The following is a 71,133-nucleotide window of genomic DNA, read 5'->3' on the forward strand; positions in this document are numbered from 1 at the left end:
TCACACCCGTAAATACAATGGAATGTCCGAAACCCCTTCACAAATTCGTACCAAAGATACCAAAATAAATGAAGAAAAAAAATAATTAAAAATCAATGATGTAGTTTGGCAAAAAAATGAATAGCTGTAGATATTGAGTATGAATTCCTCTACAAATTGCATTTTGGTTAGAAGATGAAAGCTTTTCTGGTGGAATTTGAGGGGACTATATTTCATTGGGTACGTGTACGGAAAATGGGTGACTTTTTGAGTGACAAGAACTCGTAGTCTGGCTTTTCGGACCCCTGAACAGAATTGGAACTGAATTATCCACCCTGAGAATTTGATGGATGAAAGGGTACATCTAACTTATCCAGGTTAGTGAAGCTGAAACACCTCATTTATCCCAGCTATTTTACAGATTTTTTTGAAATTTGATTTTTAACACACGTCCCTATGGGGAAATATTTATGGGTGTGAGCCCTATAGAGGATGCATGCAATGCACACAAGTCTATGGGAAGTATTCATCCCATACAAACTCTGCTGGTTTTTGTTGATGTATTGTGTCAGATCTCTTCCTCCCTCCCCCTTCCCCTTCCTACCCCCCCCCCCCCCCTCTCTCTCTCCTCTACCCCCCCCCCCAACTCTGTTTGGTTATAATTTGTTTTCTTATTATGTTGTTGTGTTGTTGTGGTATAGATAGATCTTTGTACATAGCAGTCATCAGTATCACACAACTTTGAATGACTGTGTTATTTTAATGTATTTCTTTGTTTGGCTACCACTGGAACAGGTCAAAATTCATAAAGTTAGTCTGTTTGACAAAACAAAGTCTTTTCAAGTATTTTGTAGGCAATAATGTGATGATGACACCCCCATAATCAAAGATTACTGCCTGCATCTAGGTATTCATCTTATGAAGAACTGATCAACACTACATTTTTATTTTTTTAAAAAACCTCAAAGGGTGTGAGTTTCAAAAGTGTCCCTTTGAGAAGCTTTATAACCCTAGAATGTGTAATTTCCCATATGATGTAGGTGCAAATATCATCAAAAACACATTTATGATGTTTAAAAGTCAAATGAGAAATATGACCTTCACTATAGAGGATGCATGCAATGCACACAAGTCTATGGGAAGTATTCATCCCATACAAACTCTGCTGGTTTTTGTTGATGTATTGTGTCAGATCTCTTCCTCCCTCCCCCTTCCCCTTCCTACCCCCCCCCCTCTCTCTCTCCTCTACCCCCCCCCCCAACTCTGTTTGGTTATAATTTGTTTTCTTATTATGTTGTTGTGTTGTTGTGGTATAGATAGATCTTTGTACATAGCAGTCATCAGTATCACACAACTTTGAATGACTGTGTTATTTTAATGTATTTCTTTGTTTGGCTACCACTGGAACAGGTCAAAATTCATAAAGTTAGTCTGTTTGACAAAACAAAGTCTTTTCAAGTATTTTGTAGGCAATAATGTGATGATGACACCCCCATAATCAAAGATTACTGCCTGCATCTAGGTATTCATCTTATGAAGAACTGATCAACACTACATTTTTATTTTTTAAAAAAACCTCAAAGGGTGTGAGTTTCAAAAGTGTCCCTTTGAGAAGCTTTATAACCCTAGAATGTGTAATTTCCCATATGATGTAGGTGCAAATATCATCAAAAACACATTTATGATATTTAAAAGTCAAATGAGAAATATGACCTTCACTATAGGGCTCACACCCGTAAATACAATGGAATGTCCGAAACCCCTTCACAAATTCGTACCAAAGATACCAAAATAAATGAAGAAAAAAAATAATTAAAAATCAATGATGTAGTTTGGCAAAAAAATGAATAGCTGTAGATATTGAGTATGAATTCCTCTACAAATTGCATTTTGGTTAGAAGATGAAAGCTTTTCTGGTGGAATTTGAGGGGACTATATTTCATTGGGTACGTGTACGGAAAATGGGTGACTTTTTGAGTGACAAGAACTCGTAGTCTGGCTTTTCGGACCCCTGAACAGAATTGGAACTGAATTATCCACCCTGAGAATTTGATGGATGAAAGGGTACATCTAACTTATCCAGGTTAGTGAAGCTGAAACACCTCATTTATCCCAGCTATTTTACAGATTTTTTTGAAATTTGATTTTTAACACACGTCCCTATGGGGAAATATTTATGGGTGTGAGCCCTATAGAGGATGCATGCAATGCACACAAGTCTATGGGAAGTATTCATCCCATACAAACTCTGCTGGTTTTTGTTGATGTATTGTGTCAGATCTCTTCCTCCCTCCCCCTTCCCCTTCCTACCCCCCCCCCCCTCTCTCTCTCCTCTACCCCCCCCCCCCCCCCCCAACTCTGTTTGGTTATAATTTGTTTTCTTATTATGTTGTTGTGTTGTTGTGGTATAGATAGATCTTTGTACATAGCAGTCATCAGTATCACACAACTTTGAATGACTGTGTTATTTTAATGTATTTCTTTGTTTGGCTACCACTGGAACAGGTCAAAATTCATAAAGTTAGTCTGTTTGACAAAACAAAGTCTTTTCAAGTATTTTGTAGGCAATAATGTGATGATGACACCCCCATAATCAAAGATTACTGCCTGCATCTAGGTATTCATCTTATGAAGAACTGATCAACACTACATTTTTATTTTTTTAAAAAACCTCAAAGGGTGTGAGTTTCAAAAGTGTCCCTTTGAGAAGCTTTATAACCCTAGAATGTGTAATTTCCCATATGATGTAGGTGCAAATATCATCAAAAACACATTTATGATGTTTAAAAGTCAAATGAGAAATATGACCTTCACTATAGAGGATGCATGCAATGCACACAAGTCTATGGGAAGTATTCATCCCATACAAACTCTGCTGGTTTTTGTTGATGTATTGTGTCAGATCTCTTCCTCCCTCCCCCTTCCCCTTCCTACCCCCCCCCCTCTCTCTCTCCTCTACCCCCCCCCCCCCAACTCTGTTTGGTTATAATTTGTTTTCTTATTATGTTGTTGTGTTGTTGTGGTATAGATAGATCTTTGTACATAGCAGTCATCAGTATCACACAACTTTGAATGACTGTGTTATTTTAATGTATTTCTTTGTTTGGCTACCACTGGAACAGGTCAAAATTCATAAAGTTAGTCTGTTTGACAAAACAAAGTCTTTTCAAGTATTTTGTAGGCAATAATGTGATGATGACACCCCCATAATCAAAGATTACTGCCTGCATCTAGGTATTCATCTTATGAAGAACTGATCAACACTACATTTTTATTTTTTAAAAAAACCTCAAAGGGTGTGAGTTTCAAAAGTGTCCCTTTGAGAAGCTTTATAACCCTAGAATGTGTAATTTCCCATATGATGTAGGTGCAAATATCATCAAAAACACATTTATGATATTTAAAAGTCAAATGAGAAATATGACCTTCACTATAGGGCTCACACCCGTAAATACAATGGAATGTCCGAAACCCCTTCACAAATTCGTACCAAAGATACCAAAATAAATGAAGAAAAAAAATAATTAAAAATCAATGATGTAGTTTGGCAAAAAAATGAATAGCTGTAGATATTGAGTATGAATTCCTCTACAAATTGCATTTTGGTTAGAAGATGAAAGCTTTTCTGGTGGAATTTGAGGGGACTATATTTCATTGGGTACGTGTACGGAAAATGGGTGACTTTTTGAGTGACAAGAACTCGTAGTCTGGCTTTTCGGACCCCTGAACAGAATTGGAACTGAATTATCCACCCTGAGAATTTGATGGATGAAAGGGTACATCTAACTTATCCAGGTTAGTGAAGCTGAAACACCTCATTTATCCCAGCTATTTTACAGATTTTTTTGAAATTTGATTTTTAACACACGTCCCTATGGGGAAATATTTATGGGTGTGAGCCCTATAAGCCAGTTCGGAGTTCCACTTCCTGCATGAGCAGAAAAAGGTCATTCGTACCAACTTGTTGGTTTTTAAATTCACTGGGATAAGCATCTGTGATGTAATAATGATTCCTGTAATCCTTATATTAATGTTGCTTGCAAGCACATCCACCTGACAGCAAAAGTGTTATTTGGGAATATCAATAGAAAAAGATTGTTAATACATTCAATGCAAAATAATGAATGGATGCTTTCCTATATGTTAATTGACAAATCATTATGGTCATCCGGTTTATGCAAGTTCATATTTTGTTTGGACAGGACTGATGAACCCCATAAAGTGGTAAGTAAAGCTTATACATTACAATATGTCGTTCTGAAAACGAGTGAAGTGCCCCTAGCCAACTGAGATAAAAAAAGAAGAGAAAAAGAAAGGTCATTCATACCAATATGCCCATGAGCTAACTCTGAACTGGCTTAATGAAAGGCCATCTCTTAGCAATGAATGTATACCATTATTGAAAACAGAACACTCACTCAAACACACGCTCTTGTGTGTGCGTGTATATGACACTCACGAACACATTTGCACGTCATGCACACATACACGCACAGAGTGACATAAAATGATTGTCTAACTTGATGACTGATGGATCATTAGTTATTGATACAATGTGTAATACATGAACATGACTCCTGAGTTCAAAGAAATACAATGTTCTTCCTTCTCCCCATCTCACTATTATTCTCTCCCCCCCCCCCTCTCTCTCTCTCTCTCTATCTGTCTCTCCCTGTAAATATGAACTAATGTAATGCTGATCGGAGAGGATCGGCTTATTGTACTCTCTGTTTATGTTCACTGTTTTTGTATTCGTAGTAATCGTAGTCCGTAAGTTTCCCCATGATGCTCGTCCCCTCTCTTTCCTCTGCTTCCATGCCATTTCTCTCGCCAATCATGCCAATCGCTCAGCCTTGTGTATCTCACACTGCATCATGTTTGGATATTGTACCAATAACTTTGAATGAATTTGGAAGAAGAAACTGATATATCATATGTAATAAACTGTAAATATTTTTTGCCCGAAGAATTAAACACCCGTATGTACACTGCTTCACAGTGCCAACATGCCCAATCTAACTCCGTTTTAAGTTTTCTACATATCAACGCTCGCAGCTTGCCCAAAAATTATGATAATGTAACCAATTTGTTGTCATCTCTCAACCTTGATTTCTCATTTATTGGTGTAAGTGAAACTTGGTTGAATGACAAATCTCCACCGATATTTGATATTGATGGTTACTCTTTGATTCGCTCTGATAGAGCAAACCGTCGTGGAGGCGGCGTAGCACTTTACGTTGCAAATAAATACTCATGTACTGTAAGGCATAATTTATCCTTTGTAAACTCTAATGCTGAGATTTTATCCGTTGAAATTGAAATACCAAATGGAAAGAATATAATTGTTGTAGTTATTTACCGACCGCCAGATGCAAGTGTTGACTTATTTCTTGATGATTTTGAAATTATATTATCTAAAATCAATACCAGTAATAAGAAAGCATGTCTAATGGGTGATTTTTATATTGATTTATTATCTGAAAACAATAACTCACAAAGACTTTGCACAATACTTCAGTCTAATTTTTTTCATTGTGCTATCGATAAACCGACAAGGATTAGTGCGCAATCATTATCTTTAATTGATAATATATTAATAAATACAAATGTAGCGCAAAGTCAATCCGGTATTCTTTATAGTGAGATTTCGGATCATCTCCCCATTTTTTGTATCTTATTTGATGTACAAAGATATTCCAAGAAAACAAATAAGGGAAAATTACGTAGGTTTACAACCCAAAATATTAACCGCCTGAATGATGCTTTATCTTCAGAAAACTGGGATGACGTACTTGCTTGTGATGACGTGGATAAAGCATATGAATTATTTTGGAATAAATTTTATTATCATTTTGATAAGAATATCCCATTGCGAAATAAACAAACAGGAAGTAAAAAAATAAGAAATCCATGGATTACAAGAGGTATTTTGCAATCGATATCAAAGAGAAATGAATTATATAAGTTGCAATTAAATGATCACTCTGATGAAAATGTATATGAATATAAACGGTATAGAAATAAACTGACAACAATAATACGAACGTCGCGTAGATTGTATTATAAAAATCAATTTGTGAATGCACAAGGAAAAATGTCTACCACATGGAAAATTGTGAAAGAAATATTAGGGAATGATAAGCAGAAAATTATTCCCAAAATATTCAATCTTAATGATCATTGTGTTAAATCTCCACAAAATATAGTTAACGCTTTTAATGAGTTTTTTTTTGTAAAAATTGGTCCCAATCAGGCCAAGAAAGTTGCTAGCCATGGAACCAATTTTCATCAATATCTTCATAATGCGTGTAATCATTCACTTTTTTTAAAGCCTACTGATTATATAGAAATTATGCATATAACGTCATCTTTGAAATCAACACATTCTACTGGTTGTGATGAAATCAGCAGTGTTTTGCTGAAACAGATCATCGGATCGATTATTATCCCCCTCTCTCATATCTTCAATCTTTCTTTATTATCTGGAGTATTTCCTACTCCTTTCAAGATAGCCAAAGTTATTCCTGTGTATAAAAAAGATGATTCTTCGAATATTAGTAATTACCGACCCATTTCTTTATTACCTACCTTTTCTAAAATACTTGAAAGAATTATATATAATAGATTGGACAGTTTTCTAACCAAATACAATATTTTGAATCCTGATCAGTATGGGTTCAGAAAATCACATTCAACTGACCTGGCGCTTGCACAATTGTATGATCGAGTATCAGATGCCTTAGCTGACCGAAAGCATGTTATTGGTGTCTTTATATGGACTTAAGCAAGGCATTTGATACTCTTGACCATTCTATTTTGCTATCAAAGCTACATTTTTATGGTATAAGAGGAACTGCTCTGAAACTGATCGCTAGTTATTTAAATGATCGAAAGCAATTCACATGTTTTGATTTCTGTAATTCGGATACATTGTTGATCAAATGCGGTGTACCACAAGGGTCCATTCTTGGGCCATTATTGTTTTTGTTATATGTTAATGATTTACCTAATGCATCAAGTTTATTACAGTACGTTATTTTTGCTGATGACACCAATGTATTTCTCTCAAATTCAGATTTTCAATGTCTTATTAGATCTTTAAATAATGAATTACCAAAATTGTCTCAGTGGTTCAAAAGTAATATCTTATCTTTGAATCTAAAGAAAACAAATTATATGCACTTCAAACATCCAAGGAAAGTGATTTGTAGTGACACTGAATGTATTCTAAAAATAGATGGCATTCCTCTTGAGAGGACAACATCCACTAAATTTCTTGGAATTGTAATTAATGAAACTCTTACTTGGAATGATCATGTGAAATATATTTCACCTCCTATTGCTCGTAATGTTGGAATATTATGTAAACTCAGACATTGTTTATCTTTTGATATCTTGATTATGCTTTATAATGCACTCATCCTACCATACATTTCTTATTGTAATATGATATGGGCAAACTCGGTGTCTGCTAACAATACTATATTAAAATTGCAAAAGAAAGTTATTCGTATATGTGCAAATGCTGGTTATAATGATCACACGGATCCCCTTTTCTTCTGCTTTAAGATCTTAAAGGTGAACGACATCCACACTTTACAAAATGCACTTTTGATGTTCCGCTTTAATACTGACTTATTACCCTCTTCATTTATTGATATGTTCCAGCTGAACTCAGAAATCCATTCTTATCCTACAAGGCAAGCAATGGATGTACACTTGAGTAACCCTAAAACACTCCTAGCACACAAATCAGTAAGACATACTGGCCCAGATATCTGGAATAGACTTCCACTTGAATTACGTAACATTAAGTCTATTCATTCATTTAAAAAAGCAGTAAAGAAAATGTTGATTTCACAGTACCGGTGATACCTTCTGTAGAAACACTTGATGACTCATTCTTTGTTCATTGTTGTATCTATTATGTTTCTTTCTCTCCGAGTCTCTGCACGTGCGGATGCACCTGCAGTATACTGTCCTCCTCTGATCCACTGGGATTCATTCCTTCTCTGTTGTTCATAATTCATGTTATGTCGGGCGAATCATGGTTCACTATAACGTCATGCCCTGAAAGGGCACGTAGAAATTTATGCTGTGTATGTAGATGATTGCTTTTTGTCTTCCTCTCTTTTTCTCTCTTTCTCATTCAATGTAACTTTTACAAGACAAAAGCAACACTTATTAGGCCAAGTAAAAAAAGAAAGTAGTTTCTCGTCCGGGTTTTTTGAGCAAGGCGATGAGGGAGGTCCTTACTATTTGATATCTTACTATTTTTTCGAGGATTGTCAAAATGAAAGTAATATGTGTTTCTCGTCCGGTAATTCTGAGAAAGGTAACGAGAGAGGGCTTTACTATTTTCTATATCCAATTTATGAAATGAAATATCACTCTGGTAGCTGTGTTATGAGAGACCAGGTCCCAAGTGTATGTCTTGTCTGCACTCTATACATTTTCAAACAAATATATACGTACCATACTTGAAACAAAACTTCATGCATGCAGAAATACATTTGCTTTTTCTTTCCGCTACAGATGTCAAGGGAAAATGACCATCTTAATACTGGTGTTTAGTGTTGTAATGGCATTTCTCATACCAGTGTACTTGCAATTCTGATGTATTGTGCTATTAATTGAAACAGGTATAAAACGTGCATGTCTTTCAACATATGTACGACTGAAATTAATTCCATGATATTCAAAACACTGCTTTATTTATCATTTGTGTTCGTGACTTTTTGAGTCCACACAGCTGGTATGTATCTGCATTTCTTCATAGTACAATAATTGTAGCACATTCAACTTGAAACTGGCTTGTACAATTGCAGATGAATGTCAAAATGATACTGATATGGCATTATAACATTAAACATTTAAAGATGTTTCTTCATGTTCTAAAAAGACATTTGATAATCACTCATCATTTGGATGATGAATGATTGTATACCAAAACTACATGGTAGTAAAACATATACCTGTGAAGGTAAGTCACATTCTCCCTTCATTTCTTCCATGGCCATCATTACAGTGCTACCAAGAAGCAGCAGTGATATAAACAGCAAGATACAACGTGTAATGACAATTTCAGTTCACGCTCATCAAAACTGCTTATTACTTTTCAAAGTTTTGGCTATCAACATTCGTTCGTGGGTGTGTTTTGTTTGTTCGTTTGTTCTGTGTGTTTTCCCTCATAAAAGACGTAATGATTTCTTCGTATCGAACATAAACTGCATGTTTACCGTAAACAAGCCATTCAGCTCAGCTCAGCTATGGCGCATTCGATTCATCGAACTTGCAGTAACCTCTTACAGGCAGGAGCACATGGCGCATTCCTTTAAACTTGAAAGTGAAGCCACGTGTTTGCACATCGGCGCTTCCACACAAAGCACGGCATTTTGCGATCATCGTTATAGCAGACTTCCCGATTCCAGTCAGGGGAAAAGGAATTGGAATACTTCGGAAAATACTGATGTTTAAAATCCAATAAAATGAAAAAGGCCTGAAAACAACGCATGATTATGTTTTCATAGTAAACGATAATTGGAAACACAGAACAGAGTATTGCATCCGCTCACAAAGAAGCTCTCTTGAGAAGATGAAAGCATTCCACGTCCACTGCTAGATAGTGGAAGCTTCCGTAATCAGCCCAGCAAGTTTTTGGAGGTACATACTTGCACTTGCACACATTCATTGCGAGAAAGCAATCAATCAACGCTGAACATTGCGTAGTTTGGCATCTTTGTCGTGCTGGTGACCAGCTCGATGCTTCGGCATGTGTCATAACGTTATGTTTAGAGCCTGTAGGCCTCATAAGTCGACAAGTTAAATTCAAAATAGCAAAAAGAGGGAGATTGAAAAAATAAGAATTCTGGTAGAAAAATACGAATTTTGGAGCTGCTGAGTACTAATTTGTGCTTCCAAAGGTTGGCAGCTCTGGTATAGAAAGCCGTTCGCTGTGCACACGTGCGCTTGAGATCGGTTCTCTCCATCACTGCACTCCGCGATTTTTTTTTTCCAGCTCCAGAACGCGCGCATGCTATGCTGGCTGGCTGGTCTGATCTCTTCTATTACTAGTATGTGGTTACATTGCGCAATCAATCTAGCAGCACATGAAGCGGGCAGCGAGCAATAGCACGAGAAAAATGTACAGAAGGTGCTCAACGTCCTGTCTACACCACGACGTACCGAGTGCGCTGTACATCACAGCCCAGGCCGCGCCCGCCCGCGCCCATCCAACTACAGTTCAACTGCTTTGTGGGTCATTCCTTCTTGCCGAGCTCGCAGTGTGAAATGCGTGCGTTATTGCATACGCACTACAGAAGCTACAGCTGTACTACAGCTAAGTAGAGGACGCAAGGCGTAATTAGAAATGAGACATCACGATTGGTAGGTGAATTGTCGATTTTTTTTTTCGGCGGCCGAAAAAATAGTAAAATATCAAAAAAGTCGATGCGGCAACTGAAAATTGATGCGGGCGGGGAGCGGGCTGGGACGAGAATTATGAATTTCTTGGTATTTTCAGCGCCATTTTGAAAATAGTAAATAGTAAAAAAATCGGTGCGGCGGCCAAAATCGATGCGCGCGAGGACGAGAAACTGGTTTCTTTTTTTACTTGGCCTTATGTGAATACATCACTGTAATTTATTAGTATAAATACAGTATGTGCATGTATGTATGTGTCTAGGTAAAGAGGTATGTCGAGTTGATCTGGCGATAGACTAGTATCCGGAGGTTTTTATCATCTCCTCCCCTTCCTTTCTTCTTCTTCTCTCTCTCTCTCTCTCTCTCTCTCCCTCTCCCTAACCCGTATTCCACGAGCATCATGTTGGACCCTCTTGTTTTTCTTCACTATAATGTTATTTGTTATCGGTTGCCAAACAGTCAAGCGTTGTGCTTATTATTGGCAATCGTTCTGTATGCAAATTATTAACATGTTACTCATGTAATTATACTACAGATGTATTGCATAATTGATGAAAATGATGAAAATTGTATAAAGTATACTACCGGTATTTTGTACTTTGTTAATGAAATTGCAGAAAATTGATGTATTTGAAAAAAAAAATGGCATACAGAGAATAAATAAATTAAATCAAATCAAATCAATGTACTTTCATTCATAATATGGACGGAGACAGTTGGGTCGAAAGTATAAAAAAAAAGTAAAGTATGTGCAATTTGTAATTAGTGTCCTAAAGCATCTATGTATAATGTACCAGTAATTGTAGTGTCATGATGTACCAGTAATTACTGTCTGAGTTGTATTCAAAGTGAAGGCTACAACCATATTAAAGAGAACTTTGAATAGTACATAAATTGAACAAGAATTTGAAAAAAAGTTGCATCATGTTTACTTAATTTCGTAGCCCCCCTGGGTCAATTCTGCGTCGTGTCTGTGATGGTTTCTACTCATCGCGAGAATTGGTCTCCCTTTCAAAAAAATCAATAATCATTTGATATACGCTGTAATACAATGAGCATATGAAATGTTTTCAATCATTTAATTTTAAAAGATACAGCCAAATCAGAACACACACACACACACACAAAGCAATACAAAACAAGCATTGTGTCCATTCTGGTATTGTAACATTTATATAGTTATGTTAAGAAAGCATTTTTTTTTTCCCACAGCTTTTATAGCAACAGGAGGAATGGAAGAAGACAATATATGTATGAGACATGAATAATCAAATGTCAAGACAAATCTGAAAGATTAATGAGGTTAATTTGACTCCAATATCTTTCCTGGAAATTGAGCTTTGAATGCAGGCAAAATCTCTGGCTCTTACAGGTTACTCCTGCATAATTATCATTTGTATTACATCAAAGTGTAACATAAAAACAAAGTTGTACGGAGGACAAACATAAGCTTGCTTATATGAGATATAAGCCACTTTTGTTCAGATTACGAAATACATTACTTTGCTGGGGTGATAAGACCTTGTATCTGCAATTTTGGTGAAAATGACTTTTTTGGATTATTGGTCAAATAATGGGTTACAGTAAGTGATGTCCTGTCCAAATCCCAACTGTCTTACTCCAAAAATGAAGCCACCACGGCATGCCAAAGGAAAGGCTATCCCATTCGCCACAGTGCTTTGGCCGCCATGTTTTTTGGCTCTCCTGAACATTGGACATTTTGTAGATACAAGGTCTCATCGCCCCAGCGACGACTTAGTAAGTATATTCAATTAAGCTGTTAGCATTCAACATCCATATAAGTTTCATCAACAACACTGAGTTGATGAGAATGTTACAACAGCAAACAGCTACATGAATAAATTACAAATGATTTCATTTTTGAACAAGTAGCCTCTTGCGTGTTACAGAAAAAAAAAATATATGTGTTACATACAATAAAAGTAAAAACTATCAATATGGTTATCATAGTCTTTATGCAGTAGGCCGCTGCATAATTCTAACACACTCAATTAAGTAATTTGTAGCAGCCACAAATACATCACATGCTCATAAATGTAATCAACAGCACCTCTGTAAAAATCGCATGTGACATCTGATATACTGTCTGCATGATCTTGATAAATATCCATAATCTATAAACTCATAATTCTCTTATGCATACAAAATCATTAGATACTTCTGATATATTTGGTAGGTTTTATGTGTAGATTATCACATTGCACATTGAAAATTGACATATGCCTAAAGCTATAAAAATAAAATGCATTTGATCTGCTTTCTCATCTAATACTGTAGCATATCTCCACATACATGTACACTGTACCACATGCATAAACCAAGAACACTTTAAAAAATGACTTTGGAAAAGAATGGACAGAGGTACATGAACAGTACAAAAAGGCTTGCATTAGAGCAACTACTACATACAACACTTATGTATACTGTACATCTGGAAGCAATGGGTACTGGTATTTCACAACATAAGAATATATACATGGAAAAGCAGCAAGCTGATTGAGTCCATTTCTTTTTCTTTAACAAAAAGACAATAAAGCACAAAATATGCAAACAGTCAACTTAATGTTAGTTAAAACCTACCCAACTTAAACATGCTTTGTGAATCCGCACAAACCACACTACACATGAACCCCCCCCCAAAAAAAAAACAAAAACAAAAACAAAAACAAAAACAAAAACAACCCAACAAAAACCAAAAAACCAAAAACAAAGCAAAACAAAACAAACAAACACGAACACAAATAGGAACCTGATACCATCTACAGGTTGTATAGCAAGGCAAATGCCAAGCAATACCTTGCCTGCATATTGCAATTTGTGAGTACAGTGCTTTTCAATGTGAGTTCATTGACCTTTTGACCTTGTCAGATTGCACCATCATTCAAACTTGACTGGCATCTTTAGGTGATGCAGACCTCCCAACCTTTCTGACTGAAATATTGGGATGATTTGGCTCTAAAAGAGGAAAGAAATAGCAGTTCTCATAGAAGCGTGTAGTAAAATTATAAAGAAAAATAGGCAACTTCAATTGAAACAAGAACTGTGAATGGTCAAAATTCTGATTCTTTCCTCCAAATTCAGAATACAGTAGTTGCGAGGTCTGTTGTATGTTTGTTTAACAACAACAAACATATCTTACATTAGCATGCTCTTTAGCCATTTCAAAGGTGGTTTAGTCTAGCAGGAGTGACTTTAGGAAAGTAGAGTTTGGTAAATCCAGCCATTCACAGATACTTTTTTTTTTTTTCAAACGCAACTACATTTTTTTTCTTGCTGCAAATTCCCCCAGCTTGTTTCTACACAGTACAGGCAATAACATGTAAGTCCAAGCAGCAACACTGCTAAAAAAAAACAAAAACAAAAACAAAAAACAAATGAAAAAAACCATTTGTACAAACATTGATAAATGTAACCTAAATCAACAACAACAAAAACAACCAAATAGAAGTACCTGTCACATGACCACTAACATTACTTTTGCATCTACAAACAGTCAGGAGTAAAACCTCCATGAAAAAGTGGCCTTGACAATTGCCTGAATAAACAAAGAAATGCCTTGGTACAGTCATAAAAGTCAATGAATATAATTTCTGTTTACAGTTCTGTCCTTTATCACAATCTTGTACTGATTTTGCATAACTATACATTATATGTGTATAACTATATAAATTCTTTACTCAAAATTCTTTTTTTTTTTTTTTTTTTTTTGGGGGGGGGGGGTTGTAAAATATACGTAATAAAATGCTTTAAAGATAAACAATACTATGTTAAGGCAGGGAGCATTTAGGCTGTGCTGGTGTGGACAACAGTGCCTCTGTGTAAGTCAACATTGCTCCCATGACCCTGGCGATAATATCGCTGTTTTATTTCATTGCACTGATTCAATCTATATGCTGACAAGAACCACATAATTTCATGAACACATTCTAGTAAAAAAAAACCAAAACAAAAAAAAAAAACAATAATAAAAAAAAAGAATAAAAATTTGCCCAATATTGCTGTATCCAGTGCAGGAAAAGCTGAACGAACAGGCAAAATCATCATACACACATAACCCTTTATGTTGATGAAAGGTTGTATTGAATGTGACTTTGAACCAATAATCTTACGTATTATTATGTTCATGACATGATGAGTGATAAGAAATGCCTACTTGTATTAATTTGTCAAAAGCATTTGAATGTTCTCTACATGTCTGAAACTATGAGTCAGCTTGACAATGACTAGTTCTTAATTCCACTTTGCACATCCATGAGCAGAAAAAGGTCATTTGTACTAAATGCCATATTGTTTTGTAACTTCACTTTATAGACAAGCATCTATCCTGTTATGATACTTCATACAATCTTTACACTGTATAAACTGTTATTTTTGCGACTGGTTTAATTTTCACGAATTTAGCGAATCACTCTTGGACCGCGAATTTAACAGCATGTGAAAATGTCGCCATGTGCTGGGTAACAGCATACTTACGATAGCATAGGTTTCCATTCGCGAAAAACTATATCTCGCGATAATGTCCAAGACCACCTCGTTCGCGAAAATATCTGTACGTGAAAATAACAGCTTATACAGTAAATGATGCTTGCCAGCACATCAACCTGACAGTACACCTGATGTTTGGCAATACCAACAGAAAACATTTCTTCATACATTCAATGCAAAACAATGAAATTTATGCTTCCCCAAGTGTTTACTTGACAGACCATTCTTGTCATCTGCTCTGCACGAGTTCATATTTTGTTTGAACACCATAAACTGTTACATGTTGGGCAAGCTTATGCATTCTGTCTCTTGGAAAACAAGTAAAGTGCCTAACAAACTGAAAAAAGACAAAGCTCATTTGCATCCATCTGCATTTGAGCTAATTCAAACTGGCTTACTGAAATGTCTAGTCTGGCCCACATCTGAAATCTGAGCTTATTAACCCATCAAGCACCAGGGTGGATTTTGCAGCATACTGAAAGTGGTTTCTTTCGCGTACAGAAACTTTCACGGTTTCCATCGGTGCGGACTTTTTCGCGTGTGTTTAAATTCGCGGTCGATAATAATAGCATTGTACAAGCGACGAGTTCAAAACATTTTCACGTGATGTTAAATTCGCGGTTCAACCTCAAAGCACGAAAAGTGCGAAAATAAAACAACTGCGAAAGAAACCACTTTTACAGTATCTCATCATCTTGTTTATCATTACATTGGCAAATCTGAATTCCACCGTTTTTCAAGAACTCAAGAAAACTTTGCCCATTTGAGCGAGAAACAGGAATACTGATCTTTTCTGAGTCAGAATTAATACAAGAATCGTGATGATCTTGAAAATCCTGGCATAAAATGAATAATATAAAAACAAATCAGAGTTCAGAAGAAAGATTTTATTTTTTTTGGTCAAGCAGTCCAAAGTGGCTCAGTATTCACAAGATGGGTTCCAAAATTCAAACCTTAACTTGCACCTTGCCCTTATTACTAGGTCTCTCCTTTCAGATGCAAATTTCTATTCCCCAGTGATATATAGCAGTGACATTTGTTATGCACTCTCATACAATGTGTTCTTTGGCACACTCCAAGATTATGATAATTATGTTTTGTTGAAAGTCTATTGTGTTGTATCTTTTCGAAACCAAACGTGAAAGTAAACTCTGACAGCAGGAATCATTTTGCATCTCTTGGCAAATTGCACGCAAGGCAGCTACATCTCCACCCCCCCCCCCCCTCTCTCTCTCTCTCCTATATATATATATATATATATATATATATATATATATATATATATATATATATATATATATATATATATATATATATATACACACCATATGAAGACTTTAACCTGTTGAACACTAGTCCCGAGCAGAGGCGGATCTACGAGGGGGGGGGGGGAATTATGTTAAAGAAAAATTACTTTGTCAGAAAATACGAAAAACAAAAGATCGACTAGGTTGACCCCTTTCTACCCATTATGACTTAACCCCCCCCCCCCCCCCCCCCCCCCCAGGCTGCCAATAGAGTTAGACCAAAAAGAAAGATCACACACTGGAGAGGAAAATTTCAAGTGCAAATATTGTAAGAAGATATCATATTATATAACCCCTCAGAATGATATCGAATTGTGATTGGCCAAGAACATGTCACATGACATTCAATAGAAAATACCTATCAAACTCATTGAGAGTGACAGCCATGCAATAGGCCCCTGGCATGGGCCTATTGCACGGCTTGAAGGTACTATAGCACGGCTTCGCAGGGGGCTACTATTGCACGGCCGCTCACTGTAGAGTTCTGTGGCTCACACTAGCAAAACGCCCGCAAACTACGTGCTGGCCGGCTGCGCTGCGCTGCCAGGCGCGGCGGAGTACTGCAACGTTAACGTGTACGTGCAGCTACCTTACCTAGCTAGTTTTTACTGTTTTTACTTTTGACTCTGATCTGCTACGTGGACCACTGTGATCCTAAATCAAGACTTCATTTCAAGTTGAGAAATCGTAATTTGATTATTTTTCTGTGTTTTTATACAAAATCATTTTCGGAAATAGACAAAGTCTAGACCTACTAGATCTACCAACATCTCAGATCGGCCTAACAGTCAGGCCTAACTCGATCTAACGTTAGTGTAGAATGGGTATAGACCCTGCAGAGTTTGTGATTCCTGTGATTGTGTGGTCGAATCATGACGAGTGTTTGAAAGCAGTACACAGGGTGGTTTACAATTCTCGGCCTAATTGTTACATTTATTTTTGGGCCTTCATGAGTTGGCGGTCACTAATTTAGTACTGTGATTGTGGACAAGGCGTTGTATAAAACGAATAATTTATGATTTTGTTCGTGCATTGGGGCACGTAATATCGCACTCGGTGCGAGATTCGCCACAGGTCTATTCAACAAGGCGCGTAGCGCCGCGTTGAATAGACCAGTGGCGAATCTCGCGCCTCATAAATTATTCGTATATTATTCAACTCATCTGGTAACTTACTAACTTGTAGTTAATAACCAAACACATGATAACTCTGGATATAACTGTGTATTAACCCTAAAAAGACTGGGCTATTTTGGTAGCTCGAAAGACTGGGGGGGGGCCTAAAGGGCCCCCCCTTAAGATCTTGGCCGTGGATCGCGCGATCGCCGCGGAAATTTGCACAATGGTAGTGTGCGATGTAATCTACAAGATCGTATATTCAAATTTTCCAAAATAGTCTTCTTTTATTTTATTTTGATTAATTATGCTAATTTATGCGAGAAATCAGACTTTTTTATCTAAATCAGTAAATAAAGCTCCAAAAGTGCTCATTTTTGGTCTAGATATTCTTTGTAGCATTCTTAGCAAATGTACTTGAAAAAAAATTTGGTATCAAAATTAATTTCTTATTTATTTTATTGTTTTATGAATTTCTTATGTATTTCCTTGTTTTTTGACCTTTTGTTTTTGTTGTTTTTTTCAGCAAAATTTGTGGCAGACCCTTTTTGAAGCATAATACTACTAAAACAAATTGATTTTAGCCATTGAGAGTAAAAATAAGCATATTTATATGAACTATGTGATAAAACTCAATTTGTATTGACTTTGTACACAAAATCACATTTTTGAGCCATTTTCGGTCTCACATGCATGTACAAAAAGTTATGTAACTTCAGAACCGTACCCCCGGGCGTCACAAATTTGGTGTCAAAATGTGCGGGAAACTCGAAAGAAAAAAGTCATAGAGCATCGCGGCGAGAGCATTGCGTGTTGCTGAGTAATCGCGTGAAATGTCGAGGGGGGGGGCCTAAAAGGCCCCCCCCCAGTCGTTTTAGGGTTAAAGTGTTACCTGATCTAAAAAGACGTTATCATGGACTGCTTTTAATGGTCTCCGCGGCTCACAGACATCGCCGCTTCGCGCCTTGTGGATGATGCTCTGCATCGTCGTTGGGTCAAACCCAGGTACTGCGGAGCTGGGGGGGCCTACAGCCCCCCCCCCCCCCCCCCCCCCCATCCCCAATCATTTTGGAAAAAAAGAGAAAAAAAAAGAGAAAAAATTGAGCATGCAAGTTTGCTTAAAATCGTAAGATGGCAACCCTAAAAATGAAAATCACCCTACTGTGGGAGGGGGGATACCCCCCTCCCACATCCTCCCCCCCGGAAAAAAGCTAGATCCGCCCCTGCCAAGTATACTCAGGCAGATGTCTGAGGGAAATACATGTTCTGGCAAAATCAGTTCGTCCTCAGCGGGTTAAATTTCCATCAGAGAGTGATACTGGCCAAATGACAATACATGTATATCATTTACCTCGTATGGTATTACTATATGGTTACAAATAACAAAACCTTTAAGTAGTTGAGATCCTCATACCTGGCAAGCTGACAATGAAACAGAAACTCCCTGAATTCATTAAATCATATTTCCACATAATCATTGCAAACACACTGAAAACAGACCAACCTACCCTACCACAGCATCTACACAGTATGAACATTACCCCTCACTTGTTTTCACTGTACAACTACATCACAGCGGTTCTCCTCTTTTTAGTCTTCATGACACTAACTTCCCTTTCTACCTTCATAGATCTTCTAGCCATATCATAATGCTGATTGCATAATAACATATCTTTAGGGAAGAAAATGTACAAATAAAGACAAAATCGGGTAGAGTGGTATCGTGTCTCAGTGTCTGAGTCTATGTTTCAGTACAAAGCTGGACAATATACCTGACCCTGTATCACAAAACCACCAAAATGTTGCCAGACATACCGGGTAGATTTTTAGTTAAGGGCAGATTCTGAAAGAGCACTCTAAGCTTTAAAAGTCAAAACAAATTGATATTTCTAACCTATCTAAATAGTGGAAAGAAAGTACACACTCTGAAAATGTGTTTGCGCAAAATAGAGGCTTTGATGTTCAGGGTCTATTCAAGCGCGTAATCTCATACAAAAAGCTGTGCTCTGTGCAATGAATGGGACAAAAAACAGGATGAAGAACTCTATAGCAACCACAGTAAAGTAATTAACAGCTTATGCTGAAATTTGGCACACTCATTAAAAGCATTTTCTATTAATGAATAGCACTAAATTTCAAAGCAGTGGCATTATTCTTTCAAAAGTTATTAGAGTTGAACGAGAAGAGCGTGTAAAGGTTGTTGTTCAGAAATGAAAAGGGGCCACAGAGACATACCTACACATTATTCTGAAAAAAAAAAAGGTGTTCAACCCAAACTGCAAAAACACAATTTGCCATTAATGTTATGATCCCAAACTTCAGAATTACATTAAAGAAAAATTACTTCATCAGATAATATGAAAAAAAAAAAAAGATTGACTAGGTTGACCCACTCTGCCCATTGTGACTTCTCAAGGAAAATCAGGGCATGTGAGTTTTTGTTGGTTTTGCGATGCAGGGTCATATTATGACATGATGGAACCTACTTTTTCCTCCAGCCTCGACTTTGAGTTCACTGCACCAACAGAAAAAAGAAAACAAATATGATGCAACATTGGACTGGTATCGTACACTAATAATCACTGTTTGTTCTCGCTGTATTGGCAAACATTCAGTCCTCATTAGTGCTGTGAAATGATAAGTGGAGTTGTTAGCTCTCTCTCACAATCTCTTTATCTCCCTCAATATCTCTCCCCCACCCCAATAAAACGCAGACACAAGCATTCCCACGACAACTTAAAAATAATAGCCCTACAGAAAACACAATATCTTCACTAAGGACTGTGCATAAACAGGATTTACACACATGTACACCACAGAAACTCAATCTTTATGGCTTATAATAAACATCTGAATCAAGATCAACAAAGTGTCATTTTCCCAAATTATAATACTGTAATATTCAAGTATCATTGAAGTATTTCTGATATTCTCCAACAATGCAGCATGTGTTAATCCAAATACATGTACGTAAGTTGTTTATACCGTGCTACACAATTGAGTTGTTTGGGCCCTTCACACATGAAGCAAAGAAACATACCATATATATTTCAGTCATGGAAGAACATAACATCAAAGTCTATCTATTGTGACAACAATGTTTGTCCCCAACATGTTTGGCAATGACAGCATACTATACACGGAAATCCCATCGACAACATGGTCACTTGCACCAACATACTGTTTGTAACTAGGTGAAATCAGCAGTCCCAATTTTCTATACCCATATATTTATTATTCATTCTATGGCAAAGTACCCAACGACAAACAGGTTTGATCATAACCAGTTCAAGCCCACAGCGAGGCCGATTTGAACGACGAATGACAAACAAAAGCATACCCTTTTGTTTCAGATATGAGTTAATATTTCCATATCATCTGGTCACTCCTGTTCAGAATTGTCGATGAACAGCATACCATTAGATAAAATCTTTTCAATGAGAACCAGATTAAACTTCCTGAGTGTCTTATTCCGTGCTATCAAAGTCTTTACTTCAGGTCATTTATGACTAGCTCCCAATGATAATGTTGGCAGTAGGTTTGTGCCGATTGGCAATGACGTTTTCCCACCACCAAACCGGACAAGCTGATGAAGCATGCAGGAGCTGATGTGAAACCATTCTCTCAATTAGAACAGTAAGTTCATATGCAAAATTGCAATGATTTTAATTTGTACCTTATTCAGGTCATATAGTGTACTGTTCACTATAGGTCATATGTATAATGCTTAGCGTTTACCCTGTAGGAAACACATGCAAGATGTACGCAGTTCCTCTGCATATGGCTGATGACCCACATTCTGAAATTGCCGAAAATGAAATTAAAAAGGGACTAGGATGTGTGTACCTAGAACGTTAACCCCCAATTTCCCCACTTATCAGGATAGTTTCGATACTACCAAAAGTCAATCCAAAGTCATTGTCCATCAAACAAACACAGCTGTCAAAATAAATTCCCAATGAAACAAGCCCTGTAAAATCAATTACTCTCTCTCTCTCTCTCTCTTGGCAACAGCTATGAATTTTTTGAAGTTTGTAAATTCAATTGTGAGTATAACCTTTTTTGTATTTGAACAGCTAGAGAGCAGCATCTTCATGCACCATGCACAAGAATCATAAGATCATCATATATATCTCAAAACAATCTTTATTTTATACCAAAAACCCCAAATAGAAGACACGTCTAAGCCAAGGTGAAACGCATAGCTACAAACTCCTCCACTTTGGTTTGGTTCTTTAAATCAACTTTCAGAATGCAATAACTTATATACCAGTAGAGCCAGAAATTGACAGAAAATAAAGTATGCCTTTTAAGCCTTCTGGGATTATTGCAGAAGGCAATATTGCTTCTTTACTCTACAGAGGATTTCTTACTTTTATTTCTTAAGTACATTCAAGTTTTGAAATAAATTATATCCCATTGTCATTGGCAAGCTGTTACTGAGATGTAAGAAACACAATTATGTTGGCACCATTACTGTTTTTGGCTGGTCTTTTTTGAAACATATTTACAATGAGTTACCAATTGTAACAAGTAACATTGATGGTCCTGGCCGCCTCGTCATAACAGGGTTTCTCTGTACAAAGAAGAAGACTTATAAAGAACATTGGTAACTGTTATAACAAAACCTTGTCACGATGAAGTAAATTAGTAGTCCAATTTTCGAGATTCTTTCATAATTCAATGACATTTTGTCCTTAATATTACATTATTTTGATATCATAAATAAATTTCTCCGTGCCAATGCACTGGCTATAATGAGAGGTTCCTGTATCAACAGGACACGGAGAGGCTACGTCTTTTATTTCAGAAATGGAAGAATGGAATCGGCTGCAATATGTCAGCCGCAGCTCTTCGGAAGATAGAGTTGTGTCAATGCAGCACCATTGCAAAATATGAGCATACGTGTAGGTGGTGCTTTGAAAGGCATTATTTCACTGTGCTTGGAGGTTAACATTAAAAGTGTGAACATGCATGCAGTATTTGTGATGGAGGTTTGCTAACATTTTATCAATACAATTTTACTTTGAACAGATGCTCATTGGTACAGCCCTCTATCTAGATATACATTTCATAAATGTGGAACAGAGTATCAAAGCAAGATATATAATGCGCAGAATGATTGAAAATGCGTAGTAGGCACGTATGACTTCTCAGATATAGATAGAGTCTGAATTAAAACTAAACCCTGCCTTCTCATTCCATACTGCCTTTGAACATTTCTCTCTCTAAACATTACTTGCATATGTGTCCATATAATGATATATATATCTATATAATAAACAAAAAAAACTAATAATTTGTGAGTTGTTTGAGGGGAGAAAGCTGCACTGAGAAGAAAGAAACCTCAAGATTATCAACTTTGTTTTCATTTAATTTTTTGCATTTAAAAATGCAAAGTCTTTGCGGTGTATCATCATCTGTTGATCTACTCGCAGTTTATAACTGCAGCTGACAGTCAGCTCCATGCATGCAGGCCCAGACCAAGCAGACTGCATAATTAATGCTTAATTTTTACCTTGTAAATTTGCTAAGGTTCATTAGCCACTCTCTGCAGGAGTACACATCGTGCAAGAACAGTGAAAGTTTGGCTACACACTTCACACACATTTTCAGCTGAGTGTCCAACCTTCTGATGCAATAGGAATGCACAGGGATTTTGAGATGTACGAGGCATCCTGCTGATAGAGTATGAGTGTCAATGTAGTACAAAAATAAATCAAAATCTTGTCCATTAGATGGCAAGAGTGACACTGACCGCTGATGCTACACACTCTACTAGCAAGGCTGTATGCATCTGACACAATTCCGCATGACAGCATGTTGGTAAAGCTCCACTTGTATTGTTGTGAAATGGATGTCATATTTTTTGCGGACCATTTTGGATGCCATCTTCAGCACTGTCTCATTGTTTGTCTCTGCATCTGTATTGGAGGGGAGAAAAAAGTGAGAGAGAAATGGATGACAGCTACATTGTAGGTCATGAACAATCAAGAGCTACTCTTGATGAAACTGTACGAAAACAGATGGAAAACACAATCAATACCACCTCCTTTTGTAACAAAACTCTTGAAAACTGGTTACAGCTTGAAGTCAAGAGTGAATGTTTGTGTACAATTCCCAAAGAAAACTCCCTCAGTGGTCCCTGACAGAAAGCAAATATTCAAAATGATGATTATCACTCCAACACATACAAACTATGAAAAGTTCATCCCCCATCCCAAGATAGCAATCTGTGCCCATAAACAAAGTTCTGGTATAGAGCAGCTGCCATGTCTTGGCACTTAAACTTCAGAAGTGTCCATATCTGGGCAGAGTAAAGTCCACTGGGAAGTGTTTCGATAATGCACTCAGCACACATTGCCCACAAAGCACCACTTGTCTATATGGCTACTGGTTACTGTATACTGCCAGTCATGCCTGTAGTGAATTGTATAAAGCAAACGGGGGGAGGGAGTAGCTCCCCAAGACATAATTATGTGCCACACACCTACACAATGTACATGTACATCCGAACTCCAGATCAGATATGAACTCTATTTATGGCATATTACAGCACATCCAATTTGCATCATACAATGTAGGTCTACAAACGACCTCCTTTTGTTTTTTGGACACAGGTGTGTAGCAAGTCACATGGAGATATTTCTGGTAGTGAAAAAGGATTTTTCTTTTCTTTTCCCAGCCATGACCATACAGAAACATACAGAATATGAAACAAAAATACATTTTTTTTTTCTTGGTCAGCACCAATCAGTGAAATAAAGGAGTGTGACCAATGGAATGCAAAATGTTGATACTGATGGTAAAGTGGGAAGTGACAAAATTATATACAATAGATTCGGAGAGTTAGGCAACACCAGTTTCTCATGGAGAGGGACCACCACTGTGCATTGTTTAGACTTACCCACAGCTAGGTGCACTGCCATGGCAGCTCTGCTTGTTGTCAGACTCCAAACGTGAAGGCTGTGTGCCATTCTCACCCCGGGCACCTTGTCCAGGTCTTCTCTCAGCTGTGCATACTTTATGTGCCTTGGTACCCCTATGATTTAACAACACAACAAATACATTAGATCTGGATATGTGGATGCAGATCATTCTGCACGGTTAACCGGTTCCATGTGCTGTCAATAATACTTGTATGCAGTTGTATGTTCATGAAGTATGTGAGCATGCATGGATGTGTCTGATAATTCTACACATCCTGTCTCGATGAACATATATCGTTCAAAAGCAGAATATTAACCTACGTAAACTCTCAAACTGTCAGCTGATGGTTTGCCTTATCATTTCGAGCAAACGGAGAGGGATAAAGGAAATGACGTAATTTGAAATGATGGATACATAATACATTGCTTGTGATACATTTCACCAACACCTGACTTGGTTCCCAAGCTCCTTTCATCCTCCTCTTAAAATGTAGTTATCAACTAATCTACCTTCAAAAAGAACCACAAACATCCCAGATCCTGTGTCCATTCATTTAGCACAGTAAACCGATGACTTACATATACTGTATACGCTATATATTTCGCGGGGGTTTTATTTTCGCGAATTTCGCGAGTCGGGAGCCTCGCGAAATTAACAACACGCGAAAATATTACCTTCCAAAATGAATCCCTTGCCTTGATGATACAAACATTTCAGTACTAGTATAATGTCACGGCTTACCGAACAGACCATACTGGCTAAGCTTGTTTACGCACGTCCAAGTCTACTTACGAATACTGTAGAGAGCAAATCCATTATCGCAAGGGGACCACTCGTCAGAAATCTAGCGCGATGGACTTAACCACTTCAAAAATGTTGAATTCTAACTCACTAGATCGCAGAGTTTGGTAAGTTTTTTTCATGCAGTGTATAACTAGTATCATTCTTATATGCTAGTAAGTTGAAAATTCACACTTTCTTTGCCACTTCATATTTTCTCTGGTCCCCCAATCGCGAATTTAACCACTCGCGAAAATGTGTGACAGCGGCAATTCGCGAAAATTTATGTATGCGAAAATTATAGCGTATACAGTACGTAAGGTCTTAAACTGACCTCTGAACTTGAAGAAACACAAGGTTTTTTGCTGTTATTGTTCTTGCCAAAAGTTGAAACTACATGAGAAAATATCATTTGCATTCTGGTCACTAGTCAGATAAGTCACAAATTGTTCTACTCTGTACTCTAGTCCTTGTATAATACCCTCCAACTACAAATGCATGACCAAAAAAAAACCCCAAATAAACAAAACACAAATATTGCTGAATATTTTCATTACTAAACTCTGACATTTGTAGCAACCAGAAGAGCACAGTAAAGATGACATTTGGAAAATGAGAACTCACCTTCCATTAAAACGTTCATGGCATCACGTAAGACGGTCATGGTTGTGATCAGCACCAGGATGGAAAAGAGGAATGTACATATTGGATCGGCTATCTTGTACTCAGGCTGTCATGGAAAAAAAAAAATAACAGAAAGTCAAGAGCAATTAAATGTGTGATGTAGACATCTTCAAGTCATCAAACTCACTTTCACATCAGTATGAAACAAGACTCATAATAATCATATCATTACCTACGGAAATGTGCAATTATAGATCCATCATTCACAGGGTGCATAGTTCTGTTTTTCATTTCACACTGAGATATCAATATCAAGACCGCTGTTCAAACATCATAACATCTATTAAAAGCCCTGTTGACACTGTCAGCTGGTGTGAGCTCAGCTCAGAATGGGCCAGGCTCTTCCATAAATATGAATGACCCATTTTTAGTCGGGTGTCAAACTTCAGCTTGGCTTGGCCCAGCCACTAATGCCGGTGGCTGTGTCAACAGCACTATAACCCGATCACTGATAACAATTTGATATAAACGTCAAAGCTCTGTAGAAGGCTACTAGCTGAACATTTCAAATCTAGAGAACTTATGCTAGCATCGTAATGCTTACAACAAGTAGATTAAATGCCAACTAGCTATATATTTTTTTCTTTCTGACAAAAAGATATTTTTGAAGCTAAATCGTGGGTAATAACACATTTTGTGTACAAGGAACTTTTGTGACAGCCCACATTCAAAACATTCAAGACCATGTACACAAAGGTTGCAGCTGTGACCATGCATCACAAAACCAACAAAAAGTTGCACAGCTTGATATAAAGTGAAGTCTCAAAATAAGTGAAATCTATCAACTACGTTAATCTTGAGTTTTTTATATTTTCTAAAAGAGCACTTCTTCTCCTATGAAATTCATAAGTTTCGGATCATAGCACGAATGGGAAACTGTGTTTTTGCAGCTTTCATTTAACTCTTTTTTTTTTTTAGAATAGTGTCATTAGGCAATGATATGCCTTAAAATACCCCTTTTTGTTTCTTTAAAAAAAACCCTCCAAACCTCCATCCTTCAACCCTAAAAAGACTGGGGGGGGGGGGGGGGGGGGCCTAAAAGACCCCCCTCAACATTTCGCGCGATTACTCTGCAACACGCAATGCTCTCGCCGCGATGTTCTATGACTTTTTTCTTTCGAGCTTCCCGCACATTTTGACACCAAATTTGTGACGCCCGGGGGTACGGTTCTGAATTTACATTACTTTTTGTACATGCACGTGAGGCCGAAAATGGCTCAAAAATGTGATTGTGTGTACAAAGTCAATGCAAACTGAGTTTTTTCACATGGTTCATATAAATATGCTTATTTTTACTCTCAATGGCTAAATTTATAATTTGTTTTAGGAGTATTATGCTTCAAAAAGTGTCTGCCACAAATTTTATTTAAAAAAACAACGAAAACGAAAGGTCGAAAAAACAAAGAAATACATAAGAAATTCATAAAACAATAACATAAATAAGAAATTAATTTTGATACCGAATTTTTTTCAAGTGCATTTGCTAAGAATGCCACAAAGAATAATTAGAACAAAAATGAGCACTTTTGGAGCTTAATTTACTGATTTAGATCAAAGAGTCTGATTTCTTGCATAAATTAGCATAATTAATCAAAATAAAATAAAAGAAGACTATTTTGTAAAATTTGAATATACGACCTTGCAGATTACATCGCACACTACCATTGTGCAAATTTCCGCGGCGATTGCGCGATCCACGGCCGAGATCTTAAGGGGGGGCCCTTTAGGCCCCCCCCCCCAGTCTTTCGAGCTACCAAAATAGCCCAGTCTTTTTAGGGTTAAAAGGATGATGATACTGCTCTGAAAGTTGGTTGCATATAGTCATGAATACAAGTGTAGAATCTGCAAATAGACTGCAAAAATGTTAATCTGATTATCCCTTCAGTGAGGTTACTATGGAGATTTACATCCTGTGTTTGTCCCAGTCATCACACAGATCCACAGCTTGGTGAGATAAGTAGTTGAATAAACCCTTAACTACATAGTCTCTTTTCTCAGTAAACACACTGCCATAGTGTGTGCTTTCTTTCCATTATTTAGATAAGTTAGGAAAATCCCATTTTAAAACTTATACTCTGCTCTTCCAAAATTCATGTCAGGTGACTTTTTGGTGGTTTTGTGATGCAGGGTTACTGCTTTGATGCATGTGTATGTATTTCATCTGTTCTGTGGTGGACTAATTCCACTGTATAATACACACTTATATACACACATGAGATGTGTGAACATCAACAATACTTCTGAATGACCTTTCATCCCTCAGTGAACAAGAACTCACTTCTTATCTCACTATTAAACAGGTATCATCCCTCGTAAAATGCATTGCTTTGCTCAGAGTTCGTTTCAGACAATTAGCACCACTCAAAGTATCATTTATCTCCAAAGTAAATTTGGACCAAAGTACCAGCCAAACATATAACAGAGGATATGAGCCTGTGTGAAAGGTTTTATCAGATCATAAGGCTTTAAGTGTTTTCACACGTACAGAGAATGCGTAAATTGAAGCACGACTGTAATGATGCATCATTACAATCACGATTAAAGTGATGCCAGCCATCATTCAAATAATAGTCAGTCAGTGCTCGTTCGTTTCAGACAATTAGTCCCATTCAAGGTATCACTTATCACCAAAGTAAATTTGGACCAAAGTACCAGCCAAACATATAACAGAGGATATGAGCCTGTATAAAAGGTTTTATCAGATTCTAGGGCCTTAAATGTTTTCACACGTACCAAGAGTACGTAATTTGAAGCACGACTGTAATAATGCATCGTGATTCAAATGATGCATTTTGGCTGTGTGAATGCAAACTGGTATCACGCAGGGTGATCTGAATAAAAATTCTAGCCATCACTGAAATGATGGTCAGTAGGTGCTTTCTAATCACTATTTTCCAGAATTATGCAATAAAACAGTTGTGTACCCAGTTTGACCCCCAAATCATGTTTTTTGGGGGGCGGGGCTTACGGTGAACTTCCAACTATTCCCACAGGAAAACCCTGCTCGCCAAATGCTCACACTGCAGTCAAAGGCTGCGCTACTCACTCCTCGAGAATGACTGATTGGAACTCAGTAAAAAGCCACACCTCTTCTCCTTGCCCTGAAATCAAAAACCGCAGAATTCATGAAGCCTCCCTTGGTCATTTGTATGAATGATAATCCAAATTGTAATGGTAATCGTAACTGTATTTCAGCACTGCAATCAAGTTTCTTTATCAGTGTGAAAAGGACTCTACATACAAGCTTTCGGAGTATCAGCCTCCATGTGTTGGTCCCAGTGAACCTTTGACCTGTTGGACTCAAATATTCATCTTTAGTGACAAATACCAGCACAGGACAACATTGTAATTTGTCTGATACCTCACGCAGGCCTTCCCATAAATCTCCTTCAAATCTTTAATTCGGTGGGGCGATACATTTGTTGATGGTAGAAGGGTTCTTGGCCGGCACACAACCCTCTTCAACCATAAGGTGTAGAATTCAAGTCCCATTACAACACTTGTGTGAATGAGCAAGTCAATATATCTACCATGTTCCTCTCTCCATTAAGGTACACATTGTACTTCCCTGTACCAGTGGATGGGTGCTCCACTGGTTGAGCTGAACATCATGCCAATGTGGATGGACTTTGTGTACTCCATAGGTGTAAATTAATGGCATAATTCACCATTTGCAGATGAAATAAAAACCCAGAATTAGTACTTCAAAATAATTCTAAAATGTGAGTTAGGGGTAGAAACAACCAATGTAAAAATTTGAATCAAAATAATCAATGTTAATTATACAAAATGTGAACAACAGTTCTTATAAAATGTTTCCAGACTAAACTGTCTACAGCTACGGTTTATTGAGAAAAATAGTGATATCTCCTCATCTTTTGGGTTTCATTGTGAAATTTCTATATGATAGGATGTCTTGTGATACAACTGACCTACACATGTGCATCAAATGTGATATCTTGAACATTTTCAAAATCACTCCTCCCAAAGGTAAACAGGACCTTTAAGATTAAGATATTCTACAAAATGATTTGAGCATCCTGTATAAAAACCTTGAAAACAACCCCAAACAGACTTCTACAATATATCATAGTCATCCACGCAATTTTGAACATGAATGCATACTTTTCAGAGTCACATACCGACCCAAGAAAGATGTGGTGCACCGTGAAGCATTCTACTACTAAGAGCTCCACATCCTTGGAAACCTTAAAGATTTTTTTTTTTTTTTTTAAATGCCTATGATTAAGACTGTTAAGAATAGTCTTATTAGCATTTGTTTTATGGCGGGTATGTCGCATACTTTACGTGAATTTTCTCTTGACAAATTAATGATAAATCACTGGCTAGTAACTCACACAGTAGTGCCCCGGTTTTACAGACCTCTCTGAAAATAAGATGACATAATGCATCCCATTCATAGATTACACAATATATACGTGTATATGGACTTTAGAGCACTCCAGGAGCACTCTAAATTGTGTATGTATATTTGTACATAATCCGATACTTATGACTAGTATGTACAGGCAACTGGGCCCTGAAGTGTTTCAAGAGCTACACCCCTCTCAAAGCCTAGGTTCAGGAGTGCTCTTATCAGTAAATGGTCATCAATGTTTAGTGCCATCCAGAAGTGGAGTGCCGTGGGCACTGTGCATGTATTTTAGATGTTAGAAATATGTTAGAAGATCACCATGATACTAAGTCGGGGTATGTCCCTCTCTTGTGTGTGGTCTTAGTGAGCACTGATTGTCTGTATGAACAGTTTTTTTTTTCTTTTTTTTTTTGGGGGGGGGGGGTGCTAGGGTTAGGGTGGGGGAGGGGGGTCAAAGCACTGCAGGAGCACACCTGTGCCAAACTTTGTGTATAAATTTGTGTATAAATTGGGTTATGGGAATCCCATGAACTTTTAGCAAGAGCTCTTAACTTTGCAATACAAGTAGCCAAGGACACCACCACCAACAAAATGTACCGCTATCTGTTCGAAGTCAGACTGGAATTACAATGTATGCCATGCCTTCCAAAGATTTGCAACTAGACTTGTTACCATGACACACTCACGTTTGCTTTGATGATGCCAGCTGCTATCAATACTCCAATACTCTGAATCAGATCGCCGATGACATGGATGAATGCTGCCCTCACATTGAGATTCTTCTGCTTGTTCTTCTTTGCATGCTGTTCTCCCTCTGTTGCACCATCCTCCTCATCTGGTAGGTGGTGATGTCCTCTCCCGCCCCCATGACTGTGCAGATGGCCACCACCAGATTGAAGTACAATTGCTAATCTGTGATGCATATATGGCAAGCAAATGAAAGAAAACAAACTAGAGAAGCACTTTGAGAGCGCAGACCTCCGCTAAGCATGCAGCTCATTTCCACTTCTGATCTTGTTCTTCCATAGATATCAGTAATTTCCATCCACACGTACTCATAGCATTGTGTGCTGAAAGTTGCCAGATTTCCCAATATAGAAGCCTTTGTTACATCATAAACCCTCAACTGCACCGCGCGCCTCGCCCTACCAGAAACTAGAGCATGCACTTTAGTGCGGGCATGCAAACCTTAATACGCGCAGCCTGAACTTCCAAGTTCATTGACCCTACCTGCCAAAATATCAAAAATCCTTCATAAATTCCCCCAAAATTCTCGGATCACTACCAAAAGTTAATTGTTTGTTACTTGTGTCATTCTCAACCTTTCCTGCAAGTTTCATCATAATCCGTTTACTACTTTTTGAGCTATTTTGCACACGCACAAACGAACTACATGTAACTAACTAACTAACTAACAAACAAACCAACGGTAACGAAAACATAACCTCCTCCCTTGGCGGAGGTAATGAATACAATACGATATCATAGTCACTGTGTCTGTAGCTCTAATTTACCAATTTACCAATTAAGGAAACACAATTTTAGTTGCTTACTGGGAAGTTTTTAAAGATGAAAAGCTTGCTAGCTTGAACAGCTGCAATACATGTACTTCTATGAGGAAAGCAGTCCATGGAATAAAAATGGTACATGTAATTATGTTGCCAGGCTCCATGGGGTCAAGTGTATGCATAAAACCTTAACCTTCTTTGTTACATAATATGTCTAGAGCATCCATGACGTTTCTTGTAAGTGGAACAAATAACACAACTTGTTAAAAAAAAGCATATTTGCCAAAATCTGCACATCAATGGATGTACAATATCATATGCCTTTTTTTCACAAAAACAGTCTTTTGTTTCGATTAGAAAGTTGAAATTGAGCCGAGCTTTAGAAACCAGTTTTATGCCCAGCTGACCTTCCTCAAGCGTTTATAAACACATATTGTACTTTGTTGCGATTTCACTGATTTCTATTTATATCACAGTCTTTGTTTGAAATATATTTCTACAAATTTCCATTTTATTTTCCTTGTTGAAAGTACATTGTACATTATACCCCCAAAAAGTGCAGTGTAACTGATCACAGGTTGTGACCTCTTGAAATGTTATTCCACGCACTGGCATCTTGAGTCCTCCAGTCAACTAGGCCAAAGAACCCATTTCCATTCAACTTAATCTTTCAATACTCTCTGTTGCCCTGTATTACCAAACATACAATCTAAGACATAGCAAAGAAATATGAGAATAACATATGGTTTGGGGAATTTGGCATTATGATTTCAAATAACATTATAAAAATGTTCAAAACAACTCAAATACAAGATGTTTAGCAAACCATGGAGAGATTAAGTTACAAAGAAGTCAGCTCATGATACTCGGTGTATTTTCATATCAAGTTAACATTCCTCATTTTTGTTGGGAGTGGGGAGAGAGGGGAAACCTCATTCTTCAAATTATGCGGAACATACATTGTTAGCTAGTAAATAAAATATGCAAATGACCCTTGAAAGTGTACTTGTTTTGAAAAAAAATATTAACTATTTCTTCTGGCATTTAACAATACAAAGTTGATACGTGTTTGCAACAAAAGATATCAAGGGACATGTACAATGTACATTGTAGGTACAATGTACAATGCCTATTTCGGAATACAAGTCAACATGCAATGCAGTTTACACAGTATAAATGATATTGATCAAAACATACAAATTCACAACATGTGTATGTATCAATATCATAATGTTCATTGATATTTGTCTGGGGGAAATGAACAATGACATATTTCAAATCAACTTGAAATAAAATGTATGCACACATTCATGGCAGACTCTTGTGACCAGCGAACTTCCAATTACAAAAGATTTGCAGAAATAATCCAGGGAAAATAACAGTGTTTACATCTCTCTCATGCAAGAAATACTGACGAAGCAAGATTTGAATTTGGGTCAGAGTAAATATTTCGTTATCTATTCAAGAATCTATAGTGTCAATTTAACAAGATACAATTTTCTGAAGATATTTTGTACAACAAGCTTTGACTTGGCATGACATGGCACAGATGGCTGTTTTTAGAATATTTCCAATTAACGTCAGCACAGATTGAGGACCTTTCCTGTACTACATTAGCAACAAGTCATGTTGGCAAAGAAAGCGAATCATGAAAATATTAATCATGGGCAGTGACGGACATTAATTAGTCGTAGCTTACCGTGTTCACCCCGTACCTCAAATCTGTATGAGTCACAACAAAATTTGGAATCTACTGAGAATTTTGCGGCTATTTACAACAGGCAACACTCGCTATGTAAGGCATGTACCTTATACATACAAATGTACATGACAACACCACCAACAGAACATATGAAAATTAGGTTGTAATTGGATTGATATGTATCAAGTGCATACATCTAATGCATTATTTGCCAACTCAGGGCATTGCTAGTATCACATGTATTCACTGCATATTTGCCAATAATATTATAGCAATTGGAGGTACAGTGTAATCGTATGAGTCATTTGTATAGCATGCTTTGAAAGATCATTACCTCCGCCAGGGAAGGAGGTTAAGTGATCATCAGCGTTCGTTCGTCTGTTTGCACAATAACTCAAAAAGTTGAGTACGGATTAAAATGAAACTTGCACAAAAAAATCAATATTGACAGCAGGAACACCTCATTCAATTTTGGTTGTGTTCCAGGGATTTAAACAAAAATTTTGAAGGATTTTTCAGCTTTTGGCGTATAGGGTCAACGAACATGGGGTTCAAAAGCTGTAGGTAATGGAGGTTTACATACACGCAATAAAGAGCGCGCTCTGCTCGGGCAAGGTGCCGTGCAATGACATAAATGAAAGGCTTCTATTTTGGAAAAGTGCATGCGTGTAAGCCAGGGTGGATATGAGTTGCTGGCTTGGCAGAGGTATGTGCTCTCAAAGTACTTTTCTAGTTTAATAAATTCATAATACTTTAAAACACAAACGCAGGTTTTTTGGTAATTTTTTTCTTGCCTCCATTACATTCAAATATCACTTGATAACAATGTCTACAGTATGTATATGTACCTCATGACAAAAGGCACTGATATGTGTTTACATGTACACCTGCAAACAACGAAAGCAAAAGTTCAAGAGTACTCAAATCTAAAATGTGCTCAATCTGATGTCTTGCGAAGTCATATCTGTATTTATCTGTATCTGCGGCAGTGCTTCTGGAGTTCAAGGAACTACAATGCCCATATAATTGCAAATCTAATGCACATTACATATGCAAATTGTATGCAAATTACATGCAACATGCACACATTCATACTGTTTCCTCAGGGTGAAAAGGTAATTCACATAAAATATTACAGCACAGCGCCTGTGACCGATGATTGACACTGAAACAATAGGACGGCCTCCTAATTCCCAGCCTTGACTGTGCATGTTATTTCAGTGCTATTGTCTGCCCAGTCTTACTGAAACAGTGACTTCCAACGACAATGCATCTACTTAGACTACACATCATTGTATAACGTCATGCCAGAGCCATATGGTCGCAACACTACTGCGCACCTTACCACTTCCTACACATGTGTGTAGCATGTTTGACTGATGGTACAATGTACTAGCACACTGATTCTCATATGTCATCACTTCCATTTGGAAATTAAACTACTTGCACATTGCATGAAGAGTTGTAGGCATCTGCAGAAAACTACTGTATGTACTGATACCTCTCTTGGACCAGGGAGGTGAGAGGAAAACCTGCTTGGACACAAAGGACAAGTTCACCTTCATATACATGTGGATTGAGTGAAGGCAACAATATTAGTAGAACACATCAGTGAAAGTTTGGGGAAAATCCGACAATCCGTTCAAAAGTTATGAATCTTTAAAATATCTGTGCAATCACTGCTGGATGAGAAGACTACTACAGTGTATGATGCCACATGCGTACAACTACTGTAAAAGAAGGAATTTTCGCGTGCACTTTAATTTCGCGAATTTCGCGAGCGCCAAGATTTGCGAAATTAAAATGCACACGAAAGTCCATGTTTACATTATATGCATTGAACGCCAGTGGCACTTGGCGAAAATTTCATGCCACGAAAAAGGCTGTCGGCTCCAATTCGCGAAAAATTCATGCCGCGAATATTTCATGTTTTACAGTATACGGAAAATAAAAAGAGAATTTCACAAAACTTGACTTTTTGAATAAAGTGCACATTTCTTCTACTGTACTGACTTATGTTAAGGGTAATATTATTACCCCTGACTTCTGAAAGAGAGAAGTCGAGTGTTCTTTTATTATGTGAGAAAAGTGAGAATATCTTGAATTTTCTTTATACTTTCTTTAAATAGTTGTACTCATATGACATTACAAGCTATAGTAGTCTTCTCATCCAGCCGTGACTGTGCAGAAACTTAAAAAAATCATAACTTTTGAACGGATTGTCCGATTTTCCTCAAACTCTCATTGATGTGTTCTACTAATTGCTAGATTCACTCAAACCACATATGTCTATGAAGGTGAACTTTTCCTTTAAGCCACAAATCATCTATCAGATACATATAGACATAGCGTTGCAAAGCGTTACATACTGTAGCATTGCAATAAATCATTTTGAAACCTTGTAGAATTCTTGTTCATTCTTGTCTCCTTGAATTGTTTTGTTCCCTATTTACAATTTGTGTGCTTGTTGCTAATCATTCTGTAATACCTTATTTAATTGAAAATTAAAATTTTGAATGATTCATTTTTCTTATTTTGTCTGTAGGGTTTAGCCTTGAAAGGTCAATGGCCTCTTGCTGTTCCTTTCCACACTCTCACCCTCATTCTGAATCACACACACATCTGAAATGTTTACATCATTCAATATTATGTCTCAACAATGATTGTTTTATTCTACTTTGAAGTCTTACATTGATTCCATGTTTTGTAAAATAGAAGTGGAAACTAGACACTAGAGAGCAATAGTTTACAAACTGCATGCTATCACACTTTTGATATCAAAACAAGCAATCAATATATTGTACATGCAGTTTGTTTCCAAATATCTCTCTTCCACATGTTGTAGTACATGTACTTGCTGTGCAGTTTGTCATGAAAGTGCCACTCACCTTTTTCAAATCATTGTCCATTGAAATTTCACTCTGCTGCCAAATGTACTGTTATACGCCAAATATTTCACGAGGTTTTCTTTTTCGCCAATTTTACGAGTCAGGTGCTATTTGCGAATTTGTGGACATGCAAAAATATTGACTCTGATCCTGATAAGAATGTGAAGTGGACATACACATTTTTCTGTGCAGCACTGTACTCCACGATCGCAATTTTAACCACTCACGAAATCGTCGGGAATTCCCGATTTGCAAAAATTTAGACTTGCTATTATATATGGCGTCTATCTCTGCAACTACTGTACCTACAAGAGACAGATGTAATTAAGTCAAACTTCTATTACAGTCTTACACTGACTTTGGGTGTGATTTTTGTTTATCTTTATCCTGTTCATATCTCGTCCCATCCCCCTGCACCAAACAAAAAACATAACAAAAGAAAACTGTCAGTACAGAGGACTTTCTTATGTATTAAGGGGAGATGCCTGTATCACTTTAAACTGATTTAAAATCTTTCTTTTCACAGCACTCTCTCATTTACTTGTTAAATTTGTTTTGCAGTTTTTTTATGGTTAGTATTTGGGTATGGTGCATCCCTATTTTTCTCCTTTTTTTGTATTATGCATACTGCTAGGGCCCTACTATTGGACACCATTTTGCAGGCATGATAAAAAAAGTGCAACAAATGTTTGTGCATTCAAGTATCATTCTTCCCACAATGAAACTGCGGGGCAAAGTTGGGATATCCTTTTCCGACTAGTCCCGCGTGGGGGGGGGGGGGGGGGGGGGGGAGGGGAAGGTAATGAGCACAAGCTCATTGTTCTGTGTATAAAGTGTTTCCTGTGGTGACGTTCAGTACAGACTCTTATGTCTAAAGTGCCAATACGCCTCTTCATAACTTAGTAACAGCTAGCATAAGTTTCACTCCTAATCTGGACAGAAGACAAATCATATACAGTTGTACTCTTGTTCACACCTACATGTACAAGTGTGCATAAAAGTATTGATACATACAAGTAACCTTTGAAAGCTAAAAGGTGGCTGAATTCATTCTAGACAATTCACAAGAAATCACATGCACAAAATACACTTGTACCACAGATCCATGAGATCAATCAATAAGATTGGTTACTGTTTCTCAATCATGCTACATCTGTACATGATGTCACCACTGTATCTCACTAGAAATGAATTATGAACTTTTTAGCTGGGAAATGACATACAAAAGTGCAGTTTATAGTATTATATGCAAGAAAAGTATTAAGGTCAGACTTTCCTTAAAAATGTATTGAATGAAAAATATGTGAATTTGGAATGAATGTTACCAAAAAGACATTCAATTGATGTTAATATCACAAACAGAAGAAAACATAGTCTTCTGCACTGTAGAAAACATGCAGTAAAAAAAAAGAAAAAAGGCTGTACGTATTCCTTTGACCCATTTTCAGCAATGGCAACCCCATACTGCAAAAGTGGATATTTTCATGCGACTAATTTTTTGCTCTCAGTCGGGTTTAAGTAGAGTTTGATGCGTTTTTAATTTCGCAGAATCAAGACTTCAATTACTGGAACATATGGCAAGCAAAAATATTTGCGAGCTTTTATTTTTACACTGATTTCTGGTTGCGCAAATGAGTGAAAATTTCAACACCATGAAAATTTGCACTTAAATTACAGTATAACATTATCATGTTTCCACTACTCAATACATCAATCTTTACTACCTGAGATTTGCATGTGTAAACCTGCACATGTCAAGGGAGTTAACCAGTTCAACAAAAATTATGAAAGGAGGTGGTGCTCACATAATGTTGATGCCCACTCCCGTGCCAGCAGTAATGAGCATGACGTCGGCATGGATGACGTAGTCTGGATTCATAATTCTCTGGACAGCTAGGTAGCACAGGACCCCCGTCAAGATCCATATCACCAGCACGCTTATTACAGCTCCTATCACCTCTGCATGCACATTCAACACAAAAAATAAAATGAACAAAGATACAATATATTATGTGAGAGAATGGCTGACGATATACAGATCCCATAATCACATGATCAATCATCTTCTTTTCTTTTTTTTTTCTTTTTTTACTTCCATTTTGGTGCACATGTATGTTGCCTCAAATGATCCAAACAAACAATAGCATGCTTTCAAATTGGTTTTGCATTGTGCATTTCTTGGAAGAGGTCATGTAAATAACTCTTAAGAGAATACCCAGATGAATAAATCATGTGCCACATGGTGAGAAAGGAAGACAAATTGTTCTTACATGTTACGATGTATGTAGAGCTTGTTTAATGCCATTTCAGTCTGCTCACATTCATTTAATCTTCTTGACTGATTACGATCCTATCTTCCCACTTGAATTTCCAAACAAGGGTAAGCTTTATATACGTACATAAAGTCTGGCTATTTTTCCATCTGTGGCTTCATTAATACAAAAGGCAAACTTAGTAGTGATCCGACATCTGAAACAGGAGCACCATTGTACTTTGGACAGAGTCTAATCCACCATTTAATGCTCTGGGGGAAAAAAATCATGTTGCAATGACACTCACGCTGATAGAAACTATCTTTAATAACAGAGTCCCACAATTTAACCACATGAAAAGAAGACTCAAATACACTTATTCTGAAATGAGAGGATGATAACACAGAAGGAAAGCTGAAGTATATTAAAAGTAATCCAGAGAGATGTCAAGAACATCAAGACTTTGATGGATGCGCTGTTTACACAGCAAACAATTGTACTGTATTAGAAGTGACAAGCAAATGAACAGGTACCGGACAAGTCTCAACAAATTCACAAAAGCCAAATTTGCTATTAAATTCAATCGCACGTTGCTTCCCCCCCCCCCCCTCTCTTTCTCTCTCTCTCTCTTTTTTTTGCTCTCTTCCCATTGTATCAAATTCATATCACACAATGAATTATTAAAGGATAAGTTCAGCTTCATGTGAATTGACAGAATGCACCAATATTGATAGAACACATTTGTGAAAGGTTGAAGAAAATTGGACAGTCCATTCAAAAGATAAGAAATTTTGAAGTTTCAGTGCCACCATCGCTGGATAATAAGACTATAGCTTGTGACATGTGTAGAACAATATACAAGTAAAGAAAATGTGAATAAAATTTAACATGTTTTCACTTTCTTGCATAATTGAAAAGCACTTGACTTGCCTGTTTCAGAAGGCATGGGGATTAATATTACCCTTGGCACTGTATGTCAGTGACAAGTCGAGACAATGTGTACTCCTTTAAACAAGTATGATTTTGCCAAAACAAAAAACAAGAACCTCTTTACAATGTATATTCCTCATCGTTCTAAACCTGTGATATCATAAACTGTAAAGAAGTCTTCTTATCCAACAGTGATTGCGCAAAAACTTTCAAAATTCATAACTTTTAAATATATTGTCTGATTTTTCTCAAACTTGTGTGTTCTATTGCTGCATTCACTCAATTCACATGTGTACGAAGGTGAACTTGTCCTTTATTTAGGTGGGTGTTGGGGAGGGGTTGAATTAAAGAAGCCTGGAGAAGGGGAAAGGTCAATACAGCACATCTAACTTTGTTTTGTTCAATTGATGGTGACTTTGATGTTTTCTGCTCGATAAACTGGCAATCCTTTTGCTCCTAAAAAGGAGGGACATGGTACAATGCACAGACTTGCACGTGGGATGGAATTATCAAACCCAGCGATAGTTACTGTGAGAGAGAACACACAATCTCATTATATTTAAGCTTCAAGTGGATATTAGAAAAAGAGCATGATTATTAACCTGAACCTTTCAAAGTTTAATATGCACTATACAGTATGCACGTGTACGTTGTACATATATACACTATACCCAGATAAAAAGTGCTGCCATCCATAGACTCTTAAAAGGATCATTAGAATATATTATGTGCAATCATGGCACATATTATGTCACTTCAAGCAACTGAAAAAAAAAAAAAATGTTTTTGTAAGGACCATTTCTCCTGCCACGTCTGTGATTTTGTGCTTTGCCTGATGGCAAAAACACTCATATGTATGCATTTTGATATCAATCCCATACCCAGGTAAATGCCATTTCTCAAAAAAATAACAGCTGCATCAACAACACATAATTAGCATACAGTGGAATTGATACTGTATTGTATGCCAAAGTACAATGGGCAAATACAAATTTATAATAAAATTTGATGGCAAGCATACACTTGTAGCATTTGTATGGTTAAAATCATAGTTTCATGTGTAAAATGACATTTGGGCTGTATATTGCGAACACGAATGTTTACTTTCTTCATTCATGCTAAAGTGTTTTTATCATGATATACAAATAAAAAAATAAAATGAAGAGATGAGAGGCCATTGAAGCTGCAAGATATAAACATGGAGTGAGAATGAATGCATACATTGTAAGAGGTGAGGCAATAGCACAATAGAATCATTCTTGGGGATACAAACAGACTTATCACACCCTTATCAATCTAGCATTTGACTGGATTTCTTTTGCATACCATTAAAGTGAACATTTTGTGGATACGATTTATTTACCAGTGCCAGTCTGTCCAACTGGACGAATAGAGCACATACTGTATGTGTTCTCACTTTTGCTGACTATTGACACATACTACATTGTGTGAAATGCATCACTTTCTCACTAAATCATAACTGTTAAGTTTATTCTACAAAGAAGCTTAACATATCTACTGTTCAGATTGTGTATTTTTAACAATTACTTAACATTGATTATACTGATTAACATTTGTACCTTGGTTGTTTCTATTAATGACTCACATTTTAACTCTATTTTGAAGTGCTAAAGCTGGGTTTTTGTTTCATCTGCAAATCAATAAATAATCTGTTATCTGAACAGGTGTAAATTGACTACACAGTCGTATTTACTCTTACAATCTGTGTTACTAATACATGATCTAAATCAGATAACACAAAAAGTGAATATTTTCGTCTTTTTACACAGGCTTAGTGAAAATATGAACATAGTAGAATATTCTGTTTCCCCAGAACATACAATTTAATGAGGCTTACAACAAACGTACATCGACCTTTCATATCGAACTCACACATTCTGGATGTAGTGAAGACAACACAGCCTCTCAGGCACCCTGTTCCACTATGCACTAGTAAACTTTCACCCAAATTGCTAATAGGGGACTTGAATTCAAGCAGTAATCTTGCCTTTAATATTGACTTGTGTATCAATATCTGTCTACATAAAACAAATGGAACAGTTGTGTGGCACTATTAAATGTGATTGCATTGCCTAATCTGTGTACAACATTTGTACAGAATGATTGCTAAATTTCTATGATTTCCTTCAGTATTTTCAACTGTTAATAAAATTTGAACTATTTTGTTGTGTTTCAGTTGTCCACGTGATTTCGTATCTTTACATCAAAATCAACTTTTCAACAAAGTTGACTTCCCTGGTAGAAGTCTGAGTTTACATGGCTCAATCCTTGCTATCAATGTGAGCCAGAATGCTAGCATTGCGTACCTGCTCGGTAGTAGCCAAATGACATGCGCTTTGTAGCTGGTCTCCTAGCAACCCAGAGAGAAAAGATGCTGATGAGGAAGCTTGCAAAGTCACTGAGGAGGTGAGCTGCATCCGTCATGATGGCCAAACTGTGGGCAAGGTAGCCACCTGCATAAGAAAACCAGACACAAAAGGGTATTCAGACACCAATGTACACGTATGTATGACAGAAAAATATACCGGTACAGTAAAAGTGTAAAGTACGACCTTATTTATTGCAACTGATTGACACAATGCCCTACATTGACATAAATAAGAACTAAAATTATCAGTGTTTGGGTAGTAAGTATGATAACAGCAATCATGATACTCAAGTACCGTACGACCTCCAGATCTGCGGATCCCTTTATACACTTGTGTTTCTTAACCCCGTACTTTCTCTTCCCCAGGACTATCGTTAGTCCCGTACCAATTTTTTCAGCTTTTCACACTCGCCAATAAATCCCGCACTAAGCTCTTGTCCTGGGCTAAGGAGAAAACTGACCTTTTTACACTCGTATTTCTTAGCCCTGTACTTTCGAAACCACATGAATATTCATGATTACGCTGTGCACTGTACAAGTACATGCACGCACCGGCAGCACTTGATTACCTCGTTTCTGATTGGTCAGTGGGGGGTCGGACTTCGTCTCTGTCGTTTAGCCCCGGATTATTTTTTCGTTCTGTTTACACTCGTTTGCTTGGCACTGCAATTGTGGTGCTAACCCTGCTATTTTGCAGGGCCAGATAGTACGGGATTATCGGTGGGGCTAGCCCACTTTCGCAAAAACAAGTGTAAACAGAAAGTGGGCTAAGGAAAGTCTGGTACCAACGGTGGGGCTAAGGCCCCCCCCCCCCCCCCCCCCTTAGCCCCGCCATTGGTACAAGACTAAGCAAAAATTTGCAAGTGTAAAAAGCCCTTTATCCACTAGACCACCGAGCTTCTGCTGACAGCCTGTGCTGGTTCTAATCGTAAATTTTCGCAGCCAAAAAAATTGGAACTGACTGCCTTTATACAGCTTTATATTTTTGCTAATTGTTGCTTGCATTCAATGCTCACAGTGTAGACAACCTAACAACTTTTATGTGCATTTTAATTTTGGAATCTTGGCTCTTGCAAAATTTGCAATTTAATTAAAACGCACACAATTTCTGGTTTTACAGAATCTGTCTAGACTCTGTACTTTGAAGAAACCAAAGCCAATATATAAATGTGGATTTAGTATTGAAGTTTAATATCAGTAGAACACATCCGTGAAAATTTGAGGGAAAGCGCGTAATCAATTCAAAAGTTAAATGAATCATTAAAGTTTCAGTGCCATCATCTCTTGTAAGGAGACCACTTCACATCATAATGTTACTAAACACAAAAACAAATAAAGAAAATTCAACATGTTTTCACTTTTTCTTGCAAAACGAAAGAGTACTTGACTTGCCTCTTTCAGAAAGTACAAGTCAAACAAGTCATATGGGGAATAGCATTTACCCTTTATGTCCGTAAAAAGCCAAAGGTATGTGTACTTTTCATGAAAAATGAGATTTTATGGAATTCTGCTTATATTTTCTCAAATTGTGGTCCAAAATGACATCACAAACTAGTCTTCTTCCACAGCAATGATGGTAACAAAACTAGACAAAAATTATAACTTTTGAAAAGATCATCTGATTTTCCTAAAAAAAAAAAATCACTGATGTGTTCTACTTCATGTACAGTGTATCTGCTGAACACTTTCGCTCAATCCACATTAATATTTAGGCTTTGGTTTCCTTTAAATTCCTGTCAGTGTTTTAAAAGAGAGCTTTGGGCTGATCAGAAACTAAACACAGTGTTTGACTGAACCGTACATGTACAGCTGTACAGTACGTCCCAAAAAGAATTACAACGGGGCCCTCCGCAATGATATCTTTAAAAATAGTGAATCAATCTAAATCCAAATTTAGGGTATGAAACTATAACTCATTGCCCACATCTTGCAGAAAACCCCACTCGATTTGCTTCAGTGGTCAAAGAGAAATACGGAATTTTGTAGAGGATGTCGGGAATCTCTTCTGTCCAAGTTCTGTCTATTATTCACACACAAGATCATCGAAATGCTTAACTCGGAAGAATTTGATTCATGACATGCTTTACAACAATCCACATTTCTCTGCATCCGCTTAACCAAATCGAATTGGGATTTCTGCAAAATAGAGTTAAGATGTTATATTTTAAGACCCTGAAGTAGTACGTAGACAGGTTGATCACATTAGGTGTTATCAATTCGAAAATTTGGTTGTAATTTTTTTGGGCATCTTACTGCAGTATGTCCCCCAAAAAATTACAACCAGATTTTCGCATTGATAATACCCAATATGATAAAATTTTTTAAATGCTACTTCAGGGTCTTGAAATATAACATTTTAGCTCTATTTTGCAGAGATCCCCATTCGATTTGGTTAAGCGGTCACAGAGAAATGTGGATTGTTGTAAAGCATGTCATGAATCGGATTCTTCCGAGTTCAGCATTTCGATGATCTTGTGTGTGAATAATAGACAGAACTTGGACAGAAGAGATTCCCGACATCCTCTACAAAATTCCGTATTTCTCTTTGACCACTGAAGGAAATCGAGTGGGGTTTTCTGTAAGATGTGGGCAATGAGTTATAGTTTCATACCCTAAATTTGTATTTAGATTGATTCACTATTTTTAAAGATATCATTGCGGAGGGCCCTATTGTCATTTTTTTTGGGACATACTGTATGTCCCCTCCCACAAAATTACAACCAAAGTCTCCGCAATGATAACTTTAAAAACCATGAAACAATCCAAACACATTACAATTTCAGGGTATGAAACTAAAAGTTATTACCCACATCTTACAGAAGACCCTGTCCAATTTGCTTCAGTAGTAAAAGAGAAATTAGAAGTTTTGGAGAGCATGTCAGGAATCCCTTCCCTCTAAGTTCTGTCCATTGTGTTCACACATTAATATAAAGTTCCAAGTGCAAAACTTGGAAAAATCAGATCCATGACACTATAATGCTTTACAACAATCCATACACATCACTCTGTGACCACTTTTAAAAACCGATTTGAATGGGGTTTGCTACAAAATACAGCTGAGATGTTACATTTTTTAGACCCTGAAATGGCATTCAAATAGTCTAATGAGAAGCTATCAATGCAAAAATACAATTGTTTTGGGGTTTTTTTTTTGTTTTTTTGTTAATTTGTTTGTTTGTTTTTGTTTTTGTTTGTTTTGTTTTTGTTTTTGTTTTTTTTTTTTTTGGGGGGGGGGGGGGGGGCATACTATGTGGTGCTGTATTCCATAAAACAGTATTTTGCATTCATGGTCATTCAAGTGCTCTCTACAAGCAATCCCACCTGTCGCTAAAGTCTCACATCTGGAGACTGCATTCACAATGAGGCCACAGCGTGATCCCAAATTGACAAATGTAACTGAAAAAAACCAACACATTCAGTTGTGACAATGACAATGGGCACTAGTATTTAACCTTGGCCCCCTGTGGTGTTGTCCAAATAGAGGTTTCTATACATGGATTGCCAAGAAGACAGAGAAACATTAAAGGTGATAGAAGTCAGTGATATCATGTTGTGAAAGAGGTGAAGAGGTGCAGAACATGTGGTTTTAAACACGGGCTAGTAAAAATTTGACAAAAACTGACAAAAAGCACAGAATATTGCATGAATGCAATGCATCACTACAAATGAATGAATCAATGATGCATTTTAATGCAATGCATCAATAGTGGTACATCAACAGACATCAATACTGCAAGTGGACAACTTTTAGATACATATGGAATCACCACTTCATCTGTTGCAAAAGAGAATGGAACAGCTGAAGTTTCAAACTAAACATACAAATCAAAGAATGATAAACATCAGACATTTCAATGTTTTTTATGCATTGTTACAAACTATCACGTTTCTGAATGTCATGAAAACCCAAAAAGGTGCTGTCAACTCTCACATGACTCACATACGATGTAGGTTTAATAGTCTTCTACATTAGTGCTACAAGTGTGTACTGTACAGTGTATACCGTACTAACTGTTCTTGTCCTATCAATAAATTCATACAGCAATGACTCCCCCCCCCCCCCCCCCCCCCCCCCGCCTTCACACAGTCAATAACTGCTGCACCATCGCTTTTGTGAAGAATTTGATGGGGAGGTAAACATGTACTGTACTGTACCTGTATAGACTTCTTGGAATATGTCATGAAGGGAATGGCAAGATACTGTGTGCAAGCAAATAACAGTTTTATGTGAGACAATTACAAGCGCACATCATCATCTCATGAATAGTGCATCTGTGACAGTGACTGAAATGCTTACTTCATGGAAACCAGAAAATTTCAAGTTCCGTGGTTCCATTACTTCTTTTTTTTTTTTTTTTTGGGGGGGGGGGGGGGGTTCAATTTCTATGAAACTGTCTCTTCGATTTCTGAAAAAAAAAACCCTGATATTTTATCATTCATGAGATTTCCCTGAATATGGAAAATGCGTAGGCCCTAAGGCTATGTTAACGTTGTAGTGCAAAGATTAAATGTCTGTGTGTTTCATATCATCAAATACATGCAACATGTTGTTGTTGTTGTTATTTTAAAGATTGAAAGAAGAGAGAGAGAGAGAGAGAAATGCCCTATACAAATAACAAAGATTGTAACAACACTCTTTGTTAAAACTTCCAAGAAATATGGTATCATATCATCGTGATACACTGCAACATCTGAACACACAGAAGACAGATTAAAAGAATATATACAGTATGGCTAATAATTTCAGTTGTGGTTTCTAGGCAACTTCTACATGACGTATTTTGTACTTCACACTCTGTTCCAAAATCTCATTACAGCTTGAGTTTACCTTTCTCTTCCCCATCCTTGGCCTGCAATATCGTAGACCTCCCACATTATCAGCCATCATTAAAAGATTACTTTGACAAATTTTCCACTCATCCACAAGATGTGTGCTTTAGAAGTCCATCAATCAATATTGCAAAATAGTGTCCATACACCACTGCTATCTAAATGTCATTTTGCAGCCCGTTTTGATGTAATGAGTTAATTAGCACTACTGTAATAACACGGATGACTGAAGTTCTATAGAACATTCCTTCCTTCCTGCATCAATCACAGCGGCCTTGTGTCATTCTCACAGTGCCAGTATTTGATGTATACATAGCACATACATCATATACATATTGTATCATAATTTCCAAACAATGTCTGCTCTGTATTGCCTATCCTCTCCGTCCATCTTCATTTCCTTATCATTATGGTAGTGTTGTCCTTGTACAGCTGTACATTTGTACCTCTTTTTTTGCCCAAGTACAACTGTACTGTATGTGTATGTGTACATTCAATGTACAGTACCTTGGTGCACATACACGTGTACACATGTACCACGTACTTACAAACATTTAGTTTGATATTGACCCTATACATGTAAATGTATGCATACAGGTGAATTGATCTTTAAATCTTTTAATATCTTTTTATATTTAAAAGATTAATCAATAAAATAAACAGACTTAAGTTTTACGACAAAACACACAAAATAGAAGACTCCCCTTAAAATATATATGTTATATACATACATACATTGTATATAAAGAATCTTTACATCTTGGTACTGCAACTATTTGCACTATTGTTGCATCTTTCAAGTTAAAGTTGGAAGTGGCTTTTTATCAATGGTACCTATAAAAATCACCTTTTATGACATCCAAAGTAAAAGAAAATCATTTGAAGTACTTACGAAAACAAACTACACCTTTATTGTAGAACTATCACTGAAGGTGATTAATACCCCGCTCCAGCAACTCAGACTGCTATGAAAAAGAATTGAACCACGGTTTGATAAAAAGTTCTATAAAATTGTGTGTGTGTAGCTTACATGCTTTAGATTGATACAAAAATGTATGGTTACCATGGTAATGCCTTTTTTCCCGATTCTAAGACAATGGTGTCTTGCATATCTACAGTGTACACCTACAAAAAAAAAAAATAGATCATACACTTGTACATAAATTTGACGTTAATTGCTTGAATGCCTGAAAGTAGTATAATTCACAAGGTTTTGGGAAAATTGTGGTTACCAGGGCAATGCTTTCTCTGACAAATACATGAAAAACATGTCTTGCACATCTACACCTCAAAGTCATTATGTACCCTAAGTTTCATCTAAATTGTTTCAAAACTGTACAGGAGTTTGCGCAACCCAAGATTAGGAATGGACCGTCTGACTCCCCGACAGACTGTCCAACCACGCGACCGCCCAACCACACGCTATTTCCTTTAACTCCTTGAATATACCCTTCCTGTATGCTGGGGTTTAACTAAACCACACAAAAGCAACAAAGCTCAAACCTTCACATGTAACTTGTGAAAGTGGCACACTTTTGTGGGAAAAAAAGTAAAATCTTTCTCTACTATATTATGTTTTCAGTTTGCAGAAAATGTCCAGAACTACAACATGTATAGGCCCATCTTGAACAATACACTTGAAGGTAACTAGGACGATCAGTCTGCAGCAGGTCAACTTCGAGAACTTCAAAGAATCATACCATTGTTTAGAGTTTTGTATTTAAAAGGTATGCTGTGGAAGAGTAGAAACTTATGGTGTAAGATGACATTATGCCAACTATGTTTCCATTCTAGTTCTTTGAAAGGCTGTTATCCTGTTTTGTAGGTCATACATAATATGTTGAACTTTTTCAGGGTGAGACCAATATTATGTATACACAAGATTTGTTTGTTTGTTTGTTTTTATTGGCTAGTGTTTCCGTTGATGGTAAATGCACTTCTAGAAAACAAATAATGTAGGGTAATACTAACTAGGCAAGGGGGGGGGGGGGTTCCGAAGTTATGCATAAAATAAATAACATGAATTCTCATACAATTTCAATGCAAATTGTGCTTCCTGTCAAATTTGATAAAAGCATTCCATGATTATAAAAATAAAGGGAATTCCACAAAAATTCATTTTGAATGATAATTACACATTCCATCAACTTGACACTGACACATGTTAAGGGTAGCAATTATTCCCCCTGCTTTCTGAAAGCGGTTAGTCAAGTGCTCTTTTGTTGTGCTAGAAATGTGAATTTTTGAGGAATTTTAAAATATTTTCTTTAGATTGTTGGGGCTGGGAGGGCCCCCCTCTGCCTCTTTCATCTAAAATGTAATATGAGCTGATATTTACCTCCGCCAAGGGAGGAGGTTATGTTTTCGTTACCATTGGTTTGTGTGTTTGTTCGTTCGTTAGTTAGTTTGTCCGTGTGCAAAATAACTCAAAAAGTAGGTAACGGATTGGGATGAAACTTGCATGAAACTGAAAGGTTGAGAATGACACAAGTACCAAACGATTAACTTTTGGTAGTGATCCGAGAATTTTGGGGGAATTTATGAAGGATTTTTGATATTTTGGCAGGTAGGGTCAATAAACTTGGGAGTTCAGGCTGCGCGTATTTGAGGTTTGCGTGCGCGCACTAAAGTGCGTGCTTTAGTTTCTGCTAGGGCGAGGCGCGCCGTGCAGCTGAGGGTTTATGACGTAACAAAGGCTTCTATATTGGGAAATCTGGCGACTTTCAGCACACTATAAACACTTTCAGCATGGTGCCTAAAGTACGTATGGGTGGAAATCACTGATATCTCTATGGAAGAACAATTGATCAGTGGTGGAAACGAGCTGCATGCTTGGCGGAGGTCTGCGCTCTCAGAGTGCTTCTCTAGTTCTCAATGGTATAAAATGCATTAAATAGGAAATTTCAGTTCAATGCCTTTTATTTTCTTTTGCATAATCCCAACACCTAATGCTAGCAGTGCATTTCCTAACATTAAATTTACATTGTACAATACATGCAGTGTACAACTGAATCGTATGTACACAGTACATTGTACATCAGCCTTTAATGGCAACAACTGCCAAGATTTTCTTCTACCCATATTTATGAGACACGCCCCAACCTTCGAAATTTTCCATGATGAAAAAAAAAAATGAGTCCAATGTAATGTATGTATTGAACATTACAGAAAATGTCATCCTCAATCAAATGAGGTGACACTAACTTTTACCATTATCAGAGACTCCAACCCAAAGCACCTTCTGATCTGGAGATTCTCCCGTCTGAAACCCCTAGCAAACGGGAGACTCCAAGTTGATGTGTGCGAAGCGCCAAGTTCTTAGGGTTCTAGATGCTTTCTGGTGCTATCTAAGGCTTATTTTGTCAACATACGATAGCAATAAGTAAGAAATCCTTTCCAACAGGAGACACAGAGCCAGGGCGGGAGAAATTAAATCTCAAGCCAGAGAACGGGAGATTTTGCAAAAATGGGTTTTCGGCAGGAGATCTCCCGTCAAAAACGGGAGAGTTGGAGTCTCTGCATTATAGGAGCCTACAGTGTCTCAGTCCTCAGAAAAAAATAGAGCTAAAAGAATGTACACATTTCATATGTTTTTGTGTGGTATAGTTATGTATGTGCAGAGCAATGTACTTGTATTGTACAATGTACATCTCACACAAGTACATTGTATACCACATTTGGATAGTAACATTGAATTGTCTAAATACACACAAAATGGACATGACGAATTAAAAAAAAAAGAGCAATGGCCTGCAGTCATCCATCTGTTTGTTGGTCAATATTTTCAATTCAGTAACAAGTTTGCAGATGTACAACATCGTACAAGTGTATCAGGGCAATCACTCAATGATTAGTTCTCAGGCACAGTGGGTTCGGCTGTCTTCAGGCCTTCTCATAATAAAAACTTCCTGCACCCAAACAGGGTGTGACATGACCTCATGTGTACATTTCTGATAGCATTCACCTCACGAAGAGGTACATGTATTTTGGATGAAAGCAATGAAACAATGCCATTATATGGTAAAAACACAATAACAAAAAAGTGAAACTACCAGTATAGGCAGGCATTGTCGAACTCTTATGATCTATTGAGGTATACATGGATGAAAGCAACGAAACAATGCCATTATACACTATATGGTAAAAACAAAGCAACAAAAAAGTGAAACTACTAGGCAGGCATTTAGAACTCTTATGATCAATTGAATGTTGAGTCTGCATGTCTACAATCTGGAATACGGGTATCCATTGTACATGTGTTCAATGTATCTCCGCCTACTGTACATACGTTATGTACATGTAGTACTACTTGTTAAAAATGTGCCAGCAGAGCATTCATTGTCACGCAAATGTAATTAATACTGTAGCAATCTTTCATGAAATAAGAGTGTTACATGTGTACATTTGTATGACAGTCAAAATATATTTATTTCTAGTCATTGCAGTATACATGTATACTACTTGGTGAATTAATTGTCATACATTTTCATTCAATCAAAAGCAAAATGTACAATTATGTAATTAGTCTGAAATGATCATAAAGTGTGTGTATTTTTTGTTTCTTTTAATAGAATTTTTTTACGGGGGAATGGGGATGTTCGGAAAAGATACAGTACTGAGACACTGTTTTGATCTGCAAAGTTTGGAATTCAATGAAAGTACAAAAACTGGGCCTATTCGTATCTGGAAATTGTAACTGGCTGAAAAAAACAACAACAAACAAGACAATGATTTGCAGCATGATGAAGATCAACGCAAACAAAAGCATAGATGCACATTTTGATGAGAAATTTGTTACATTGCTTGATCCTGTTTAAGACAAAACAACAAAAATACAGGATACGCAGATGCACAAACACACATGTGTACATTGTACATGCATGCACACACACACACACACACACACACACACACACATAGGGTTGCATTTTATGATGTACTAAGTACAATTTTTGTAGTGTTACACATACATGCACAAATGTAATGACTGAAAATACTTAAAAAACAAATTTTTGCATGCATTTTACACATTATAATTTCATGAGCCAAGATTCACAAACTTAAAATGCATACTTACAATTCGTACATGTGAAGTTTCTTGAAAGCCAGTTGCAATTCACAAAATTTTATGCTGCTAAAAAAGGCTATTGGTTCCACTTTGCAAAAGTTTTATGTAAAAAATCTTGCTTAAAAAACTTTCTTTCTGATCACTCTCCTACATTTTTTAGGATAAATCAATACCCATGAGATGGTTATATACGGTAGTCTTGTGTAAGATTTGGCTTCAGGTTTCCAACCTTTTTTTGGTGAGATAATGAGAAACCTCTTCTGAAATATGAAAGAGCATGTAATTCCAAGAGGTATTCAATGTTTATTTGATGAAAATTGGTTTTGAAATGGCTGAGATATATCCCGAACAAAGCAATCATAATAAAAGCTGGGACCTACCTTTTATTAGGATTACTTTGTTACCTCCGCCAAGGGGGAGGTTATGTTTTCGTTACCGTTGGTTTGTTTACAGTTAGTTAGTTCGTTCATTTGTCTGTGTGCAAAATAACTCAAAAAGTAGCAAACGGATTGAGATGAAACTTGCAGGAAAGGTTGAGAATGACACAAGCAACAAACGATTAACTTTTCGTAGTGATCCGAGAATTTTTGGGGAATTTATGAAGGATTTGTGATATTTTGGCAGGTTGGGTCAATGAACTTGGAAGTTCAGGCTGCGCGTATTTGAGGTTTGCATGCGCGCACTAAAGCGCGTGTTCTAGTTTCTGCTAGGGCGAGGCGCGCCGTGCAGCTGAGGGTTTATGACGTAACAAAGGCTTCTATATTGGGGAAACTGGGCGGCTTTCAGCACACAATGCTGTAAGTACGTACATGGGTGGAAATCACTGATCTCTATGGAAGAACAAGATCAGTGCGGGTGGAAATGGGCTGCATGCTTGGCGGAGGTCTGCGCTCTCAGAGTGCTTTTCTAGTTTTCAATACTTTGCTTTTGGATACCTCAGCCATTTTAAAACTGATTTACATTGATAATAAGCTTTTAATTCCTCTTAGGATGGTATGATCTGTAACGTTTCATAAGCGACTTTTTACTATCTCGCAAAAAAAAAAGAAGTTAAAAGCTCAATCCTTATCTCCATCAATACTACATGTATACCATCCCTCTATGATGTGCAAGAGAAGCAACATAAGCACTGCTTTCAACAGTGTTTGAACTTTCAACTTCAAGTGTACAATTAATGTAAAGATTCCAGATCACATGGGTAGACAAGTCATTTGATAATACTCTGTGTACATGAATATTGCAAACACTGTCCTTCCTGCAGTCTTGTGATGATGTTGGAAAAAGCAGTTATCATACTGCTATATCGCTCATAATTTCAATAATGAATCTTAGATCAATAAACACCAACCAAATCCTACACCATGCCCTTCTCTGCTCACCAGTAATGTTTCAATCAAATTACTACAATATGCATTCTTGTCACCTGGGCCCTGTTTTATGAAGTCATAATTGATTATGTATACCGGTAGGTGATTTCTATCACAAGTCTGTGAAGCCTGTCATAGATGCCAAGTTCAAAAAGTTTTTATGAGTGAGAATTTCATGACTCAGCATCTCGGCACGCACGCATTTGCCTGAGCGAGGGAGCGAAGCGACTGAGCTAGGGAAGGGTGTGGGAGGGGGGTTTCCGCCCTCCCACGGTAGGGAGCTTTATCAATTTTTAGCTCTTAATGGTGCAAGCTAGTGCATACTTAAGTGACTATTTTTTACTTATTTTGAAAGACAAACGGGAAATGTGCCTTCAAATGCAAATCTCACTTTAATCCTTTAAGCTATGCTCCCAATGCGTGAGAAAAATGGGTGTCATGCATGAGATCGGGAGACAGATCCTAAATGCTTGAGTCTCACTCACAATGCGTGAGACTTGGTAGCTCTGGCCTGTGCGGGCCAGGAATTTACAATCGATTATATCTTTTGATAAAATGGGGTCCTGTTCTATAAAGCAACTTCATTCTTTGTTGGTCATGAATTCCCTACATTGTTACATCATGCACCCTTATACTTTTGTAGCATGCCCATTTGAAAACAAGTGAAGTACCAATGAACCACTCAAAAAAAAAAAAAAAAAAAATTGAAAGGTCATCTGTATACCACTTGATGTACATGTACATGTATCCTACGAGCTAAATGTAAGCCAGTTCGTGGTTCCACTTTGCGCATGAGACTGTACATGTACGTGATTTATAGTATAAAGAATAGAATTGATACCAACAAGGCATGTTGGTTTTTACGTCAAACAGACAACCTGTTGGTAGATTTGATGGAGTGACTGCAAATAATACCACTGCTAGCAAATTTTCATTTTTTTTAATCATGCACAAAGACTTAGAACAAATGGGATTTTATTTCTTTTTATTGCGCAGCAAGGCGAGAACAATTTAAAACAAATGACATAAAAAACATTGTCCGTACCACTTGCCTTACAAAATTGCAAGCAGAGTTCACACACCTGTGACTTTTCATGGAAAGTAAATCCAGTGTCTATGTGCATGTGTACAGCTGTATGCTATTGTACTTAAGTATGCAAGTTACATTGTACTGTGTGTGTACAATAGCACTTGCCCAACTGCCTGGGGCAAGTGATGCAAGTCGGGCAATGGGCAGGTAAAAAGTTTTGAAGCTACTTTTTTTCACTTATCACCCCCCCCCCCCCCAAAAAAAAAAAAAATCTATGAAGTCAACAGTACTACGAAGTCTAAGATTGTTTGCTTTATCAGTGGTGCAATGCACTTTAAATTCATTTGAGAAACTTTTCAACACTTCCATGAAGAAGCCCAAGGCAATGCAATGTCACCACTCGATCAAACATTGTTTATTGTACTCCAATGTGTTCAGCATGTGAATTAAGGTGTGCTGTGTATTCAACTAATTGTGTTTTATCAAGCCCTTGACTTACACATGATTTTCTATGGTATGTGCATGTATGTATACAATAAATAGGTATCAGTAACTACTAAATGCTTGGTATCATTTTCTTTCTTCTTGGGCAAGTGAAATTCATGTTTGGCAAGCTTTCTGTAAAGAAAAGTTATGTTGCTGCCTGTTCATGGCAGAAATTGAGAAATGCTGGGATATGGCAGGATTGATGATGAAAATCACAGCAGTTTGGCAATCCTGAGACTGACTGAACTGAATCTCAATATTACTGTAAAACATGATATATTCGTGGCACGAAATTTTCGCGAATTGGAGCCGACGGCCTTTTTCGTGGCAAGAAATTTTCGCGAATTCCCTCTTGCGTTCAATGCATATAGTATAGATAAGAAATTTCGAGTGCATTTTAATTTCACGAATCTTGGCCCTCGCGAAGTTCGCGAAATTAAAATGCACGCAAACATTTCTCGTTTTACAGTATGTGAATGTAGGTGGCTACAACCTTTGTATGTGAAAATACCACACATTGTGTTGTGTATATGCTGGCATTCTACACATTAGTATACATGGATCTAGATACATAAAAAGACACCAGTGACATTGGACTTACATTGTAGACCTGCATAACGCATAGATCTCATGAAGTATCATGGTTTTCACGGCTGTCCACATATTCTTCCCTTTATTGTATGTACATTCTATATGCATCATTATCCCATTGCCATGGGATGCACACAGCAGATTTCAATACACTACTGTTTGGACTCTAAAATACCCTTACATACATATCTTAATTTTTAATACGCGATTACGGTTTCAACTTTTATAATGCAAGCCGCCCATAACTTGACAACGCCGTCCAAAATTCGACAGCCTGCTACATCACATACATACTAGAACCCTATGTATGCTTTTGCGTACAATCGAACCTTGGCACAGGAGGTCAAACTTGCTGCAGGTCCAGATACTTTTTAGGAATGGTTCGAACTTGAAGTTTGGAAGTGGATTTTCAGAGCACACACTTATTTGGCACGTAGCTGTAGATTCTCTACGGCTACGCAAATTTTTAATTTGTACTTTGACACAACCGCAGAGGTACATGTCAATTTAACATTGTGTTAGTCTTCTTTTTTAATCCTGATTTTTACTTTGAGCTTCCACAAGACACATTTACAAGACAGTGTGAATTCATTGATTGGGTAGATAAAACCCCTACCCAACACTTACCGATAGACTAATTTTCATATTACTTTCTACTTTTACAGGACTTCGAGTCTTTGTTTCTAGTAGATGCCAAGATGGTCTACAAATGTTCCAACTGGTACTAATACTAGTCAAAGTTAGTTTAGTCTTTATTAAGTTGCAAGAAATGCAACCTTAACTTAAGTTAATGATGATGCTCATGAGACATGGTAGGGACAACTAAAAATTTTAAATACAAACAATAATGTAGCCATTGACATTGTAGGCCTACTTGGATTTATACTAAACAAAGTTGACAAGATCCTTTTTTGAATGAAAAAGGTATCTTAATCTTATAAAACTGATGCAGTGATGGCTAGTTAGTCTAGGTAGGCCTATTGACTTTTCTTACCGACAACCTCGCCTATCATGAACAAGACGCATATACAACAAGCAATGAGGAGTTGTCTCTGAGCTCCCTTGTTCGATGTTGCAGGAAGAGGACCATGACAGTGGTCGTAGTCACAGCACTCTTCTCGAGAAGCTGCAGTAGAATCACTGTCATCGCTCACTGGGGTGAGGTTCAGCGGTGATACGTCTTCTTCCCGCGCTACATTAATTCTCAAGTCTCCGTTTTCCATTTTCCCGGTCCCTTGGGAAACTTTGGTGGTTGCTACATCGAGAGAATCGTATCTGTTACTAGTATTTGTGTTCCCTGCATGGGGACTGACAACGCCTTGCGTGTGGTTCATGCATTGCATGTCGTCAGTGTATGCTTCATGGAGCACAAGACGAGAATTTCTAAAATCCTGATCCCGATCTTCTGGCGTTGAATAATAATCGTTTACCAGCTGGGGCATAGAACCGTCACTGGCAAAATCAACGAGGGCAACCGTCAAGGTGTCTGCGCTACCCATGGTAATATTTGCTCGATCTGCAAGAGTTATCACTAAGATGGTGAAAAGATTGATGGTCACGGCAACAAATTGATAAGATACAACAACTACGAACTGTAACGAAATAAATCTCGTGATTTCTTGCGCACACGAACTTAGCCAGCTGGACCCTTTCTTCGCTATAAAATGTCACCCACTGTGCATTTTGCACACGCTACTTCAAACCTGTAAGTGAAGGCGACGGATGAGTTCTCGCTGCTGCGTGTAAACAGACCCACGTTGGTTTGAAGAGCACCGCTAGTCAGTGGATCAAGATCCCAACTTGACGAAGGGCCAATCGAGTACATATGAAACGCCATGTGTTGCAAAAATAAAATTAAGTACTGACCACGGGCACTGGCTTGTACTCGGCGCAATTCAACTGCGCAAAACTCTGCGCAAGCAATAGAGAAACTGCTGATCTGAGGTTTCCATTCAGCTCGAGCAAAGCGACAGGCTATACTGATCAGTTTGTTTTCATTATTATCATCATTTTTATTATTATTACTACTACTACCATTACTATGATTATTATTATCATTTTGATTATAATTATCATTATTATTTCTACTTGTTTTATTTTTAGCTCTGCATGAGCAAAGAAAATTCTCCGATCCCAGATCTTTGTTCAGCTTTAGACTTTTTACGCAGGGTGATTTGTACATCTTGATTCAAAGTTTAGTTTAAAGCTGAAAGTTTAATCAATACAAGCAGTTACATGACAGACAAGTATTCATTTCTTTAAATATCTGTGTTTTAGAAAACAATGGTGCTGACGAATGTGTGAATACAACTAACTGACATAAAGCATTTTTCATGTTGACCCCATAGTTCAATAAAGTGGCTTCTTCATCGTTTACCATCAGACAAACTTTAATAAAAACGTAGGCCTATACAATGAAACTTGTAAATCCTGTTATTAGAAATCTTAATTTTACATTTTTGAGAGATCGAAGGACGGGGAGAGACGAACAGAATACCGCATACCCATTATGTACAGAGATTAGAAAAGAAGACAAGTATATAGGAGCATATACTTTTAAAAAACTACTGAAACCCCCACCGGCCCCTTTCCCCCATGTCCACTTAAAATCGTCCATGGGCACTGACATGTGCCTTCTATGTTTGTCAGTAATTTTTCACTATTCACCTCAGACCGTTCGCCTCCTATTTACACGACTGTCAGCAAATATCAATAATAGAATGTAGTCAAGAATAAGCCCTGAAATTAGTCGCTCGTGCGCTCTATGTATACCTATCGATTCATTTATACATTTTTGTTAACACACTCGTGAAAGTACAAGTGCACAATGGAAAAAAAAAACAAAGTTTAGCTGCACTGAATGCATGCTATCCTGTGGCAGGATACCGATAGCTATATATGTCTGTTAGAACCAAAACGATTGCTTTGATTCACAAGGTCACCTGCACGGTCGGTCGAAGAGCAGTCCCATTGTTTTGAGATACAATAGCTTACCAGCTGCATGCTATCATAGTTCACGGACCCATTTTATAGAACATATAATGCACGCATTTACAGGTTCGTGACATTAGTGGAGATGCATCGTATAATATGGGCCCACTACGCCACGCATGTTGCATTATCAAACGCCCTTGACTGCGCCACATCTCCCTTATGATTATATCGCACTCACTGAATAGGTACTATATGCCTACCTGGGCTACCTGTTGAGCTTTCGGAACTGTTTCTGTATCTTATTATTCTAACTGCAAGAAAAGAAGCTGATTCCTCTAACATTTCTTGCAATGATCACAACTGGCTTTGCATCTCTCTCTCTCCCTCTCTCTGTCATTGCCTCTTAATATACATGCACATGTTCAGGTATAAATGAATGTTTTCCGTCTAGCTCACTGGCTCTCTCCCTCTTCTCTTTTTCGGAACAGAATTCTAAAGCTGCCTGACGATAAATTCTAGCGCATGACTCTGTGGGTCCCATCGCTTGTTTCTATGAAAAAAAAAACACTTCACAGATAAACAGATGGAGCGTCACTCTTTACTGATTGGGTACGATATGTCGGTAATCAGTAATATTGAACATCAGTCAATGTGACATCATACCTGTTTTCTCTAAAACGCTAAGATTTCAGAAATGTTTGTCATGCAAATCCATAATGACGTATGGTTTCCGTATCTTTATAGATTCAAGCATTAGGGTGTATACAGATGAGAGTGCAGCAGTGAAAGGTCGTATGGCCGAAGAATATAACGTCTGCACACACACACACACAAAAAAATGCAATATGCACGCAGTTTGCAAGGGTCAATTCAATGTAGGCTAAAAGGTCAAGGGTCAGATTCTCCATTTTGGGAGATTATTCAATGCTTACATCATTGATCAAACCGGGTGTACGCATTATTGTAGAATAATCCTGCCGATAAAGTTTTGGCCATCCGAAGTCAACGGTTATGTCAGATCATGTCACAATTTCCCACATTTTGAAAGAAAGCTCGAAGCTTTGATGCGGAAATGTTGTGAAAATTGGATAATGCCAGTAAGTCATTATTTGAAGTACTATCATAAAATGTCGCATGGGGTCAAAGGACTAGGATCAAAGGTCAAGCTAGTGAAATGCCCAAATTCCGACTACTTGCCCTCTACAACAATCTAGCAATAAGAACAAAACCTGATGCAAGGAATGCAACGTGAGCACTCGACACATTATGGCTGTGTCAAACTTCTAAATCAATCAAGTAAACTGTCGTCACATACTTTGAAGACATTTTATAGCCCTACGGCGGGATAACCATGCGATATGGCGGGGGAATACTATCCATAATAGTCGCAATGGTGATATCTCTATATCTTTTATGGGAATTGGTGGTTTCCTCCTCCCCCCCCCCTCCAAAAAAGGGAAAAAATAATGTTGAGGTTTGTTTATACCTCTATAAAAAACAAACAACAACAACCTAGCAGTTATGCAGAGATAAGCTCACTTATAAGAGTCTTGAATTTTTTTTTTTTTTTTTTTTTTTTTTGCTCGTGCAGAGAGAGATAGAGAGATAGACCAAAAAAAAAAAAAAAAACCCAACATATTCTCATAAGAGGTCTTACCTTGCTTGTGCGGAGTTAAATTTGTTGCAGTGATGTTCAGGTTGGTCTTTTTTTTCTCACTCGTGTAGACGCACAAACCTCTGATGAAAATTCTAGATTGTTCATCAAAATTCAAGATTTTTGATCAATGGTTTGTTTATTCTTTTGCTTGTTCTTTTTTTTTTTCCTGTTATACTTGCACAGAGTAATTGAGCCCATAATCAGGGATTTAATTACGTTATAGTTTTGCAACGTATGGCGTTCCATAAGCTCGGTAGCAGCGTACCATCTTCAGCGGGGTTTCATTGCGCAACCTCGCGTTGCCCGAGTGCGCAATATATTGAACGATGTGAATATTGAGTCAGGCGCAGGTTGCGTCTTTTGGTAGCAAAGAGATAACCCCTCTTTGCTTGGTAGGCTATCATTGCATGGGCGTCACCAGGGGGGGTGCGTTGGGTGCGAACGCACCCCCCTTCAGATCCTTAAAAAAAAAAAAAAAAAAAAAAAAAAAAAAAAAATATATATATATATATATATATACATATATATATATATATATATATATATATATATATATATATATATATATATATATCAGTCTGCGAGCGACCTCAACGCCGGACGCTAAATAATTATTCTTTTCTATTTTTTTTAAGTATTTTGCACCAGGGACACACACGCACACACACACACACACACACACAGAAAAAAAAAATCGTCGGCAAAAACAATTCGCACCCCTGGTTCTGGCAGCACTGATTTTATACATATCTATTAGTATTCTGCAGTATTTACTATTTATCGACCGTACTGTACATCCATACGATATGGAGCACTTATACACGTTTGCATGTACGTGTGCTACTTACAGGTATGTAGGGTCTATGTACGTTACTTCTGACCAATCCATATTGCCAGCCCAAGAGCGAGCCTTATCCTCATTAAAAAAAAAGAAAAAAAAAATGGAGGGGCAAGCATATTTCAGTTTTGCCCCCCCCCCCCCCCATAATTAAAAGTTCCCGAAATGAGAAGATTTTCTTGCTTTTGAAAGAAAACAAAAATGTTGCCCCCATAGAAATATTGGAAGGAAAGCGCACCATTTGCCCCACCCCACATAAAAACAAATCATAATTCCCGCGATGAAATGATTTTCTTGCTTTTTTGTTTGGGGGGGGGGGGGGGGGTTCCCAATCCGCTGGTAAAAAAAAAAAAAGATTTACCGAAATAGTAGTTCAAGTGTTGGTAAACTGCTTTTGAATAAAAGGCTGATCAAGAAATAAGATATTTTTCTATGATTTCTTTTGACCATAATTAAATAGGTATAAAGTGTGAAACATTGTTCAAAAAGCCCGGACCCGACAAAAGATTGTGATTCCTGGTTGGCATTCTGCATATAAGCAGGATGTGCGCAGTGTACTCAGTACATCCGAACGAAGAGTCGCTACATGGTAACAATGTTGCGCAACGTGATGTATAGTGTACACCTTTGTACCTTACGCTTCGTTATGTCAAAGCTAGATCATTGATTTTGCAGCGTTGCTTTACATACTAGTCTATAAAAAAAATGTCTTGCATTGCCAATAAAAAGACTTGACCTGGGCTAATTCCTAACTTTTCCATGTATATAATACACACACACAAACAAACACGCTCAATTAGTTTAGGGGATGCTCTAAAGTGCAGATTTTGGACATCCTTTCCCCGCTTGGTCACTTCGACGCCACCTCGCTGGTCATACCTCCCCCAGTCATGAACATAAACCCACACCCTTGACTACCAGTGGCGGATCCAGGGGGAGGGGCGCACTGGGCGTCCCCCCCCCCCTTTAGTTTCCAAAGCGAAAAAAAAAATAAAATAGCTGCAAACGGCAGTTTTTGGACAGTAAAATGTCAAAATTTTCAAGCTCGCTCGCTCCTCTCGCTCGCATTTAGTCGTAATGCCATTCTCCTGAAGTTGCTGCCAGTAATTGCCGGCAGTTGCGCCTGGTGCGCCCCCCCCCCCCCTTAATTTCCAAAGCGAAAAAATATACACATATGTATAGCTACAAACGGCAGTTTGGGGACTGTAAAATGTCAAAATTTTCAAGCTCGCTTCGCTCCGTTCGCTCGCATTTAATCTTTATGCAATTCTTCTGATGTTGCTGCCAGTAATTGCCTGCAGTTGCACCCGGTACGCCCCCCCCCCCTTAATTTCCAAAGCCAAAAAAATAGCTATGAACGGCAGTTTGGGGACTGTAAAATGTCAAAATTTTCAAGTTCGCTCGCGCCGTTCGCTCGCATTTAATCTTTATGCCTTTCTTCTGATGTTGCTGCCAGTAATTGCCTGCAGTTGCGCCCGGTGCCCCCCCCCCCCCCCTTAATTTCCAAAGCGAAAAAATATAGCTACAAACGGCAGTTGGGGATTGTAAAATGTCAAAATTTTCAAGTTCGCTCGCTCCGTTCGCTCGCATTTAATCTTTATGCCATTCTTCTGATGTTGCTGCCAGTAATGGCCTGCAGTTGCGCCCGGTGCGCCCCCCTTAATTTCCAAAGCGAAAAATATGGCTAAGAACGGCAGTTTTTGAACTGTAAAATGTAAAATTTTCAAGCTCGCTCTCTTCGCTCGCTCGAATGTAATCATTATGCTCTCCTGATATTGCTGCCAGTATTTGCCAGCAGTTGCGCCCGATGCGCTCCCCCCCTTAATTTCCAAAGCAAAAAAAATATGGCTACAAACAGCAGTTGGGGATTGTAAAATGTCAAAATTTTCAAGTTCGCTCGCTCCGTTCGCTCGCATTTAATCTTTATGCCATTCTTCTGATGTTGCTGCCAGTAATGGCCTGCAGTTGCGCCCGGTGCGCCCCCCTTAATTTCCAAAGCGAAAAATATGGCTAAGAACGGCAGTTTTTGAACTGTAAAATGTAAAATTTTCAAGCTCGCTCTCTTCGCTCGCTCGAATGTAATCATTATGCTCTCCTGATATTGCTGCCAGTATTTGCCAGCAGTTGCGCCCGATGCGCTCCCCCCCTTAATTTCCAAAGCAAAAAAAAATATGGCTACAAACAGCAGTTTTTGGACTGTAAAATGTCAAAATTTTCAAGCTCGCTCGCTCGCTCGCTCGCATTTAATTGTTATGCAATTCTCCTGATGTAGCTACCAGTAATTACCGGCAGTTGCGCCCGTTGCGCCCGCACCCCTCCTTTATTTCCACAGCAAAAAAATATGGCTCCAAATGGCAGTTTTGGGACTGTAAAATGTCAAAATTTTCAAGCTCGCTCGCTCGCTTGCTCGCATCTAATTGTTATGCAATTCTCCTGATGTTGCTGCCAATAATTACCGGCAGTTGCGCCCGTTGCACCCCCACCCCTCCTTTATTTCCAAAGCGAAAAAATATGGCTCCAAATGGCAGTTTTGGGACTGTAAAATGTCAAAATTTCCAAGCTCGCTCTCTTTGCTCGCTCGCATTTATTCTTTATGCCATTCACCTGATGTTGTTGCCGGTAATTGCCAGCAGTTGCGCTCGGTGTACCCCCCCCCCCCCTTAATTTACAAAGCAAAGAAAATATGGCTACAAATGGCAGTTTTGGGACTGTAAAATGTCAAAATTTCCAAGCTCGCTCTCTTTGCTCGCTCGCATTTATTCTTTATGCCATTCACCTGATGTTGTTGCCGGTAATTGCCAGCAGTTGCGCTCGGTGTACCCCCCCCCCCCCTTAATTTACAAAGCAAAAAAATATGGCTACAAACGGCAGTTTTTGGACTGTAAAATGTCAAAATTTTCAAGCTCGCTCGCTCCCCTCGCTCGCATGTAGTCGTTATGCCATTCTCCTGATACCGCTGCCAGTAATTTGTCGTTTCACACCGTCATTCCATAATCCATTTATAGGGGGTACAACCCCCTCCGGCACTTCCACACCCTCCCCCACCCTTGCTCGCTCCCTCGCATACTACCCACGCCGGTGCCCTTTCCCCGCTTGGTTTCCCTCAAAAAACAGTAAAAGTCTAGGGATTGAGAGCTTCCTATATTCCAAATGTCTGTCCAAAAATCTCGGAAACATTTAGTGTCAAAACGCACCCCCCTTGAAAAAAAGCTGGTGACGCCCCTGCATTGTGATGTGTATCATTGAACATTAGCACTAACGTTTACTCTTTGAGAGAAAGGTTACAAGTACACAAGTTACTCATAAAAGTTAGAGATGTTGGATCGCGAATTAGTTTCATTATATCCAGTTCATGTCAGGGCAGCGTTTCATGAAAGTTTTGTGTTATCCATGACACTATATAGCTTTCAGGGGACATGAAAATGCTGGGATTCCATCAGGATTCGAACCCGAGATCTCCAGATTGCTTCCCCGGTGCTCTACCGACTGAGCTATAGAAAGCCGTACAGTTCAGTGTTCGTCCAAGGAGGTTCGAGAAATGGAGTCACAACATATTCGCTTTGATCACATGCTCGAAGCCGTCGCTCAATGTGTCAAACTGGAGCTGTCTCACAGATAGGGAGACAATTGATTCATGTGGGCATTGCATCATGACTCGTCACTCTCAATGGAAGTTATGTCTTTATATGATGGTAATTACTTTTCGCTATCCCTACTTACAAACGATGTGCGGTAGACAATGGTAAAGGCACGGGGGTTCGCGAATAGAAATTGCTCAAATATTGCTGAAATATATAGATATCAAATTACTCGACTGTACGTGTCTGTACTCTAATCTGACATAAAGAACTATACTTGAAGATGATGCCATATTAGTTTCATTTGGCGGAAATAAGAATAAAACCGGCTATCCATGAGGGTAAAATTTCAAATACTTTCACAAAATACAGCTCAGATTTACACTTTTGCACATACAGTGTATCTTCGAACGGAATTGACTTTTGTTTTATATGCTTTATCATTAGGTGAAATTTCATTGCATTTGATATACACTGTATAAACGAGCAGCATATACCCGATATTAATGTAGCGTTAAAAATGAATCTTCAGATTGCTCAGAAAGATGGCTGCTTCAAGCATCGAACATCAAAGGCACAAATGCACCTGTGGAATTCTTTTGCCCATCCATAGAAAACTGACAGCTGATTGAACAATTATAGTCAGTTGTCACTCCATCTCTCGAACCTCCTTGGTTCGTCCAAGAAACCCTTAATTCTCAATGCTCGAATGGTCAGAAGCGTATTTGTGTGTGCATGGACCTATAGGACCTACATTTCTATATACATTGTATACATGGATTGTTCACGGCAGTCTTTCTTTGATGTAATCATCGTCGCCGACACAATTATCATGATTATGTGCATCTTAATGAGTACATTCAGGTGTCTGGACAATAGCGATTGTGTGATCATTATCGTCTCTAACAAAAGAAATCGTTTCCCTCCTTTCAATCTTGTTTTGCTGATGTGCCTTTTTCAGACGGAAATGTCTTAGAATAAATACAGATGATGAGGAGCAGCAAAACCTGAGAACATGACAAATTTTGTGTCAAAAGATGGGTAATTGCTGATTTGCACATTTCGCACACGCATAAGACTTTCCCTATGTCCTCTATTATACCATTACCCTCCCTTTTTGCTCTGGAATAAGCTGCGGAAAAGTGAAACATTGAGATCACAAATAACAATCATTCTGCCGAAATGTTAGCTGTCTTTTAAAAACTGCCTGCTTCTCCCAAGCGAAATTGTTTGAGGCATGATTTCCTAACATACAGCACAACTGCACATTTACTTTACTTGATTTTTGTAAGTTATTTTCTTCTGCGCATAAGGCCTGCGCATGGGGAACTATAGTAGATTTCTCGAATCACTACTAGTCCATGGGCCAAGACCCGAAAAATGGGTTGTTGGTACCATCTGAGGTGGCACAACCTTTTTGGTGTCAGTTTGTTTGTCGGGCATAGATATGCTTATCAAGCTATGATAGCATTTCCAAATGAGTAGCTTAGTCATAATAAATGAATTTTTAACCAATTTGGTCTCGTTTTTATATCCCTATACTTCTGAATCGAAACTAAACCGCTATACAAAGAAGAGCACTGCCTTCTGTATGTCCACAGGTGTTCTGTTGTAAACGCGGTGTGCTTAGTCTTTAGTCAAGGCAGCGAAGGGAATATCCAAAGGGTTATGACGTCCACAGCTGTCACGCGGTGCGCTTAGTCTTTATCTAGACCAATGTACCGTTATCATATCCAAAGTTCCTCATAAAAGGGATTATCTATACTGTTTTTATACTACCCTATCAACAAATACATCAGTTTTAAACAAAAATCACTCTGTTCATTGACAATATCATTCATTATAATGTGTCGTAGTGTATTGGTACATTGTTTTTGCATTATCTTATATTGTTGGAGGGAAATAAAGCGACATTGGCGTGGTATCAGCGTTTTCACAGTAGCGTTTTCGTCGGAAAATGATAAATAATTGAAAGATACGGTAAAATTAACGAGGAATTGCTTTTGTTGTTGTTTTTAGATAAAAGGATATACACTGTATCATACGCTTTGGATATTCCCTTCGCCGTCTAGAATAAAGACTGAGCGCTGTGGACATCATAACCTTTGGATATTCCTTTCGCTGCCTTGAATAAAGACTAAGCGCACCGCGTTTACAACAGAACACCTGTGAACATACCACAGAGCTGCATTTTACAGCTCTATGGAACATACAGAAGACAGTGCTCTTCTTTGTATAGCGGTTAGTTTCGATTCAGAAGTATAGGGATATAACAACGAGACCAAATTGGTTAAAAATTCATTTACTATGACTAAGCTACTCATTTGGAAATGCTATCATAGCTTGATAAGCATATCTATGCCCGACAAACAAAATGACACCAAACAGGTTTTGCCACCTCAGATGGTACCAATATCTGGCCTGGCCCATGGACTATACGTCTTGTTCTTCTCCCGGCTTGCTGGCGGCGACGACGATGGGATCAAAGCAGTGAAGCATGTAAAATGCCTTTGTGGCGCTTTTGAGATGTATAGGTGCATGGATTAATTATAACGATGAGGTGAATGTCCTTGTATATTAGGCCCATGGTGTATGTGACACACACTGGCATAAACCCGAAGGATAGTATTCATAAATGCGAGGGATCACCGAAATGATGCAGCTTTTTGAGTATTTAACAAACGCCGCGAAACAGCAGAAAACTCTACCATGACAGAAATGCCAAATAGATTCGACTTAGGCAAGGTTGACTGTAATTTATTCGTGGAAAAGTAATTAGGCAAAGAAAATGGGATTCCATCAGGATTCGAACCCGAGACCTCCGGATTGCAAGTTCAGTGCTCCATCGACTGTAAAGCCCTACTTCAGTTTTCGTCCCATAAACCAGGGAGATGGCCACCTCCCTGCATAAACCCTACAGTAATAATACATTTTCAATGATCGAATGGTCAGAAGCTATATACAGGTGTAGCAGTAAGTTTGTGTGTGAACCCAAAGGATAATTCAACTTGGGGGATAAATGCGAGAGATCACCGAAGTGAAGCAGCTTTTTGAGTATTATATAACAAACGCAACCAGTTAAGAAAACTGACCAGAAATGAATACATTCTATGAGTGAAAAAATGAGCAAAGAAAATATGATTTCATCGGGATTCTTTTTTATTTCTTTGGTTCTAACAACAAATTTAAAGGGGGCGCCCTGGATCCGCCACTGTAATAGGCCTATATACTTTCACTGTATATTGCAAGTTTGTTGCAGTATAAGTGGTACGAGAATTTGAAGCCCTTCATCACCCCTGGCGGTTTTTATACTTTGATTATTTCTTCACAAATCAAAGCATAAACAATCTATACCTGACCACAGGCGGAGTGATATCAGTAGGCGTATATACAAGAAGAAAAAATGGACCATTGTACCACACAATATTGACATGGACACAAGCATACATAACCTGACACAAACACACACACACACACACACACACACACACACACACACACAAAATACTAACTCTAAACACTCATTCGATTACGTGGTAAAAACTACCACCAAAAATATATACATGTATAATCGATTACTGTAAAAGTGGAAATTTTCGCGGTGTTCAAATTTTCGCGCATATATTTCGCGCAACCAGAACCTAGCGCGAAAATAAAAGCACGCGAATAGTTTTGCTTGCCATATGTGCCTGTGTGTGTGTGATGTCTTGATTCCGCGGAATTAAAAACACGCGAAACTCTTCCGACCCGGCCAAGCGCGAAAAATTAGTCACGCGAAAATATCCACTTTTACAGTATAGGTAATCGATCTCGTATACTCCTGTACAACTACCGCCCCATTTCGCTGACATGTATTTGCTGCAAAGTAATGGAATAAGTTTTAGCCAGCAAAATTATGAAGCACGGGGACGAAAATTACATTATATTTCCCCTGCAATATGGCTTCCGTAAGAACATGTCATGTGAACAACAATAAATAGGTTTCACAAGCGATCACACATGCAGGAACTTGGATGAAGGGCGTAAAACGGATGTTATAATCATGGATTTCTCAAAAGCTTTTGACAAGGTTCGACATGAGCGGGTTTTACGTAAACTGGACTACTACGGCATCAGGGGGAAAAATCTGAAATGGATTCAAAGTTTTCTCAATGGAAGAAGTCAGAGGGTCGTTTTGGATGGTACATGTATTAAATCTTCTCCAATAGCGGTAGGATCTGGAGTGCCTCAAGGGTCGGTTCTTGGGCCTTGCCTCTTTCTGCTTTACATTAATGACTTGCCTGATGGTCTCGCGTCAAAGGTTCGCCTTTTTGCCGATGATGCAATTTCCTACATGACCATATCACATAGACAATCAACATCATATGCAAAATCTTCAAGAGGACCTAAACAAAATTGGTGACTGGGCGAAAAAATGGATGATGGTTTTGAACACAGATAAGTGTAAGGTTTTGACAATATCCAGGAAAAGAAGAAAGGTGCAACACGTGTATCATCTAAATAACGCCCCTCTTGAATCTGTTGAATCCGTGAAGTACTTGGGTGTAACCAGGGAGGTGAGAGGAAACCTCCCTGGTGTAACCATCACTTCAGGGGGGTGTTTCATCAACGTTTGTCAGCGCTGACAATTTCAGCAAAATCCTTGGTTTTGATTGGCTGAGATGCTCGGTCACTGACTGTTACTATGGTGATTCAAGTTGTCAGCCCTGACAAACGTTGATGAAACGCCCCCTGATTTGAAGTGGACCCAACACATCAACAATACTGTCAATAAAGCCAATAATGTCCTTGCATTTCTAAGACGCAGTCTTCGCATAAAATCTTCTGATGTTAAAGCCACAGCTTACAAAACGTTGGTTCGACCAATTGTTGATTATGCTTCCACAGTTTTGGACCCATCTTCCAAGAACCTAATCCACAAAGTGGAAATGGGTCAGAGAAGAGCTGCGAGGTTTACTTTAAATCGCTACCATAACACCTCAAGTGTCACCAAAATGCTGCAAGAATTTGATTGGACCACTCTGGAATAGCGCAGAGAAAATGACAGGCTAATGATGTACAAAATACACAATAATCTTACATCTCTTTCAGCACATGACTATAGTATCAAACAGGTTACTCAGTTGACGAGAGCCTCGATACCACATTCCTATCAGGTACCATACTCGAGAACTGAATCGCATCGCCATTCGTTCTTTCCAAGAACTGTAGGAATTGGAACTCCTGTCGTCAGAAATTGTTTCAGCGCCATCTGTGGGATCATTCCGAAACCGACTAACGGTTGATCACAGTGGTTACACAGTTATTTTCTCCAAATTTTCTATGTGCTTGTAAATATCTGTAAATAAACTGTATTATAATGTAGCAAAGTCTGCAAGAATCTTCAGCCTATTGAAGGAGGCAGACTTAATCAGAAGAAGAAGAAGAAGAAGAAGAAGAAGAAGAAGAAGAAGAAGAAGAAGAAATACACTATTGAATTTCATTAAATCCACCAAGCATAATCTTATTACACATCGATTCTATACAAAAGAGGGGAAATTTTCCGACCGGTAAAAAAAAATACAATGAACATTATACTAGTATTCTATAACATACATTGTACATTAAGTTATAGGGAAAAATAAAAATCAACATGCTCAGCCCGTAAAGTGCTGGGTATATACGAGCATAATGTGCGTATAGCTGTAATGCAAAAATACACTTATCACAATGGACGTAATGATCATAAAACACTCATAAGATGACTCCCGCTAAAATGAAATTCCCGGGACCGACATCCTTGTCTCGCTTTATCGAAACGTTACCTCGATCGAATGAACAAAGAAACAAACATGTGAACAAACAGACAAACAAACACGAAACGACAACAACCGAACAGCAACAACAATCATACTGAGCGGACAACGCCGCGACCCGAATCTCTTCTTCGTCACAACCGAAACCTGTTATAATCATATTATAATCTATCGCAAGGGGAGGGGCACTGTACCACAATAATGTGACCGTGCACCTCAAAACGAACATAAAGTCGCACACACTAATTTTGCGTGAGGATTGATGACAAGTGAAATGGGTCAACCTATAGCAGAACTTGACTTTTTCATATTTTCTGAAAGAGCGGGTCTTTTTTAACATTATCCTAACATTTGGTATCATAAAACGGGCAGGAAAGTGTGTTTTTAGCAGTTTACCTCGAACATTTTTGGTAGAATAGTGTGATTAGGTGTGTCTTTAGAATCCCTTTTTCATTTCTGAAAAACCTTGTCCACACTCTTCACCTTCAACTCTAATAACTTTTGAAAAGATAGTGCTACTGCTTTGAAAGTTGGCATTAATTACGGACAGAATGTGTTAATGAGGCATGCTTAATTTCACTTTAATAAGATAATCCCTTCATTGTTGTTACTCTGGTGGTTTACTTCCTGTTTTTTGTCCCATTCATCGCACAGCCAGCACGGTTTGGTAAAGATTAAGCGCTTGAATAGACACTGTACTTCAGAGCCTCTTTTCTCACTTCACACTTTTCCTGAGTTTGTGCTTTCTTTCCATAGGTTAGGAGAGTCCATTTGATTTGAGTTACAATTGTATACATCATTTTAAAGCTTAAAGTCTGCTCTTTTATAATACGGTCTTAACTAAAAATTCATATCTGGCGACTTTTTGTTTGTTTTGAGGTGCAGGGTCACAAATTATCACGGTTTGTGAATACATGTATTTTGTTATGCTGCTTCATTATGTAAATTCATTTTTAGTGTTCCAAGATGTCCTACTCTTAGTCATCGTCACTGATTATACAAGTTCTTATGCTGCATTACTTGATCATAAGTTGCATGAATCAAATATTATCGAAAAAAATACCAATAAGTTTATAAAATAACTGGTATATATCGCACGTGTATTTCAACTCTTGCTTTACACAGATCAAAATGTGTTTATTTTCTCTTGAATTCGAATTCCACAAAACTCAAATTCCTCCGGTCTTTGTCT

At 37.8% G+C, this 71,133-nt stretch overlaps 1 protein-coding gene across 1 annotated transcript; it reads right to left on the reverse strand.

The window, feature by feature from the left end:
• Window positions 1–22,252: 22,252 nt before the first annotated feature.
• LOC139743642 (proton-coupled zinc antiporter SLC30A2-like) lies at window positions 22,253–56,709 on the reverse strand. Its single transcript, XM_071654110.1, has 7 exons — window positions 56,134–56,709; window positions 41,706–41,852; window positions 38,002–38,155; window positions 30,785–31,010; window positions 25,664–25,769; window positions 24,237–24,371; window positions 22,253–23,253 (listed from the first exon to the last, which is right to left on the reverse strand). Exons 1-7 carry the CDS (start codon window positions 56,636–56,638, stop codon window positions 23,108–23,110), a joined length of 1,419 nt encoding a protein of 472 aa, XP_071510211.1. The 5' UTR covers window positions 56,639–56,709; the 3' UTR covers window positions 22,253–23,107.
• Window positions 56,710–71,133: the final 14,424 nt, after the last annotated feature.

Source organism: Diadema antillarum, unplaced genomic scaffold, assembly GCF_040938485.1.
Source record: "Diadema antillarum isolate AM-2024a unplaced genomic scaffold, OU_Dant_1.0 seq00001099_RagTag, whole genome shotgun sequence".
Lineage (NCBI taxonomy): Eukaryota > Metazoa > Echinodermata > Echinoidea > Diadematoida > Diadematidae > Diadema > Diadema antillarum.

Coding starts and splice junctions, on each gene's coding strand:
- LOC139743642 (XM_071654110.1), bottom strand. CDS start 56,638: ATGGGTAGCGCAGACACCTTGACGGTTGCCCTCGTTGATTTTGCCAGT. Junction 41,853..56,133: donor CATGATAGGCGAGGTTGTCG/GTAAGAAAAGTC, acceptor TTTCTTATGCAG/GTGGCTACCTTGCCCACAGT. Junction 23,254..24,236: donor GGCAGTGCACCTAGCTGTGG/GTAAGTCTAAAC, acceptor CCTCCAATACAG/ATGCAGAGACAAACAATGAG.